The 72,089-nt window shown below is 43.4% G+C and overlaps 1 protein-coding gene across 4 annotated transcripts; it reads left to right on the top strand.

Moving 5' to 3' along the window:
- Positions 1-16,595: 16,595 nt before the first annotated feature.
- Positions 16,596-46,303, top strand: CD28 (CD28 molecule). Of its 4 annotated transcripts, none has more exons than XM_017342615.4 (4): positions 16,596-16,712; positions 34,480-34,834; positions 37,616-37,740; positions 43,313-46,303. In XM_017342615.4, the coding sequence occupies exons 1-4, from the start codon at positions 16,611-16,613 to the stop codon at positions 43,439-43,441; spliced, it is 711 nt and encodes a 236-aa protein (XP_017198104.1). In that variant the 5' UTR covers positions 16,596-16,610; the 3' UTR covers positions 43,442-46,303.
- Positions 46,304-72,089: the final 25,786 nt, after the last annotated feature.

The raw sequence follows: 72,089 nt of genomic DNA, 5'->3' as shown, positions 1-72,089 counted from the left end.
TGCCTGTCTTCGGTGACCTGCGGCGCATAAGCTGCTAGCCGCCCGCAGGTGCTCACCGCCGCACTAATCAGGCAGACCGAATCCGAGCTCTCCTCATTGCCATGTTGTGGGGAGACTTATTGGTGTTGATAATGTGCCTGTCTTCGGTGACCTGCAGCGGATAAGCTGCTGGCCGCCCGCAGGTGCTCATCGCCTTACTAATCAGGCAGACCGAATCCGAGCCCTCTCATTGCCATGTTGTGGGGAGGCCTTATTTTTCTCTATTTCTCTATCTCCGGGCATTCCTATTTCTCCTATTTTACTTCTATCTGCCAGCATTCCTATTTCTCTCATTTTACTTCTAAATTTCTGTTTCTCTTATCCCCGTGGCTTCCCGGCGCCCGCCCCGAGGCTGCTTCTCGGCGCCTCGCCCCGTGGCAGCTTCCTGGCTCTGCGCGGCTTCAGCCTGCGCTTCTCTCATCTGCGCGGCTTCCCGGCTTTGCACGCGCTCCAGTGGTCTCAGCGCCCTTCGAGCCCGCACCATGACCTCCGCGCCAGCCCCGCACTTCCTATCTACTCGCGCCCCGTGCGCTCTCTCCGCTTGTGCCCCACGCGCTTTCTGTGCGCTCGGCGGCTTCCGCGAATCACAGCCTAGCTCACGTTTCCGCCATCGGTTGGTTTAGTTTTCAGTCTAAGTTCCCTGGGCTAACCTGACGAAATCCAACCTAGCTTACGTCTCCGCTTCTGGTTTTAGTTTTTCGCCTTTTGCTCCCCGGGCTGACTTGACGAATCCCAACCTAGCTTACGTCTCTGCTTCGGCCTGCCCCCGCGACTTCATCCTCCCTAACATTTTTCTCTACCCGGTATATTTCCTAACTTTTCTTCCAACAATATTCCCCTCTCATTTCTCCTGGCTTCTCCCCACAGTCTGTATCCGAGTCTAAGTTTCTTCTAGCTTTCACTTTCGCTTTCAACCATAGATTTCTCCTAACTTCCCCGCCATAGTCCGTATCCGAGTCTGTTTCTTCCAGCTTCACTTTCGCTTTCAATCTAACTTCTTCCGGCACTTTTTCTGTCTGGCTTTTCCCTAGGCTCTTCCCTAGTCTCTCTCTCCGGTATTTTCCCACTTCTTCTCGCTTCTTCCCTCCTAGGTTTCCTATCCGAGTCACGGCACCATTATCCCTCCTAGGCTTCACATCCGAGTCACGGCACCATTATGTTGCTCCCCCTCTTCGCGGAGGAATGACACAGGACCCTGTGCTGTTCTTTTGTCTGCTCGGCCCTCCCCGGATTTGCTGCTGGTCCTTCCCGGGTTGGCTGCCGATCCTTCCACCTCCGTGGAAGAGCGGCTCCTCCTGCCACTTTCCCCACTTCCGCGGGGGAGCGGCATACTGCCAGCCGGCTCTCTCGGGGGCTGCTCAGGTGTTCCTTCAGGTGTTCCCTTTAGATGTTCCTGGTGCATGTTGTCTCTCTCCTCCTTTATAGTCCTCTTCCACCAATCCCAACTCTGCTACCCACACGCCAAGTATGCTGCTCTCCTCCAATCAGGAGCAGGATCAGCTCCTGCAGGTCATCACTCAAGTTGGCGAGAGGCAGCTGCGTAGAAGTTGTTTACTCCCTTCTCAGCGCCATATTGTGGGAGAGCAGATGCATAGAATAAGTCTTAATTCCAGTAACTTAGTCTAGTCTCAGTTGCTCCCCACACTCACATACTTCGTTTTATGCATTTTAAAACATAGTTGTGAGAAAGACTCGTTAGGCCTCCTGATCATCAGAGTGTCCCTGATACAAGAAAGAGGAAGGACTGTCAGACTTACTGCCCAGCCCTGCCGGTTGGATAGAACAGGGGCACTGGGGACAAAATGCCAACACATCTGCTTTCACATTCTGAGTAGCAAAAGGAAAATGCAATAAAAACTTGTTAATCCCTGCTTTGCACAGGACCATGTACATATTTTTGACCGCTTCATAGGCCAGTTCAAAGACTGAATTCCTGAGAGATAAAATGTGAGTGACGGATCTAAAGAGATTGGAAAGAGATCTGAGAGTACAAGCCCACACTCTAGGGTACCAATTGTGCATCTCCTCCAACTTCCCCTAAGGAGAGGTTTGGGGAAGGAAAGAGCATCAGTTTCTAGAAACGCTGCACTGCAGGGCCTGGAAAAAGTGCACCCAATCAGCCTGAGCCCTCCCTCTACCCCTGGGGAGGGGGGAGCCCTCTGGGAGGGCATCTGCAAGCACCATTCAAATCCTCAGCCAGTGTGCACCCTCGGCTCCTCACCCAGTCACCTTAGGGATGCTCTTTCCAGGAAGCCTGCCTGTCTCAGTGGGGACACAGCACCAACAGCAAGCCCCGAGAAGCTGAGCCGGGTTCCCAAATGCATGGGGCACATGCTGAGACCAGCACTGTACCTTCACTGGCCTAGGCTGAAACGAAAGGGCTCCCATTTCCTCATCTTGCAGGGAAGGAGGTGAGAAAGGGAGAAGAGATGTTCGTGCAGTTCTTCAAAGGTTTTACAAATTGAATTTGAAGCTTAAAAGGCCATTCGCTCACGCCTGGCAGCCTCCATCACACAAATCAAATGATGGTTTCTGACAACACTTCTCCCAGTGGCTCACGGGGCCGAGTGGAAGCTCATTCTGAAGCCATGGTTTCATGGCAAACAGAAAAGAAGTTGTCAGCTTTCCCAAGATCACAATCTCAGAGCCAGGATAAGTGTGCTTGGCTCCTTTTCTGCTACTTACCAGGTCCCCTTGTCTATAAAATGGACACATACCCGTGGTTCCTACATAGCGCTTTTATGAGATGTTGTGTTGAATTGAAAAATGCCTGATCAGGGAGGGACTTCAGCCTAGCCATTAAGACACCTGGCTCCCACATTGGAGCATAGGGGTTTGACTCCAAGCCCTGGCTCCTAACTCCAGACCCTGGGAGGCAGTGGTGATGGTAAAGTAGTCGGGTTCCTGCTGCTCACAAGGGAGACCTGCGTTGAGTTTCTGTGAATCAGCAGATGGGATGCTCTCTCTGTCTTTTGTCTTTTTCTATCTCTTGCAAAAACAAACAAACAAACAAAAACAAAACAAACACAAGAACCAAAAATGACTAAAAAATGTACCTGATCAATGTTAGTTCTTGACTGCTGTTAACTTCTGTTTTCCAAAACAGAAGGGTGATGGTCTCAGAGGAAGATTCCGTTTGTTGAATGAATGCTAAAGTGTCACTCTGTGTCCTGGGCCGCTTCTCATCTGCTCTGTTTTTCCCTTGCAGATGTTCAGCCTTTCTCTGGATGACTTATCCCGTGCCCGAGCGTGAAGATACGCTTGCATCTCTCCCACCTTGACAACAACCCTCTCCCCTCGGCCTCATGTCTTTTTCCGGCTTCTGCTGCCTCCTGTCTCCACCTTTGGGACTTGCCTTCCTACAGAGTGCCAGGGTTGTGCTCTGAGCCATGTGGTAGCTTTGTGGTAAAGACTCTGTCCCCACAGGTGGGGGCTGTGGTTTCCCAGCAATGCCTGTGCCTGGTGGGTAAGTCTACCTAATTCTGGGGTGCTCATGTGGCCACGTGTCTTAGCCAAATTCTCCCCACATCCTCTATCAGTGATGGTCTCATTGCCATCAGCTTGACTCCTCTTTCTTAGTCTCTCTTACGTGATTTAGAACTGAATTAGCAAGTAGAAAGGAGTAATTTATTGACCTCCTCAAACTCACGCAATGGAGCAATGCCAAGATTTAAGGGACAAGTGGCGCAGAGCAGCCGGCCATCTGACCTGGATTTATGGTTTCACCATAATCCTGATCTACAGTCGTCCCCCGAGTGCCATTTCCTAAGCCCCCCATCCTCTTCCCAGGCTCCCATTTAACTGCTGTGAGATCTCGGGAATCCTGGTGAACGCAGCGGTTCAGGCAGCTGAGATCAATCTTCGGAGCTGCGAGGTGAGATTAAGCCCTTTGGGAACTCCAGCTCTGCTCTTCTGCTGTGTCTGGAATCTGTGGCAGCAGCCCCGACCCGGGTGCTGCGCCACATTGTGAGGCTCCTCCTCGGGCTCACTGCAGAGAGCGCACCGTTTTGTGTGGCATCCAAGGCTCTTCATCTCCAGCCCCCGACTACCCGTCACCTCCTGCACCTTTTCCTCAGCGTCCTATCTCTTCCAGCCACACGGGGAGCCTTGCGGTTCCCTGAGCAAACGCTGTGCTTGCAGGCTTTTGTAAGCAGCGTCTACTTTGCCGGGAAGGGAAGTCCTTTTCTTCCCCCCATGGCTGGCCTGGCTAGTTTTGCTACTCATAGCGTCCCTGTCCTGAGAAGCTTCTCGGGCAAATTCTTCCTCAGTGTGTCTTCCAGGAATGAGCTCCCTGGGTCAAGGGGCCTGCCTTAGTACCCGCTGCAAGCTCACGGTGAAGCATCACCTTCTGGGCGTGGTCACGGTCACTGAACACAGGTTTGTCGGGTGAACGAGTGCTATTTGCCCTTACTCTTGTTAGAAGCAAGCGAAACAATTCGACTTTTCTAGAAGACTCCTAGAAAGCACAGGGCTTAGCAAATCTACGTTTATTTCACACAGTGATCAACAATGTAAGAAGCTAGCATAGATTAGATTCTTGAAGGAGATGAGATTTTCCTGTGTCCCCAGTCCCCCATTCTGGCCCCTCAGTGAAGAGAAGGGTGAGCCAGACTTTTGTCACTCTAGTAAAGACTTGTAGTATAAACGAAGCTGAATTTGGTAAGAACAAGGTTAGTCTGGGATTTTCCTCAAGACCATGTGCACAACATATCATATGTACTGTGGTGTTGTGGGCTATTTCTCAGTGGATCCTTAGACAAATCCTAGCTGTGTCTTGACCTTGCCTTGCTGTCGTCTCTTTGTTCTTACTCTTTGCTGTTATTGTGACTATAAAGTCTCAGCTTTGGTTCTGTGTTGTATCTGCCCAAGTTCCTTCCCGCGACCCTCTAATATTTCTGGGAGAAAGCACACATTCTTCAGTTTTATCACCCGTTCCTAGGGGACATTAGGAAAGGTTTTGTGTACCTGTGTATATGTTCAGATGTGGAAGAATGGCCACTTAGGGAGAAAGAAAAGTATTGCTTTTTCTAAAATTAAAAGGAAAAATGAAGGATTAAAAAAAGTGGCCCTGTATCTGGCACATAAAAAATGCCTACTAAATGTCATTCAATAATTATTAGCATTATTGTTAGCCACAGTGGGATCCAGTGCTTGAAAGTGGATTGGATTTCTACCAGGACCAAAGAAAATGTGAGGCCTTCACACTTCTGGCTCTACCTTCCCCATAGGAAGCAGGGATTGTACATATATTAGCTGGAGTTCACCCAAGTTACTTTCGGGACAAACAGGATAAAGCGGTTGGAACAGGGGTCAACAGCTGTTCCTCCTCTGTGACATTCCAGAGATGTGGACAGATGGATTCAGATTGACCTTCCTTAGGCAGCGAGTGTGGGAACTGGTGCAGAAGGAGAGGGGGAAGGGAGACTCAGCAAGGGGGAGGACAAGAGGGTTCCCAGGAGGGCCCAGTAACATGAGAAACCAGGAGAGCAATGTGGAAGTTAGCAGTTCTGTTTCCTGGAGGTGCTGCCCTGAACAGCATGTGAGCGAATGAAGGCCCTGAAAATTGTTCCAGCAGGAGGAAACCAAGGATGACAGTTTTCCCAAGGCTGGGACAAGACTGCAGTCCCTGAAGGGGTCAGGGGTTGCCTCCTTACCATTCCAATGATTGCACAGTTGGGAATAGAAGAAGGTCAAATCAGGTTCAATACAAGATGTGGAGTGAGATACATTCCTTACCTTGCCCTCCCCAAATTCAGTCATATTTAATTAACATTCCCATTTCCAGAAAATATCCAAGTGTCCCAGGGGTTAAAAAAAGATCTCTTGGACATAGGGCCCTTAAAACCTTTGTGTCATGCCAGCAACAAGCAGGCAGCTGGTCTTCTGTAGGACAAGAAAACATGACTCGGGGAAGCCATTAGGTTTTCAGAAAAATTTTTAAGAACTGTAGACTTTGCTGATAATAATCTCTGTGGGCCCTAAGACCCTATCATAATGACTTGGCTGGGCTCTGACTGGTAGTCTTTCTTGATCTTTAATGCTGATGGTCCTGCAATTGCCACTCCCTTTCTGCCTTTTTTCAGATGATCAAGTGAGTGCATCTTTTGTTAGGGAAGCATCCTAAAGCTCAGATCAGCATTGCTTGGCTGCATGATGTAGTCTTTCTGCTGACAGCACACAAATTTCTGGTCTGCTCAGGATTAATTCCTCTACAATGATGTCAAGAATACACAAACTCTGCTTCTTCTCTTGATTGAGTCTGCAGGAATATGAGGCCAGCAGAGAGATAATGAGAACTACATTTCCCCTTAAAGGAAGGCTTTGCAATTCTCATGTAGAATTCTAGCCAAATCATTACGAAGACTTTTATGAAGGTTTTGGTGACCTTCAGTTGAAGGCTGGAGGTCAGATGTACTAATAAAGAAGATGTATGTCTCTTTAAAAACCCTGCTCCTATTCACTGTACTATCGATCATATAGCTAAGCTGACACTCATGTCTAGAGCTTACTTTTCCATGTCAGACCTAGTTGAGTTCAAAGCCCTGCTTTGCTATTTACTAAGTCATTGTGGGCAACTTATTTAATCTCTCTAAGCTTCAGTTGCCTTATCTGTAAAATGAAGATAGTAATAGCATCAACCTCCCAGGCTTGCAGTGAGGGTTAAATGAGATATGCACAATCTGGGAGCAGGAAGCATATAACAAGTATTAACTATTGCTGTTATAACTTGTGAGTGACAGACCTGCCTCTCTAAGTGGTCAAAGGTTTTTAGATCTTAAGATCTGAAAGTTTAAATCTACTAGAAGAAAACATAGGGCAGATGTTTCAGGACATTGAGGTGGGCAAAGATTTTTTGGCTCAGACCATAAGAGCACAAGAAATGAAAGCAAAAAATAGACAAATGGAGCTTCATCAGACTAGGGAGTTTTTGCACAGCTAATGAAACAATCAACAGAGTGAAGACACAACCTACAGAATGGGAAAAAATAAAGGCAAATTATGTACCTAACAAGGGATTAATAAGCAAGATGTAAAAGGAACTCAAACAATTCAATAACAAAAACACCAAATGATAAATTAAAAAATGGGCAGTAGATTTAAACAGACATTTTCCAAAGGAAGACCTATGGATGGCCAACAGGTGCATGAGAAGAACTCAGTATCACCAGTTGTCAGGGAGATGCAAATCAAAACCACAGTGAGATAGCACTTCATTCAGTTGGAACGGCTGTTACCAAAAAGAATATAGTAAGTGTTCATGCGGATGTGAAGAAAAGGGAACCTCTGTAGACTGTCGGTGAGGGTGTAAATTAGTATGGCCATCGTGGAAAACAGCATGGCAACCCGCCCTCCTCAATAAAGGTAGATCAACCATCTGATCCAGCAGTCTCACTGATGAATATATAAATTCACTCTGTTGAAGAGACACCTGCTCTCCCATGTTTATTGCAGCTCTATTCAGAATGGCCCAGAAATAGAAAGAACCCAAGTATCTATCCACTGATGAACGGACAAAGAAGCTGTGGTACAAATAAAGGATGGAATACTATTCAGCCATAAAAGGATCAAATGTTGTCATGTGCAGCAGCACGGAATGGAACTGAAGGACATTATGTTAACTGAAATAAACCAAGTACAGAAATACAAATACTGAAAGATCTCACTCATATGTGGAGCATAAGAAAGTTAATCACACAGAAATTGAGTGTCTAGTGGTGGTTTCAGAGGCTGGGGTGGGCAGGAGAGGAGAAGGATGGGGGGGGAAGTTATTTAACAGGTGTAAGTTACAAATAGATATGAGTAAGAACTTCTGGGGCTCTAATGCACAGTAGGGAAACTATAGATAGTGACAATGTATACTATATTTTTCTCAAAAATTAGAAGAAAGTCTTTGAATGTTTCACCATAAAGAAATGTTAAATGTTTGAGGAGACAGATAAATTTACCCTGGTTGGACATTACACAGTGTATACCCATAGAGAAACATTGCATGGTACCTCATAAATATGTACAATTTTTATGTCAAAAAATAAAAAGGAACAAAACTGAAAAAATATCTTAAAGTAATTGTTTTAAATTCCTTTTCATCAAATTTTTCATGTCATCCTTGATAAAGCTCCACTGTTTGTTTTTTGTATCACTCATTTACTCAGTGTGATTAGTCAACTGATACAGCAATTTCTTCTTTTTATTTCTTTTAGGCTTAGCATAATTTTTTGTCTCAGGTTCTGGACTTGCTGGTTTGTGACAATATATACCATGTTTTTTTTTAATAAATTTTTCATACCAACATCTGGTTCAGTGAGAGAATTTCAGAAGTCTTTATTTTTCCACATTCACCATGCAAGCATTTGAACCTCTGTAAGGAAGAGCTTTGGGGAAAATCAGAAATGAAAATGAAAAGCACATTTCTAGGTGGAATTTAGATCAAAGAAGATAGCATCCTGGTTACCTGGGAGATAGCCACAGGGCTTGTTGTTGATTAGCTTGACAACTATAATTCTGGAATATTCTTCAGTGAAACTTGTAGTTTACACTGGTAAATATTTTTGTTGAAGGACCATGTATCAAGGAGGAATACTATGTTAATGTCTAAATCAGTGTTTGGTGGCACTGAAGCTGTAAAGTGAAATCAATCCACATAAATATATTCAGTGACTCATTCTTATCAAGCCAACAAACATTTATTCAGTCTCTACAAGAAGTGTGAAATGGAGATTCATTCAGTCTTATTTCTGTCTTATGGGTGAGGGAGATTCACACATATGTGGGATAAGAACAACGTACTCAGTGAGTTATTTTCATTTCTATTTTGTGCACAAGGAACTGAGGCTATGAGTTCCTGAGATCACATAGCTAAAAACTGGCCCAAGTAGGATTAATCTTTAGGACTTCTCGTCCTGTGATTTTAGCCACTGGAATTCCCAAGTCAATGACCTGGCCTCTTCTGCATTTAAAGTAGTGGACTGAGTCTTGGTTTGCACTCAGTGTAGGAAACACCATCATCTCCCAAGGGCCAGGTGTGAGAGCTGGAGGGGTCAGGAGAGAGAGGAGAAGCGAGCCATTAGGCTTGGCTCTGGCCTTGGCTGAAAGAAGAATGGGTGGTAAAGACCCATTTGAGTCTCCTACATTGTTGAGCCTGCCTCAGGGCAGGGGAACAGACAGCAATACAGACTTGAAGTCCTAGCTCGTGACAAGATGTGTTCTGAACTGTGTCCTCCTTGGAAAGTCAGGCACAGCAAGATTACCCTGGTTGGAGTGTCAGGAAAAGAAACCTACGCTTGCAGCCATATAGCTTGGGGGCAGGGCTGGAGAGCCAACAGAGGAGTATTGCATTCCTTTAGTAAATACTGAGCACTCACTACGTGCTAGGCACAGGGAATGTAGCTGTAAATGAAAAAGACATGGATTCTACCCCCATCCTGTCTGTAGGCCACGGGGGAGGGGCACAGACATTAAGCTGGTGATGGCACAGACACGTCTCCAGTTAGCTTTCCAGACTGCTGTACGGACTGCAGAGAGACCTGCTTCCAATAGGTCAGAAGTGGAGAGTGGGGCCGGCGCAGTGGGTAAAGCTGCCTCTTGGGACACCTGCATCCCACATGGGAAGTGGACTGAGTCCAGTCTGCTCCACTTCTGATCCAGCTCCCTACCAATGTGCCTGGGAAGGCAGCAGAAGATGCCCCAAGAGCTTGGGCCCCTGCACTCTCTCCAATGGGAGACCCAGATGAAGCTACTGACTCCTGGCTTTGGCCTGACCCAGCCCTGGCTGTTGTGGCCATATGGGGAGTGAACCAGCAGATGGAAGACCTCTCCCCACCCCCTTTCTCTGTAGCTCTTTCAAATAAATAAATATTAAAACAAAAGAGGCCAGTAGTGATGGTGGCTGGTGACAGCATCTCTAAGGAGGGTTTATTCACTGATACTGACAAGATGAGTGGCATTTACTGAGATGACATAGAAACTTCTTCCCATCCACAGGGAACTAGTGTGGAGTCCTGAGATGCATTTTCACTGACTAGTGTCTTATGTCCAGGCTTACTCCCTATTATGTTTGCAACAGCCGACAGAATTTGGTCATTTGTATTATATTTTCTCCAACAAGTCATGGAGTTGGGATTTTGTGTTTTGTGGTAGATTAAGGTTGGTTGTTTCATCATGATGCATGTGGTCTTGAATTTCCGGAACACGTGTGGATTTAAGGAATCTGGAATTTCTCCAGAAAAATAAAAGGTATATTTTTAGGAAGTACAGTTTAATTATGCCTTCCAGGTGTCATTTGGGCCACATCTCCTTTGCCTAAGTGGCTCCAGTCTCTTGGGCTCTAATGAGATGCTGTGCTAAGATGTCGTGGGGCCCGGCGCCGTGGCTCACTTGGCTAATCCTCCGCCTGCGGCGCCGGCATCCCATATGAGCACCGGGTTCTAGTCCTGGTTGCTCCTCTCCCAGTCCAGCTCTCTGCTGTGTCCCGGGAGGGAAGTGGAGGATGGTTCAAGTGCTCGGGCTCCTGCACCCGCATGGAGACCAGGAGGAAGTGCCTGGCTCCTGGCTTCACATCGGTGCAGCATGCTGGCCCTGGCGGCCATTTGGGAGTGAACCAACAGAAGGAAGACCTTTCTCTCTCTTTCTCACTGTCTGTAACTCTACCTGTCAAATAAATAAATAAATAAATCTTTAAAAAAATGTCATGTAATGGTGGGGCCAGCACTGTGGTAAAGCCTCCATCTGCAATGCTGGCATCCTATATGGGCACCAGTTCAAGTCCCAGCTGCTCCTCTTCTGATCCAGCTCTCTGCTGTGGCCTGGGAGAGCAGTGGAGGATGGCCCAGGTCCTTGGGCTCCTGTACCCACGTAGGAGACCCAGAGGAAGCTCCTGATTCCTGACTTGGATCGATGCAGCGCTGGCTGTTGCGGCCATGTGGGGAATGAACCAGCAGACGGAATACCTTTCTGTGTCTCCCTCTCTCTGTAACTCTACCTCTCAAATAAATATTGAAAACGAGAAAGTTCTAGATTTAGGCTTCCTGCCTTCTCTGCTTTGTAAGACTTCTTAACCCTCACTTGAAATCAGTTTTCTCATCTGCAAACTGGGGATAACAACAGCATCTTCCTCCCAGAATGTGCGAATATTAACTGAGATTTGGATTACAAAGCACTTGGCACATAGATGTTACAATTATTTTGATACATAAATTAGAACATAAATACATATATTAGTACATAAAATACTTTTTTTTAATAATTGGAGGTATAGGATGGCACCAGTGCCCTGTGCACTGGGGCTTAACTTTCCTTATTTCATCTCTGTCATTTCCGCTCCTTAGCATGTGTGAATATTATTGACTTTCAAGAGCAAATGTGAAAGGACTCAAATAAAATAACTTGCTTCTCTGTTGTAATATACATTTTTTTTTAAGGAAGACAAATGGCAACGTTTAGGCAGTGGGGTTGTTCAAACAACGAAAACAATTACACTTAATTATTGTTTTGTGGATTTATCTAAGGAGGAGGAACAGCTTCCTTCTCTGCAAGATAAAGAGTTAGGTCATGGGGCCAGCGCTGTGGCCTAGTGGGTAAAGCCGCTGCCTGCAGTGCCAGCGACACATATGGGTGCCAGTTCAAGACCCGGCTCCTCCACTTCTGATCCAGTTCTCTGCTATGGCCTTGGAAAACAGTAGAAGATGACCCAAGTGCTTGGGCCCATGCACCCATATGGGAGACCCAGAAGAAGCTCCTGGCTCCTGGCTTCGGATTGGCATAGTTCTGGCCGTGTGGCCAATTGGGGAGTGAACCAGTGGATGGAAGACCTCGCTCTCTCTCTCTCTCTGCCTCTCATTCTCTCTCTGTGTAACTTTGACTTTCAAGTAAAATAAATAAATCTTTTAAAAAAAAGAGGCCAAGTAACTGTACTTTTTCTTTTCCATCCAAGTTTGATTCAGGTAAGCATTATCACACACAAATGCTTTTCAAAAAGTTCATTGGAAATGCATGGATTTCAATTTTTTGCCCGCCAAAATAAACTTTTCTTTTCATTCCATTTCCCATAAACCTTTTTGAAACACCCTCTTACATAATATTAATTAGATGCTATACAATCTTCTTTAATATGCATGAAGGCAGTGTTTAAAATATTTACTTACTTATTTGGGGGAAGAGAGATAAAGACAGAGAACGTGCTGCCATCCACTGATTCACTCCCCAAATGCCCATAACAGCTGGTGGGCTGAAGCTGGGAGCCTGGCACTCAAACCAGGTCTCTCATGTGGATGGCAGGAACTCAGTTACCTGAACCCTCACTCAAGTTGTCTCTTAAGGACTTCAATAGCAGGAAACTGGAGTTAGGAACCAGGAGTGGATATCAAATATGGGCGCTCCAACAGAGGATGCAGGTGTCTTAACTGCATGTCCAAATGCCGTCCCTGGAGATGGTTATTAACTCAGTCCTTACCCTTGTGCTATCAGTCACAGGAAATTGTGGGAAGTCTTTGCTTCTACAGTCCAGGTTCTCAGGTTATATAATGAGTCTCAGAGCCTCTCACGCTAGAAGTGGGTATTCTGGTAGCTCTAGAAGAGAAGCGACCTTTTAAGGTCACCCTGCCATCTTCAAATTGACCTGGAGTCCAGCATTATGGTACAGGTGGTTAATCTCCCACTTCTCATGCTGGCATCCTATATTGGCTTCTCTGCTTCTGATCTATCTCCCTGCTAATGCACCTGGGAAACCAGCAGAGGATGGCCCAAAACATGGGCCCCTGTCACTCATGTGGGAGACCCAGGTGGAGGTCCTAGTTCCTGACTTCAGCCTGGACCACACATGGTTGTTGTGCCCATTTGGAGAGTGAATCAGTGCATGGGAGATCTCTCATTATCTCTCTCCCTCTCTCTTGCTGTCACTCTGCCTTTCAAATAGAGAAATAAATCTTCAAATAATTTTGTAAACAAAAATATAGATTTCCCCACTGGACAGAAGGTCTGAATGGGGAATGCTCAGTCAAGTTCTAGAAGTGGATCTTCTCCAGGACTGGAGGCACAACTTGGTTACCTATCTGTAGTTCAACTGTACGAGTAAATCATTGGCAAGAACAAATTACTCCAAAGAGCAAAAGGATATGTTAGTAGGGGACGGTCACAGAGACAGTGTTTGTGAGGAAACTGAAATGTGGACAAAACAAATCTTGCAGGAGAGAAATACTTTTGATCCATCATTTATGAGATCAGGAGAAAGGGACATGAAGGCCAGTCTCACCGATAGCTAAGTCATCAAGGATGCTCATTATAGCATTTTAAACAGAACAAATAGGTAACACACTGAGCAATTGCTAGATGATTTATAAGATGGGAACATGGAATAATATGCATCAATTATACATCATGTTTATAAAGAACGCTTAAATTAGTGGGAAATGTTCAAGATACAACAGATAATAGTATATGTTATTTAAAGCTAGAAGTCAAATACGATATTAAATATGTAAAAATTGGGGCCGGCGCCGTGTCTCACTTGCCTAATCCTCTGCCTGTGGGGCCGGCATCCCATATGGGCGCTGGGTTCTAGTCCCAGTTGCTCCTCCTCCAGTCCAGCTCTCTGCTGTGGCCCCGGAAGGCAGTGGAGGATGGCCCAAGTGCTTGGGCCCTGCACCTGCATGGGAGACCAGGAAGAAGCACCTGGCTCCTGGCTTCGGATCGGTACAGCGCCAGCCGTGGCGGCGATTTGGGGAGTGAACTAATGGAAGGAAGACCTTTCTCTCTCTGTCTCTCTCTTACTGTCTATAACTCTACCTGCCAAATTAAAAAAAAAATAAGTAAAAATATTGGTAGAGAAACATGGAAGTCACTGGACAGGAATATTGACAGTGTTACTATTGGGATTGTAAGATTATGGATGAATTTTTTTTTCATTTTTTAAACCTTTGTTTAGTAAATATAAATTTCAAAAGTACAACTTTTGGATTATAGCAGCTTTTGCCACCATAACCTCCCTCCCACATGCAACATCCCATCTCCCACTCTCTCTCCCTTCCCATTCTTCATCAGGATTCATTTTCAATTATCTTTATAAACAGATCAATTTTGTATATACTAACTAAAGATTTCAACAGTTTGCACCCACACAGATATATAAAGTACTATTTGAGTATTATTTTTACCATTAATTTGTATAGTACAACACATTGAGGACAGAGATCCTACATGGGAAGCAAGTGTACAGTGACTCCCATTGTTGATTTAACAATTGAAACTCTTATTTATGGATGAATCTTTTTTTTATTTTTATTTTTTTGACAGAGTGGACAGTGAGAGAGAGAGAGAGAGACAGAGACAGAGAGACAGAGAGAAAGGTCTTCCTTTGTCGTTGGTTCACCCTCCAATGGCCGCCAGAGCCGGCGCGCTGCAGCCGGCGCACCGCGCTAATCCGAAGGCAGGAGCCAGGTGCTTCTCCTGGTCTCCCATGGGGTGCAGGGCCCAAGCACTTGGGCCATCCTCCTCTGCACTCCCTGGCCACAGCAGAGAGCTGGCCTGGAAGAGGGGCAACCGGGACAGAATCCGGCACCCCAACCAGGACTAGAACCCGGTGTGCCAGCACCGCTAGGTGGAGGATTAGCCTGTTGAGCCGCGGCGCCGGCCTGAATCTTGCTTTAATGTTTATACTTGTCTATCTAAAATTTCTTTTTTTTTTAAGATTTTTTATTTATTTATTTGAAAGAGTTAAACAGAGAGAGGAGAGGCAGAGAGAGAGAGAGAGGGATAGAGAGAGGTCTTCCATCTGATGGTTCACTCCCCAATTGGCTGCAATGGCTGGAGCTGCACGAATCTGAGGCCAGGAGCCAGGAGCTTCTGGGTTTTCCATGCAGGTGCAGGGGCCCAAGGACTTGGGCCATCTTCTGCTTTCCCAGGCCATAGTAGAGAGCTGGATTGGAAGAGGAGCAGCCAGGTCTCAAACCAGCACCCATGTGGGATGCCAGCGCTTTAGGCCAGGGCATTAACCCACTGCACCACAGTGACAGCCCCTAAAATTTCTATATTAAATATGTTTTGTGTTTATAGTTGGAGTAAAAAGTAATACAGGTTATCTTTTAAAAAGGACATCACAAAACCTCAAATGAGTGTAATTTTATAAATTTTAGATTATCAGGAATGGAGAAAAAAATTGGGGGAAAAGTTTGAGAAAGGCATCAAGGTCAAAACTCTGACCCTGGTTGTCCAAAGAGGAGAGTGGAGTTGGCCATGTCAGTGGAATGGCATCATTAGCAAGGGCTTTGAGGTGGAGAGGGATGCAGAGCAGGGGTGCAGAGGAGAGTTCTGGGAGTTCCTGCTATGCAGCCTCTTTTCATGGTCCATTACTTAACCTTAGACAATTCCCTGAGGGACATGAGATGGTGGGGGGCTGGGTTGTCCTATTGTTCCTGAAGAACAATGACGCTGCTATATTAATTAATTAATTTGAAAGGCAGAGTTCCAGAGAGGCAGAGGCTGAGAAAGAGAAAGGTCTTCCATTCACTGGTTCACTCCCCAAATGGCCACAACAGCCAGAACTGGGCCGATCCAAAGCCAGGAGCCTGGATTTTCTTCTGGATCTCCCATGTGGGTACAGGAGCCTAAGCACTTGGGCCATCTTCTGCTGCTTTGCAAGACACACTAGCAGAGAGTTGGAGTGGAAGTGGAGAAGCAGGGACTGGAATGGGTGCCCATATGGGATGCCATATACTTTTTGAAGCTTTTTTTTTTTAATGCTTTTTGACCTTCCCATCGCTTAAAGAAGTTCCTCTAGACACTCAGACAGCTGTATGCTTGCAGGTGGGATTTGTTTTGCAAAGTTCTTAGAACTGAGTTGGAGGAGTCTTGGCATAAACTGAACACTGTGGGCTCTGTGCTCCATAAGACCACTTAATGGTCGGTCCCGAGGCTCAACAGGCTAATCCTCCACCTAGCGGCGCCGGCACACCAGGTTCTAGTCCCGGTCGGGGCGCTGGATTCTGTCCCGGTTGCCCCTCTTCCAGGCCAGCTCTCTGCTGTGGCCAGGGAGTGCGGTGGAGGTTGGCCCAAGTGCTTGGGCCCTGCACCCCATGGGAGACCAGGAGAAGCACCTGGCTCCTGCCTTGGATCAGCGCGGTGCGCCGGCTGCAGCGCGCCAGCCGCGGCGGCCATTGGAGGGAAGACCTTTCTCTCTGTCTCTCTCTCTCACTGTCCACTCTGCCTGTCAAAAAAAAAAAAAAAAAAACACACATTCGACTCCTACTATTTCTGTCTCCTTCAAACATTTTTGCAGATCTCTCCACACTGCTCAGTATCATTCTCATTGTTGTCTTTGTGACCAAGTCTATCATCACCCTATGAAAATCTCTCCTTTGCAGAGGCTTTGTCCTTCTTAGAACACCCTGTGCGTCTGCTCTTAAGCACCCATTTTTCACATCTCTGAAAACCATCATCCACAGGGAATAATTCTCATGAGCCCATCACATAGTAAATGACACCCTCTTTTAGTGATAAGAAAAGGCTTGACTTAAAAGAAGAAATAAAAGTCTACAGTCATCAAAACAATGTAATATCCTGTGTGAAAAGTTGCAGTCACGATGCCTTGTGGTTTGAGTCCCTTGATCATGTGCCCTAAGGGAAGTAGGTTGGTGGTGGCCCTGGATGACCGAGATTCTCAGGCTGTGGCGGGCACGTCTTCAGTTCACCTCACACTTTGGGTTCCTCGGGAAGGAGGGGCTGGAGCCCTGGCCCACCGTTAGGACGATGATTGTCAGGCTGCTCTTGGCTTTCAACTTCTTCCCCTCAATTCAAGGAACAGGTAAACAACTTGGATTTGTCTTCTCCTCTAAGTTTTTCTCTGTAGGGCTTGTGATCCATGTGTTTTACTTTAAAGTTCAGATGGCCTGTGAAATGTGGACATTTGAAGTGTGGTTCTGCTCTAATACGGTAACTTGTTATTTAGAGACCTGTTGATTCTCAGACTACAGCATAGTATTTTTTAATAGAAATCCCTTAGAAATAAATAACATTTATTTTGCTACTAGTTGATAGTGTTCCAGGACTTTTGACTTATATACCACATTTTTTTTTTTTTTAAATTTAAGAAAACTGCTCTAAGTAGGTTGGTTCTGAAAGCTCTGAATTTAGACTGCTTGGGTTCATATCACAGATCCAATTCTTACTAGCCTGGGCTTAGGTGAGTATTCAAACTCTTTAAATCCCAGTTTTTTTAATCTTTAAATTGGGAATGATAATAAGTTCATTTCAACAATACTGCAAGGATAAAACAAAATAATCTATGTGAAATGCTTAGCTCGGTAAGTGCTTGGTTAGCATTATAAACGTTAGTTGTAATTACAATGTTTATCTTAATTGAATACGTATACAAATAAATCCTGGTGTCTCCATGGACGCTATTACAAATATTAATAAATTAGCTTTCATTTACTATTGGCTGAAATATATCATCTCGGATTAAAATTCTTTAAGTTCCCAAAGATGATGAGGAAGAAGAAGGTGCATTTACACTTACAGAGCACTTGATTTGAGTTGCATTCAGTTTCCACAATTAGGAGGTAGGTATTCCAGCCAATCCCATTTTGGATGAATCAAGAGAGCAGGAAAATTAAATATTTTGCTCAAGGATATAGCGGTACCAGTTATTGGTCCCAACTGCCTGTCTGCTGTCTCTCTTAACTATTATGCTATTTCACCTAATGTGATGTGGTTTGTAATTCCATAGGCCCAGAGAAATCCAAGGTTAAATCATCTTCAGAAAATCAATTTATAAGAGAAGAGCTTGTTCCTTTCGGGGCAGGAATAAGACGTTTGGTCAACTTGTTCTCAGAGTGAGAAACGGGTCCCACTTGGCTCAAAACTTGGACTGATACGGTCAAAGGCATGTTTAAATAAGAATAGTTATTTCCCTCTGAAAGACTTGTTAAAAAGTAGGTATCCTCAATGTTCTTTCTTATTTGTAGTTTGGTGGTGCAGAGAGTGTGTTATTATTTGCTTTTGTCCTTGGAATTAGGTGCATATACTGCAGTCAGTATAACTTCCCAACGTGGTACAATGGTTACATATGAGAGCACTTCAGGCAGTTCTTGGGAGTATGACATTAAAAGATGAGTTTATTTGGTGCAAAGTTTTTTGAAATCCATGCATTCAAAGGGCTCTCAAAGAGTTCACAAAAAATGTGGACTATGAGCAAATTATGCATGGTTTTCAAAATTATTTTGCACCAACATATATTTATTATTAATTCAATTTTCCACGAACTTTGAAATACCCTCATATATATCAATTTATTTTGCTGTGTGATGTGCCGATGAATATAAATTCACGTATATTTATAAAAGGTGTTGATCCAATGAAAGACATGAGGTGGTGATGAGATAAGTTATGCCCCAAGATCTGGAACCAAGCACTTAGAATTACCCGATGCATTTTTTAAAAAAATTAAAATTTATTTTAAAGGGTCCTTAAGCTTTAGAGATCTTTAAAAATCCCTTTTAAAGCATATTTAACATTTTATAATTATTAGACCACAGAGGGAAACTTCACTCTGGCTAAAAACTATTTAAGATTGGTAATTATAGCAAAATGCCTTTCTGATATGTTATCTGCCATTGGTCCCTTCACTCTCTTTTGAAGATTTCTTGTATAAGACTCAAAGCTTTATATTTCTCCTTTAAAGTGCTTATTAAAAGAGAGGTAGCTACTAAGGCAATTGGAGAGCTCACACAGGCAGAACATTTGTTTTCGACTTTGAAATGTTTACTTTTCAAAGGCCAACCCTTGTCTAATAGCACTTCGGACCCGAGGTTAAGTGGCCATTTATGAACTGGGAAAGGAACAGGGGTCGGGGGGCGATGTGGAATTGCCTCTTCCAGGGGGCAGGCATTTGGCACAGCGTTTAAGACGCCACTTGGAACCCTCGCGTCCGTATCAGAACGGCTGCGTTCATGTTCCAGCCTCGCTCCCGATTCCAGCTTCCTGCTGATGTGCATGCTGGGAAGCGGCAGGTGAAGGGTCAAGTTGTGCGGCCCTTGCCACCCACGTGGGGACCCAGTTTGAGTTCCAGGCTCCTGGCTTCAGTTGGGCCCAGCCTTTCAAATACATTAATTATACCAAAATGTCTTTCACAGTAAGAAAACTGTGAGAAAGAAAATCATTACAACACACAAAAATGCATAATCCATTCTAACCCAATAGTGCAAAGGCAACCATGTGCTACTCAGTCCTCTCTCTGTATTCACCTGCTGTGAAGATAAGGAAATTGTCCTCCCTAGGACTGTGACAAACAATTACTGTGCCCGTGTTGAGATGTGTGCGTTATGTCTGTGTGTGCATGGAGAACCATCTCGTTTCCACTCATTTAATACTTTTAACCTACTGGCTCACAACATAGCTTAAAATTCTTATTCTGTGAAGCCTAGCCTGATTCTTCATGATTTGGATTATGCCATAAAAAGTTCTTTATGGTTCCATTAAAGAAATACAATTTAGGAAGAGTGAGGAAACGTTATCTTGGACAAGTTATTTTTTTTCTTGAGGTTTTCCTGGTCTATAAATTTATTTTATTTTTCAGAGTTTTTTTTAAAGATTTATTTATGTATAAGTCAGAATTAGAGCGAAGGAAAGACAGTGAGAGAGAGAGATCTTCCATCTCCTGGTTCACTCCCCAAATGGAAGCAATGGTTGGAGCCAGGCCATGTTGAAGCCAGGAGCCTAGAGCTTTTCCCAGGCCTCCCACATAGATGCAGGGGCCCAACCGCTTGGGCCATCTTTTGCTGCTTTCCCCAGCACATTAGGAGAGAGCTATACAGAAGTGGAGCAGCCAGGACTCAAACCAGTGCCCATATGGGATACCAGCACTGCAGGCAATGGCTTAACTCACTGTGCCACAGAGCCGGCCCCACAGTCATTTTCAAACCAGTAATCTAATTTGTCTTTTCTCCTCATGAGTAAATAAAATCTGTAGCATGTATTCTTTATTTTATGAATATTATTATTTTGCTTTTCTTTTTGAAAACTATCGTGTAACAGTTTTTCACTGAGATGCCCAATGAGTTCATGAACAATCAGGTAAACTTTTTTTATGATTCACTTTTTTCCCCAAAGAAACCTTTTATTTAAGGAGTACAAATTTCGTTAAGTACAACTTTAGGTATACAGTGATTCTTCCCACCATACCCCCACCCCCACCTCTCCTCCCTCACATTCCCAGTTGGACAAGTTCTTTGCTAACATTGTGTGGCTTCAACTGGGTTAAATACTAGTAGAACCGATATCCACAGAGAGGACTTGGTTGGATTTTGGAATCAGAGTTCAGACTGGAACTGTGGACTCTTGAAAGGGAAGTAATTTGTGACTGATGACAGAAGGAGTATGCACATAACACATGGGCTTCATCAGACACGTTTTTTCAGTCCATACGGGGTATTTTTCAGTAAGCAAATCCTGTAGTACAAAGATAAAAATGCAGGCCATAGCATTCATTTTTCCTCGCGAGCATGTCTTCTTCCTCCCCGAACCTTAGCAAGCAGACTGTCAGCATGGCCACTTTGGGCACGACTGATTTCTCCAATGCTGCTGCATCCCCCTGAGCTCTTTGGAGAGCAGCACAGCAGGCAGGAAAACGATGGGCATTTAATAAAACGTCATCAGCAAAGCAAAGCAATTAAAAACCTGATTTTTATTTCAGCCTTTAGCAAACGACTCCTCTGCGGTAGCTGTATACAGAGAGAAGCAATTTACTTCCCTGGCTAAGTGTTGTTCAGGAGCTGGGTTTGGGGCAGTAAGGTGAGAAGATGAATATTGAAAAATGCGATGTAACCCATAGGAAGTATTTATGTGGCTTCTTAGGCATTGCAGCCAAGTTACTAGCTGTTAAAGTATCGACTGGGTGTTTTGTCACTTCAAGCAAAGTTGATAGATATTTAAAAAATACAGACATTGCTTAAGAATTTGCTTAATTCCACATGCCCTCAGTTGCATGTGCTAATGCATATACATATATAGTTACATAGTTGTAACACACTTCTATGCTCTAAGCTAAAAACTTCTTTGCAAAGCAACCATTGCAGCAAGGACTTTACAGCAAGCACTGTAACATCAATATCAATATATCAATTCCAGGAAGCACAATGAGTCATTGCTACAAAAAGGTTAAAATTAGGAATGAGTGTGTGGTCGCAACTCGGAGGCTCTCACATCCAGAGCTCTTCTCTAGGTGGGGAGGAGTTCTTGCTGCCTCCCCTCCTTTAGAAAAGGCCACCCTCCTTTTTAATGTCTTCTTTTTCTCATGAGTGGAGAAACGTCATATGATTGCCATTTGGCTTTTATCTCGTGTGGCTATCATCCTCCAAGTATTTCCTGCATGCAGTGTGCTGACATTTGCAAAATGAAATTTTTTATGTCACCAACATCCCAGAAGAAAATTCCATTTGTGGTTTATCATCTCTAAGACAATAGCTTTTTGCTAATGAGCACAGGCATTGACGAGGCTACAGACTCCCCTTCTGACTCTTGTCTAAAACTCGGAGGGCAGGCACTCCCGCAAAAGCACGACTATTTCACAGCAGGTCACTGCAAAGGATAAACTATTTTTCTCCTTTTCATCTTAGCCAACGCTTTGTTTTCCTTTTTCTTTGAGAAGTGCACTTACAGAGGCTGGAACTTTTCTTCTCAGTAGATAGTTTTGCTGAACAGTGGGGAAAAACATGACATCTGGGTGGCTTTGTGATCGACTAAAGGGGCCTCTCATTTTCTAAGCTGTGTTAAGGTATCTCTGTCTCTTTTATGGTGGTTTCTTGGACATGTTTTGGTCAATGGAATGGTTTTAGCACCAAAAAAAAAATAAATAAAAAATAAAAACCACATTCAGAGTTTTCAGAGTGAGAAACATTAATGAAAATTGTTCCTTGAAGCTGCAGGAAAGGTAACCCAGGCCCATGGAGAACTGATTGCAAAGTGGGTGTCTAACTCTTCCTTGTGGCTCACTTTGCTGGTCTGAGCACCTGAAGAGAGGTGTGCTGGGGGGGATGAACAACTTCTGAATCACTTGGCAGAGGCTCTGCAAAAGAGTCTGGACTTTTTTTGGCCTTAGCATTTCAGTGTTAATTTAGTCTGTGTGCCATCAGGCAGTTTCTGTGTGTTTTCTGTTTTCATGGTTGGAAGCCAGCCTGCAACGTGGTGGAGAATTTCTTACGAAACTTCGAATTGCTCCTTTATCTAGGCATCACCATCACTGTCATCTTTTTCTCTGTTATCGTCTTCATCATGTAGGGTTAATGGTTCCTGGTGATGTCATTCAGAACAATCCACTCACAGTTCACTTTGGCCACTGATCTACTCATGAGCCCCTTTCTGCAGCATCTAAGTCACAAAGAAATCTGAATCGTTGACACGTCCTCGTGTTAACACTGATGCAGATTTCCTTATTGAGAACTTAGGTAGGTGTTTGAATTTTTTTTTTTCTTCACTTGCTGAGAAGATGCAAGGTTGTACTTTTCATAGCTTAGGGATTCTTGGCACTTGGTGGAGTCTCAGCCTAGGTGTATTTGCAGCTTCTGTGTGACCTGATGCCATTCTTTGATACTGAGCACGCACAGTAATGAGGCCACCTCATTTCAGATCAGCTGGCTTTCATTCCTGACCCACCGACTCTATCCCACGGCCAGTGGGTGAGGATGGGCATACGTGATGAGAATGCTTCCTTTTACCATGAGACATGTAGGGCACTGAAAGTGGGTGTTAGCAGGTTCCTGTCACTTGCTCCTTGCTTGTGCTTCGGTAAGACAGGTCCTCATGTGTATACTCATTCAACGGGTATCTATTAACTATTTTCTATGATTTCTATTTTCTAGATTCTGTGATGGCTAAAAAAAAACCCACTTTGAACTTTTAGACAAAAAATGTTGAGAATTGTGAAGTCTTCCTATAAATCTATTTTTTAAATTCAGGACATTATAAATACTACTCTATCCACACAAGTTAATTTTTGGAAAGCAGTTATAAGCAGAAGCATCTACAGAATTGTTGACTGCAACCACAGATGTTCAGAGATAAGAAGGAAACTCAGACCTCTGTCAATTTACAATGAGGAAATTGTGTTGATGTTTCCTAGAAGCTGATAGAATGATGACATTGAACCTGTCTCAGAATTTTGCATAAGATGAAGCATCTCTGACTTTCCATTTCTCAAGAACCAAGTACTTCAGGTGCCATGATTTATTTGCTGAATGAGTGCATGAGTGTGACGGGAGAAGTGAGAATATCAAAGAACGATTATCTGACATCCCAAAAGTTCTTTTAGAAAGTACTCATTGATCACTTTGGTAACTCTTGTCTCTTGGAAACTAAAGTCTTGGATGTTTGCTAACATGGGACTTCTTGCTAGGGAACTGCTTGACCTCTGAGTTGCTTTCTGTCAGGCTGCATGTAGCACTGTATTTTATAACAGGGCAAGGACAAGTGTCCTCTACACTACAGTGACTGCCAAGGTTAAGGGCAGTGCTTACGGCTCGTGTAGGCCCAAAGCCACTGGTTTAGTAAGTCATTAGTCAGGCCTCCACATACATTGTTACTTATAATCATTTGTCCTTATTTGAACAAAAGCCTCCTTACATTTTAACATCATACTTTCTTGAAAAGAATGAGTGTGCATGGTCTAATGGGCAACTGTGATACAGTCTTGGATGGTGGTCATCGCTTAGCCTGTCTCTCTAGGCAGAAGTTGTGCTTTTGTCATGTGGTCTCTATTATACAACCCTTTCCTCTGGTTCTGGTAGCTTCCTGTCCCTTCCCCGCCTCAGACCTAAGAGTGGTCATAACTCTGCCGCCACAAGCCACTGCCTATGCTGCCTGTGGTTTTGCTATCTTCACACCTCTGTCAATAAACCCTCCTACGATTGCCCAATAATGAGTGCTCCATACGCTTTCTCTTGGGATCCTGAATGAGAAATCAGACTTGTATATGCATGCATTTTTTTTTTTTGAGAGAGATGTTCCTAAAATTTTCATTCCTTGTGAAAATGGGGAATTTCAAGACAACAAGCAACCAGAAAACTAGATGAAGTGGCCACACGGCTATCTAGAAACTGTAACCTGCATTTTATTTTCTTTATTTTAATGTGAGTTTCTAAGAGAGTCTGGGACCAAAGTGTAATAGCTTTGTTTTTATTTTACTAGTAGCTCAAAGAGGATGGTGAAGGGTGCTACCAGGGGCTTCAAAAAGTTCCAGGAAAAGTAGGATGAAGAGAGAAGCTTATTTTGTTCCAAACCAATTTTGAAATGCATGCATTTTAAAAAATCATACTCATTTTCCCCAAACTTTTTGATGAGACCTCATAGAGTCTTATGTGTATTCCTCTTTCCCATATCCACATGAAGCCAAACCGCCAGAGGGAACCTCCAGCATGACAGACCGTGGACCTGCCCTGCCCAAATCCTGGCAGCGCGGTTCATCTTGAAGGATCTGCTGGCTGTAGAGCCTGAGCAGGAGCAAGTGGTCAGAGGGACACATGCTGAGGGTATCCTGGGCCCAAACAGGAAATGTACTCAGAGGAAAGTTACAGTAACTTAACCAGCTCTGTGGTCAGGAGGGAGGTGTTCTTCTGTGCCAGGGACACCAGCGTCACCTTCACAACACGCTCACATACATCACAGGGCAAGATGGCTGAAAACACAAAGCTTTCATTTTTGTTCATTCATATCCAACAAGTTCAGTTCTGTTCAGTTGGAATTTTAAAAAGGAAACCATTTGGTTAGGATCATCCAACCTGAGTTTTCCACTACAAAAGAAACTCTGATGGGCATAAATGGAGCCCAAGAAAGTTCTTCAAGGTTTTGAAAGAAAATCACATTGCTAATTAAACAGGCATGGTGTCTCTAATTGCTTCTTTAGCTTCCCAATGCACACTTCAATCTTGAGTGCTGCATATTCTATTCTCTGGTTCAGCAGTCTCTGTCTACCACTTTACTTCTCTATGGTATGATGATATAGAAAAGAAAAGAGGATATTACAAATATAAACATGTCAAACAATGCAATTCGCAAAAGCTTGAAGCTAAGGAATTGTCTGGTGAGACTGAGATGGAAAAGTGATTGCATGTATTGACCAATGTCCCTTTTGTACACTCAGGCAAGCAGGTACAGTTGTTTCTTGTGCATTGGGAATACTTTATAGGAGATGTTTTATGTGACCCTATTTGTAGCCCTTATCTTGGATCCACCTGGGATATTAAGGAAGTCTTTGAAATTGTAAGCACAATGTTTTGACAGTAGTACCCCTTTAACTGAGGAAGTTACACTCCAAGATCACCAGTGCATGCCTGAAACTGCAGATAGTACCAAACCTTACAAGGTAGCACCTCTTCCACCTTGACAAACCACTCAATAGGGACAGAGGCCACAGCTTTTCCAGTTTCAGGTGGGATATCTAAACTAGCACAGAGTTTGTTCTCCTTCACAGTTTCCTGAATAGATTGGTTCTTCATGTAGATCTTAGCAACCTGCTGACTTTTTTCTTTCCTTATTTAGTCAAGAACTTGCTCTTTTTCACTTAAAGGAAGCACTGTACAGCGACTCTGGCGAGTTCAAATTTCCAGCATCACCACTCCTGTGCTTTGGGCCACTGTTAAGTACACTGAGAGTTAGTTGACTACGAGGAGTGCAATGTCGTGCCAGTCGATCTGGTGACTAACAGGTGGGAAATGCGTCAGCATGGATATGCTGCACAAAGGCATGCTCCGCAAAGACTTCATCATGCTACTCAGAACAACTAAGAATGTAAAGTTGATGAATTATGTATTTCTGGAATTTTCCATTTAATGGGTCTGCATCACAACTGACTAAGTAAAACTGTAGAAGGCAAAGTCATGGATAAGGAGACAGGAGACTACAGCACGTGTTCTAGTTGCCAAACATTTTCCAGATATGGGTACAGTGTCAATTCAATCTTGATGAGTGACCAAAGTTGTTTTTACTCATTCATGACTTAAACATTACTTCTACGTGCCTAAGTAAATGAATTATGCCTTGGCCCTTCCGGCATGTGACTCTGCTTAAAGTCATCGGCTTCTTTTGTTCTTAATTGCCTCTTCTGTAAAATGAGAGGTTGGCTTAGCTCATCTCCAAGTTTCCTCCCAGCTGAGAATTCTTGCAGGCTGGGTCTCCAGCAAAATGTCAGCGACAATGAAGTTCATCTTGATTTGTTCCTTTTCCCATTCTACTCCTCTGCTCAGTGCTATCCTCCCAGCTCTCATAGCAGACACCTGGTACCATCCCCTCCACCAAGGCCCAGCTTTAAGTGATCCAGAATGACTCCCTGAAATAGTGTTGAAATTTTGATACAACACGGCAGAAGGAAGAAAGCGACAGATAAGACCTCATGGGACACGAACTCAAGCTTCAAGAATCACTAACTTGTCCTGAAACCTCGGGCTACTCACTGGCCTCTTGGACCTCATTTCTATGTCTGTAAAATGGGCTAAAGGATGATCGTCCTGCCTCTTCACCTCACAGGTTGATATGGAGTTCAGATGTGATAAAATAAGACCATGTATTTTATAGCCCTATGAATGTAGGCCATGGTTACTAATTTAAGTCAACATGTTTACCACATTGTATTTTAGGCTTCATCTATGGAAATCTAACCATTAAATGAGCTTTTGGGGAGGGTCCTTTTAAAGTCAAGGTTCTTTGATGCTTAAGGCCACACCTTAGATGTGGTTATCCACTCTACCTATGGGGAGGGCTGACCTAAATATAATAATTGACCCATTTACAACAGGGGAAATGGGAAGGACTCTTTTTCAAGTTATCTGTACCTCAGCCCATTCTCATGGAAGTACAGGCAACTTCCGAGCTTCCCGAGTCAGCTATGTGACAAGACTCACAGATTATCTGTGGGAAATCTTTCAGCTCTCACTGCCTTGCTCAGAAGCAGCAGACAGCACCTTCTCACCTCCCATTGTACTCTTCATGTTGCCTGTTGTCAAGCAGGAGTCATGAGGGAAAGAGGTTTGAGGTTACTGCTTCCTGTCTCCACACCTTTTGCTGGTTTAGCTGCTAGGAAAGGCTTTGAAAAGCAAAGCACTAAATTCAACATCAAAACAACTTGTCAATTCAGTTAGAGACATGTCAGTCAAGCCAATCCTGTGATACTGTGAGCAAATACATTTGAACGGGTTAACAAATGGATTCGCTTTTAATCCAGCAGGTTTGACCTAGGTAGACATTGCATAACCACTCACAAGGAGGAAAATCAAATATCTATAGGGCACGGGCTAGGTTTGTAAATACCAAAGCAGCCTAGAAGGATAATTTCCATTCCTAGAGCGAACTACAAAGCAAAATGGCATCAACCTGAAGTTAGTATGGGGAAGCTGAACATTTCTGCCACTTCCTCTGAGTCTAGACATGTCCTTAAATTTTACAGTATGTCCTTAAATGATTTTAAATACTTCAGATTTCCCAAAAACCCAGAGAGTCAAACTATATATCAAAGCAAAATGTTTTCTAATGCCCTGCTCATCAGCTGTTCATGTTATCAAGCCAGTGCCATGGAGTGTGTATTTTCACAGTGCTTCATTTTAACAGAAAGCAAGAGGAATCAGAATCATCGCACCTAACTGGCTATCTTTTTCTACCACCAAAAGGAAGCAATTGTCTTTTATCTAGTGTCTCTCCAAAGCAGATGTGGATTATGAGATGGTTATTCACTGAGGCTTTTTTGAATTATCAATTTGAGTCAAGATGGGATCAAGTACAAGGATACAAAATACTGAAAACCAAGAAGTTCTATTAGCCAATCCTGATCGCAACTTGAACCCCAGACCAGGAGGCTGTTAGCCACATACTGACAAAGGAAGCCAACTATTTCTAGCATAGTATCTATGTTTAAAGGTCAGCTAATTAAAAAATTATTTATTTATTTATTTGAAAGCAGAGTGATGGGGAGGAAGGGTGGAAGAGAAAGGAAGAAGGAGGGAGGGAGGGAGGTGGGGAAAGAGAGAGACAGATGCATCTTCCATCTGCTGGTTCATTCCCCAAATGTCTGCAACAGTCAGGGCTGGGCAGGGCCAGGCCAAAGCCAGGAGCTAAGAATTCCATCTGGGTGTCCCACATAGGTGGCAGGGATCCAAGTTCTTGGGCCATTCTCTGTTTCCTCCCAGGTACATTAGCAGGAAGTTGAACTGGAAGCAGAGGTGCCCCCCCCCCCCATTTCAGGCACTCTGATATGAGATGCAGGTATCCCAAGCAACAGCCTAATAAGCTGGACTATAAATCCTACCCAAAGGGTCAGGTCAGCCAATTTAAAAATTATCTGTGTGGTGGCTGGTACTGTGATGCAGTAGATTAAGCCTCTGCCTGAGACGCCAGCATCCCGTATAGGTGTCGGTTCCTGTCCCAGCTGCTCCTCTTCTGATCCAGCTCTCTGTTTATGGCCTGGGAAAGCAGTAGAAGATGGCCCCAGTGCTTGGGCCCTTGCACTCATGTGGGAGGCCTGGAAGAAGCTCCTGGCTCCTGGCTTCAGATTGGCCCAGCTCCAGCCATTGTGGCCATTCGGAGTGAACTGGCAAGTGGAAGACCTCTTTCTCTGTCTCTCCCTCTTTCTGTACCCCTACCTCTCAAATAAATACATACATAAAATCTTTAAAAAATGATCTATGTGGACATAGAAGAGAGGAAAGTAAGCCCTGATAAAGTGAACATCCACTTTTTGCCAAATAGCCATTTAACAAATAGCTTTCAAGCTTTTGCCCTCAACATAATCTTAGGACAAAAGAGTCCCAAAATATTACTTCTTCCCTTGCTCAGTTGGTGAATACGCCATCACCCAAGAATATTGAACATGCTAGATACTGGGGTCTTGGGTTACTCATCCCTGAGAAAGTCCTCAATTAGTAGTGGTTGGGGAGTGTGGACCCAGCACCCCTCATGTCTTGACAGTGCTGAAGTTTAAATTTGGAGGTCTGTGATGGACAAGAGAAAAATTTGTCTTCTGGTTACTTCACTGTATCATGCCTTGTGAAGGAAAAACAGTTTCAGGAGAGAAAGCCCATTGTCCCCACCTTCTAAAAAAAAAAAACAGCAAACACTGAAGCCAGCTCCAGGGGGCCCACTAGGTTCCCGGTAGCCTTTGAAGTAATTTGTGTTTTCTTTGCCATGATCCTCAGTCTTCTGCACATCTCAGGTGACTAAGCTTCACCTCAGTGCTGAGCTGTCTAGTCTGGTAATGCAATGAAGACAAGATGAGTGAAGCAAACATGTGGGCAAAAGGAAAATGATGATTTACTGGTGGGTCTGTGTGGCCTGGGGACTGCTGTTAACTCCTCCGTCCTTTTCACTGGCTACCCTTAAGCCAATGCTGAGTTTTGCAAATTTTAATCTAGAAATACTTCTCGATTTATCTATTTCTTTCAAATTTTATTTCAGTCTTACCACCTCTTGCCTAGACTAACTTATCTGTATCCTTACTGGGCTCCGTGCTTTCACTCCTGTAACCTTCACATCTATCTTCCACATTTTTGCTAAAATGATTGATGAACAATGAAACGTAAGTTGTGCACACCACTTGTCTGCTTCCAAGCCTTCAGTAGGTCCCCACCACCTGAAGGAGAGAGCCCAAGCTCCCTAATGTGCTGAACGATGCCTGCTCTGCCAGCCTTGTCTTCCTCCACTTGTGGGCCAGCGATGACCTCCTTCACCTTCCATACTGCTTCCCACCTTCTCCTTGGCAACATACCCTGCCCCTCCCCACACCCTCCCCCTCTCTTCCAAAACAAAGGCTCCCTTAGCCAGGCTAACTTTCACTTTGTCAGAATTTGCTGAAGCAATCAGTGCATAATCCTGCAAGGCGCAAGTCAGTCCTTGTATACCCCAGGGACCCTTCGCTGATTCCCCAGGGGGCCTGAGAAGCTGGGCAGATCCCCGCTCCACCACTTTTTAGTTCCCTGTGTTTATGTATCTTTCTCCCTCACAAGACTAGGACAGACAGTGGCTGTTCTTCATTTTTTTGGGAGATCATCTTTTCTCTCCTGTGTGTGCCTGGGAAAGGTGTCCCACTCTGAGTTAGGAAAAAAAAAGACATACTAAGCAACCTACTGGAGACACATGCTGGAGCTTCTCTTCTTACTCTCCCTCCCTTCTCTCTCCCTGCCTCCCTCTGGGTGCTGGGAGGAGGAAGCCAAACTGGGGTCCATCTAGGGTTCCTTTCCAGCCTCACTCAGCTTCCCCCCTTGCACTCCCCTCTGCCTGGTTCCCATTCTCATCATTTTTTTTTTTTCCTTATTATCAGCTTTCAAAAACAGATCAGGACAGATCTGAATACTCATTAAGATAGAATTAAAGTAATTAGCAACAGCAGAGTTCAGTAAGCAGCAACATAAATGCCTGACCTGCACTGCCTGAACAGCATGGTTGATGCTGGCGTTCCCTGCTGGGGTTGGTTGCCCATTCAGTCAGCAATGGCCCCATGACGCCCAGGTAAACAAAGAAAGAAGCCAAACAAAATAAAACAAAAACCAAAAAATGGGCGGGGTTTTCACATCAAGACATGTTGAACTTTTTAATTTTTTAAAAAATATTTATTTTACTTATTTGAAAGGCAGAGTTGCAAACAGAGAGTTCTCCATCAAATGGCCACAACAGCTAGGCTGGGCCAGACCAAAGCCAGGAGCTTCTTTCAGGCCTCCCATGTGGTTGCAGGGGCCCAGACACTTGGGCCATCTTGCACTGCTTTCCCAGGAGCATTAGCAGGGAGCTGGATTGGAAGTGGAACAGCTGGGACTTGAACTGGTGCCAAATGGAATGCTGGCATTGTTGGTAGTGGCTTTACCTGCTGTGCCACAATGCTGGTCCCGGTGGACTTTCTGATTTACATGCTTACATTTCAGTACTTTTATAAAGTATTTGTTGAGTGAATGATAAACGAAGCTAAAGTTGTCAAAACACGAGTTTTTAATGAAGATCTTTCTTTAAAAAGATATATTTATTTGAAAGGCAGAGTTATAGAGTGAGAAAGGGAGAGATAATGAGAGTGTTCTTCCATCAACTGGTTCACTCCCCAAATGGGCATTGTGGTGTAGCTGCTGCCTACAATGCCAACATCCCATATGGGTGCTGATTCATGTCCCAGCTACTCCACTTCCAATTCAGCTCCCTGCTAATGTGCCTGGGAAAAGCAGTGGAGGATGGTTCAAGTACTTGGGCCCCTGCATCCATGTAGGAGACTCAGATGAAGTTCCTGGCTCCTGTCTTTTTTTCTTTTCTTTTAAGATTTATTTTATTTATTTGAAAGACAGAGTTACAGAGAGATAGAGACAGAAAGGTCTTCCATCCACTGGTTCACTCCCCAGATGGCCGCAATGGCCAGAGCTGCCCCCATCCAAAGGCAGGAGCCAAGAGCTTCTTCCGGGTCTCCCACATGCGTGCAGGGGCCCAAGAACTTGGGTCATCTTCTACTGCTTTCCCAGGCCATAGCAGAGAGCTGGATCAGAAGAGGAGCAGTTGGGACTAGAACCGGTACCTATATGAAATGCCAGCACTTCAGGCAAGGGCTTTAACCCACTGTGTCACAGCGCTGGCCCCTGGCCCCTGTCTTTAGCCTGTCCCAGCCCTGGCCAGTGAAGCCATTTGGGGAGTGAACCAGCAGATGGAAAACCTGTCTGTCTCTCCTTCTCTCTAACTCTACCTTTCAAATAAATAAATAAACCTTAAAAAAAAAAAGAAACAATACTAGGGGATTAGAGGAAACACACATGAATCAAAAGTTAAAGAAATTGAAGCATATAAAAAAAGAGATAGATGTTTATATGGGAGAACCTGAGTCAATGGCAAAATAGTGACATAAACAAGCTTTGTTGGAGGCCTGAGAAGGAAGTGGTACTCTGGCCTCAGGGTTACTGAACAAAGTATGGAGGTGGGAATGCTCACGGTGTGTTCCCGGGTTGCTGACGTAAATGATCTGGCGACTAAGGAGGGTTTTGTTTTGAGGAAATGAGACTGGAAAGCCTGCAGAGGTCTACGAATCTGAGGGTAAGAAGTGAGGTTTCATCTGTCACCATATGTTTCAAGAATTCCACTCGCAGTGAATACCTAAGAGAGAACTGAAAACACATGTCCATGTAAACACCTGAAGACAAATGTTCACAGCAGCAGCGTTGACCTTAGCCAAAAAGTGATGAGTGGAAAGCAAAACGGAATGCCTCCATACAATGCAATATTACTCAGTCAGAGAGAGTAATGAAGTTCTTTTTTTTTTTTTTTTTTTTTGACAGGCAGAGTGGACAGTGAGAGAGAGAGAGAGAGAGAGAGAGAGGAAGGTCTTCCTTTGCCGTTGGTTCACCCTCCAATGGCCACCGCGGCCGGCGCACCGCACTGATCCGAAGCCAGGAGCCATGTGCTTCCTCCTGGTCTCCCATGTGGGTGCAGGGCCCAAGTACTTGGGCCATCCTCCACTGCCTTCCCGGGCCACAGCAGAGAGCTGGCCTGGAAGAGGAGCAACTGGGACATAACTGGCGCCCCAACTGGGACCAGAACCCGGGGTGCCGGCGCCGCAAGGTGGAGGATTAGCCTAGTGAGCCACGGCGCCGGCCCAGTAATGACGTTCTGATCCATGTTACAACATGGATGAACCTTGGAAACACTATACTAACTGAAAGAATCCAGGCAGAAAAAGGCCATGTGTTGCATGAATCCCTTTACACAAAATAATAATAATAATAATAAAAAGCCAATCCATGGAAACAAAAAGTAGATTAGTGGTTGCCAGGGGTTGAAGGGAGGGAGGAATGGGAAGTGACTACTAAAGGGCACAGGGTGGGGACCCTTGTTGTGGCTCTATGGGTTAAGCTGCCTCCCGCAACAGGAGCATCCCACCGAGCTGCCAGTACGAGTCCCGGCTGCCTCACTTCCAATCCAGCTCTCTCCTAATGCACCCAGGAAAGCAGCAGAGGATGACCCAAGTAGCTGGGTCCCTTCCATTCACAAAGGAAACCTGGATGAATCTCCTGTCTTCAGCCTGGCCCAGCCTCAGCCGTTGTGACCATTTGTGAAGTGAACCAGCAGGCAGAAGATCTGTCTCTCTCTATCTCTCCCTCTCTCTCTGTAACTCTGCTTTTCACATAAATAAATAAAAAATAATGAAAGGTATGGGGTTTCTGGGATCATTAATCCTCAGTCTGGGAGTAGAACACCTGACCATAGATCTTCTTTTTAAATTTCTTGATGTACAGCTAGCATTGCTTAAGTATATAGGAGACAAACACCTTCAGTTTAGTTCTGTGCAGCTTCCTTCTACTCAAAGCAAAACCAAAACAGTTGAACACACAAACTCAAATCCAGGCTAAATGGTAAATTTCATTTTTACAGACTCTGCTTTTATTTGGGTCTTCAGTGTGAGTACATGAGGTGCTCCTCAAATGAGTATTTTAAAAATGCAAAGGATAGACAATTATTAACACATCCCCATGACAACAACAAAATGTTTTGGCTTGTATTGAAATTTGAATCAAAGACACATAGTGATTCGCTACTTTAGGAAAAGTCTGGAGTCTTGTGCTGGCAAAATGGATCCTTCAATGACGAAAGATGGTGCTTCGGTGGTCTGTTTCTCAGGTGGTGCTGGCTGACTTGGGCCTTAGTTCTGGCTCTGCTCACCATTTGCTGACTTCAGACTAAGCCATGTGTTGTTTCCAGCCCTCATGCAATATTTGGAAAAAAAATATATTGTCATGTGGCAGCCAATGGGAATACAGTGCAAAACAAGACAGATGTGTTCCCTGTTCTCATGAGGTGGAAAATCAAGCTTCAGTTTATTGCTTTTGAAGTGAAGAGTTTGAACTAAATGGAGTCCAAGGTCTGTGGTACTTTGCTAAGATGGCTTAGAGGTAGAACATGGACCAGAGTGGTAACTCTAGTGGGAGTCTTCCCGCCTCTGTGATTTAAAGGAACACATATGCAAATTTCTTGGGCAGCCTGTTCTCCACATTTGCTGTGGAAGGGAAACAAAAGCGAACTCTTTGGCTTACATTGTTTTCTGACCTCTTTATTCCACTCTTAGAATGGCCAACACTGAAAGTCAAAATGTTTAAAAACATTTTCATGCCTTCACACAAGCCTGCATCACAACTCACAACCAATCTGTTTACGCATGTGTCATGCATTAAAGGCACTTCCAAATTTGTCACTCAGTCAGAAAATCAGCCCAAACCTGACTGACATTGTAGGAATCTCCATACAGATCCACAAAGTCTGAGAGCCTGGCTGTGGTGCTCAGTGCCAACACAAGACCATATTCCTGCCTTCCAGGTGAAAATGTGTCCCTTCAAAGGAGGATGAAAATAAGCTCAGATGTAAACTATTGAACTCTTTCCATGTGGTTAATTAATACATCTTAATTTCTGGAAAAAAATATCCTTATACTCTTGTTCTAAGCAAATTATTTTTCTTCCAGAGAACAAGATTTTGGTGAAGCAGTCTCCCATGCTTGTGGTGAATAACAACGAGGTCAACCTGAGCTGCAAGTATACCTACAACCTCTTCTCCAAGGAGTTCCGGGCATCCCTCTATAAGGGAGCTGACAGTGCTGTGGAGGTCTGTGTCGTGAATGGGAACTTCTCCCATCCACATCAGTTTCATTCAACTACAGGGTTCAACTGTGATGGAAAATTGGGCAATGAAACAGTGACTTTCTACCTCAAGAATCTGTACGTTAACCAAACAGATATTTACTTCTGCAAAATCGAGGTCATGTACCCTCCTCCTTATCTAGACAACGAGAAGAGCAACGGAACCATTATCCACGTGAAAGGTAACACCCGACTCTACCAACAGAGTATCCTAAAGTAATGCTTTGCAATTGCAGTCCTGAAAACCAGCTCATGTTTAGGGGTGAGGCTGGGTAAGTCCCGTGTGATTGGAGGCTAATAAAAGCAAATTATGTTTCCAAAAATTATTATCTTCCATTTTAGAAGAGATTCAAGGTTATGTTTTGAATATTTTTACGTTCTCTGACAATGAGTGGCAAGTTATAGTCCACGGTCATGAATCATTCACAAGATTGTTCTTCATTCAAATGGGTCATGGCAGAAAAATGGTTTCCATCAAAATCTAAGCCCAGGTACACAGAGGAAGGAGCTGCATCTAATGGATCAGGACTTAAGAAGAACAGGTTCTATTTCTAATTAATTCTCTCTTTATGTTCCATGGTCTTCGTCAGTAAAACTACTTTTCCATTTTCTAAAACATACAAAGGTAGGCCAGCGCCACGGCTCACTTGGCTAATCCTCCGCCTGTGGCGCCGTCACCCCTGGTTCTAGTCCTGGTTGGGGCGCCAGTTATGTCCCAGTTGCTCCTCTTCCAGTCCAGCTCTCTGCTGTGGCCCAGGAAGGCAGTGGAGGATGGCCCAAGTGCTTGGGCCCTGCACCCGCATGGGAGACCAGGAGGAAGACCTGGCTCCTGGCTTCGGATTGGTGCAGTGCCGGCCGTGGAGGCCATTTGTGGGGTGAACCAATGGAAGGAAGACCTTTCTCTCTGTCTCTCTCTCACTGTCTAACTCTGCCAGTCAAAATAAATAAATAAATAAAACCTACAAATGTCTAGAAACCAGGGGACATAAAATTTGCTTTCAGCCAACTCTGTGAGCTTGGATAAATCATCCATTATATTCATGGCCCAAAACTCCACTATAAAAGCACCTCAAAAAGTTTATAGAAAAATTAAAAAGTTTATATTGGTGTAAAAATTTTTTTGAATCCATGCAGTTTTTTTATAATGCCTATTTCCATGTACTTTATAAAGACCTCTCATATATCTGATTTCAAAAATTTTTTTACACTAAAAATATTGTTTTTACAAGATTTATTTATTTATTTGAGAGGCAGAGTTACAGATAGGGAGAGAGACAGAGAGAGGTCTTCTGTCTTCTGGTTCACTCCCCAAATGGCCATGATGGCTGGGTCTGGACCAGGCCAAAGCCAGGAGCCAGGAGCTTCTTCCAGGTCCTCCATGTGGTACAGGGTCTCAAGCACTTGGGCCCTCCTCTACTGCTTTCCCAGGCCACAGCAGAGAGCTGGATCAGAAGAGGAACACTGATATGGGCTGCTAGCATCGCAGGCAGAGGCTTAATCTACTACATCACAGTGCTGGCCCCTAAACTTATTTTTTAATTCTATTTTTCCATGAAATTTTTGAACTCTTAGATTAAGCAGTACTCATAAATTTGTAAAAATCCATCTACTTAGCTTATTTTGAGATTATGTTCTTTTTAAATATTAGGTAGTAAAATCATAAGATTCCCAAACTGAGAAGAATATCATTTATTGGTGGAAACAAGTAAAATTGAGAGAGATCATATAGAATTATGGAAATACTATGGTTTTTCCTATCTGTAGAATGATAAATAAGAAAGTGCATGCTCACTTTTATATTTAGTGCTAGTGTAATTTCTTTCCTTTTTTCTCTTCAAAATTTAAGTTATACAAATTTCATATATACAGATTTAGAGTAAAATTTCAATAAGTGGCTTTTCTCCTCCTTTGTGGTGACAGAGCTGTGCTGGTGAAAAGCCTAAGGAAAGAGCTATTAATTTAACGTAGCAGAGTAGTTTTCGTGTTCTTGTAGAATAGAGGCAGTCCATGTGTGGATGCTCTGCTTGCTGACTCTCATTCAGATTTCTAGTATCTAGTATGTCTAGAGAGAATACTTTAATTGGATCAGGTCCAAAGTTAAAAAAGTATGCTTTCGGAAGCTGAATGAAACACATTTTCTCATGGAACTGATACACTATATTGGAATAGTGTTTTTATATACTTTACATACTTATATATATGTACACATATATTTTAATATCCCATATTATGCATATGGGATATCACTGATATTAGAACTCAGAGGAAACCAATGATCCTACACTCAATAATTTTCAGTCCTGTCTGCATATTATAAACCTGGGTAGGCTTAAAAACACGCTGATGCCTGGGCTCAACCCTGAGACGCTGATGTAATCTGCTGGAAGTTTTTTTATTTTCAAACTTCCTCAGATAATTCTAATGCGCAGCTGTGATTAAAAATCAAATGGGTAGATGGTTTATGGTAGCCTCTCTCATTCTGTTTCCCTCTGGTTTTGAATAGAACCCTGGGTTCCTTCTCCTGCTCTTCCTGGGACCCACCATCATATAATCTATTCGACAGAGGCGAAGCCCTATGACACTGATGATTTTCTTAAGGCTGGAAACCATGTCTGTCATTTCACTTACGGCAGGGATAGCGTTTAGACACTGGATGAACTGGTTTCTGATGTAGGCAAGGGGTTGGAGCTGTATTAAAGCCATTAGCGAGCACTGTTTTTGAGTCATACTGTGGATTCAAAAAGGCGAATGCAACTCTTCCTGTATCACTTCAGAGCAATGGCTTCCACTTGCAGTCTTGAAAACTGACCAGGCTGGGGTGAGTGGTGGGCATGAAGAAGCTCTAAATAGTAACATTTTGCATATTTCTATTTCTTTTCCATTCTTCTCTGATGTTCAGAAGGAAGAAAAGGTATTTAGCTGCCATTCCCATATCATTTAACCCACTCTATTTTATTTTTCAGAGCAACATTTTTGCCCAGCTCACCCATCTCCAAAATCATCGACGCTCTTTTGGGTTCTGGTGGTGGTTGGCGCAGTCCTGGCTTTCTATAGCATGCTGGTGACAGTGGCCCTTTTTTCTTGCTGGGTAAGAGAAGCAGCCCTGTCTTTATGTAACTTTTCCACTGCACATGCAATTTGAACCTATTCAAGGATGTTGCCTAGGTGATTTCTGTTTAACATATGCAATTATTATTTTGTTTTTCTGCTAGGTTTGGGTAGGTTCTCTTTCAACCTTTTCAACCTTATCTCAGATAAAAATCAACACTAATTCTCTCTTTCAGAAGACAATGAATCAGAAGCTAAATGGGCAAAGGGGTGAGGGGTTATGGACAGTTACCTTTCTTCTTCCCATTTTGCAACAAAATTGTGAAAAGTATAAAAATCCAGTCAACTCAGGAAGCGAGGCAACTGAATCCAACGAACAACTGTGCTTCAGGGACAAAAATCATGAGACACTTGCCTACTAAAATTGTGTATTCAAATCTGCAAGAAACTAGGTCTGTTTATCTGAGTCATATTTTTGTCTCCTCTGAAGCAGTTGAATTCTGTGAGGCCAAGTCTGGTGTTATCATTATGAAACTGTAATGGGAGCTAAGCTTTTCTTAGCTCTCACCACTGAATTGGAGTTTAACAATTTTTGCAAATGATCATGCAATAAACTTGGTATACTTTTCGTGATCTTCCTTAACGCTGAATTTTTGGCCGAGGGTTTTAACACATTTTTATGACCATATTTACTGTTGAGAAGGGACCTTTGTAGCAAAGATCTTTTCTTTCCTTTCTTTCTTTTTTTTTTTTTTTTTAGAAAACTCGTTCTTTTGTGCACAACATGACACAGAACTTCATGACTGATTCCATGTTGTCTCCCCCCCCCCCCCCCCGGAAATTCAATGTATACACAAGTCGTTTCTTGAATGAGAAACGCATGCTTCCCAAGGCAAGGAGTATTTCTCTTGATGTTCTCCATTCATTTGGTATTAGGTACATTAAATGCGAAATATATGCATGCTTATTGGGTTGACAAACTGGCAACCCCTACACCAAATTAAGGACTTAACTGAGTCTGCCTGAAGTATGGCATTCATCTTTAAAGAATAATCCAGAACTTTAACTAAGCCACATGTGGGTCAGTGATTTCTGAAATTCAAGCCATGTGAAGCCATCCTGCTTGCTAGAGCCTGGGTGCTGAGGGCATGGCCCTGGATTCACAGTCTTGCTATTCTATCATTCAGCTTTACATCCTTAGACTCTTGATGGTCTATTGCCAAGGGTTGCCTCTGGATTGTTTACCCACATGCCCCGTGTGGTTCATTTAAGGTCCGTGTGGCCCTTGGAGGGCAGGTGAACATTTGTCAGGCTGACATTAACTAATCTGTATCTTCTTCAGGGTAGGGAAATAAAGTGGTTCCTTGTCCCTGGGAATTCTTTATATGAGATTTTTTTTTTAAAGATTTATCTTTATTTACTTGAAAGGGAGAGTTAGAGAGAGAGAGAGAGAGAGAGTCAGAGAGATATTCCCTCTGCTGGTTTACTCCCCAAACAGCTGCAACAACCAGGGCTAGGTCAGGCCACAGCCAGGAGCCAGGAGCTTTATCCGGATCTCCTACATGGGTGGCAGGAGCCCACGCATCTGGGCCATCTTCTGCTGCTTTCCCAGGCATTATCAGCATGGAGCTGGATTGGACGTGGCACAGCTGGGAGTCAAACTGGTACCCACATGGCATGCTGGCATTGCAGGCAGCAGCTTAACCCATTATGCCACGATGCTGGCCTCACGAGATATCAATTTGGGAATTTGCCTGGCTTGTCCTTTGTAGGCTGTTCAATTCTGATGGGGGTGCTTTAGCACAAAAAAAAAAAATCCCTAAGTTCTGTTTCTGATGTTAGCCAAGTACTTGCATCTTTCTGGGGCTTGGTGTCCTCATCCCAAATACCTTTTCACTTTAATCCTCTGTGGTATTTGCCAATGATTTTAGAATTCTTAGTTCTGATTATTCCCTAATGCCTTTTATGGATTTTCTGCCTGCTATATGATTTTCCAATCCTCTCACTGGAAATCTCAACTTCTTAACATAAAGGCCAGGTACAATGGCCCCTTGGCTATCCTTCCTGGAAAGGTGCTTCCCTGTGATATGCTGACCTAGGTCAAAGTAATTAACTAGCTTTGAAGTTGATTTGGGAATTGCTTTAACCTTCAGTGGCCATAAGGGTACTGCTCACCATTTAAAATTTATCATAAATATGAACTAGAATGTTAGATATTATAATGAGGCATTAATTTGCTGAGTGATTCGAATCACCCAAAAGGACAAAAGCAACTTAACACTTTCAATGTGTTCAACAGTTCACTTTCAACTCAGACAGGCTGTAGACACTACAGCTTTGTCTTTGATGACACCCCTAATTCTTGGGGAGGTTTACCTCGCTTGAGAAAACTTATTTTGGTTTTATTCTGTCTCACTGGATCCCTATGAATTGGGAAGTTGCAGGGCTTAGTGTGTCTTGTCACCTGTGGCCTCTGATAGTCAATCATATAGCTCAGTAAGATCTAGCCTTTAATTGCATGATGAGCCTCGGTTTTCATATTCTTTGACCAAAAGTGTGTACATACACTTTCATCGATAATTCACAAAACAGCATTTTTTGCCCTGGGCTTATCTTTCACTGTTGCTGCAACAAGCACCATGTTGCATCTAGGCCATTAGGGATCCCCAGAGTTTAACCTTTCCTGGGCTCCTGTTTTGGGCTGGTCTGCAGTGTGCTCTGGTGTAAGTTACCATTTTGGGGAACTTCCTTAGGGCCTGTGAGTTCTAGGCTGAGTGGGTTTCTGGGAGCAGCTGCAGATTCTATCTCAGTTCTTGACCTGATGTTGACATTTGAGTAGATAAAGAGCTCTCTTGGGGAGACTGCCATAGACTAGCACCTGTTACTGTCCCTCAATTCTTCACCCACTCAGTTGAACTGGTAAACCAGTTCCCTTTCCAAATCTAAAAGAGCCTTTTTAAAAAACAATCCTTCCTACTGTAGATCACAATGTAGGGAATGTGGATGGTACATGTACAGGTGGTATGTACCTTTAAGTTCGGTAGAGTCTTGAAGATTGTCTTTAAATAGATTGCCTTATATCTGCCCTGTGTATTGCTGTTGTTCCCAGGAAACAAGTGGGTAACACTGGAGTGGAGGGAAAGGCAAAGTGGGAGTGTGGTTCTCAGATTACACATCTTTAACAGACACTGACTATGAAGGGGTGGAATAAGTGACACAGTCACGTGGACATATAAAGTGGGTACTCCCTGCACACGTGCGCGCGCACACACATACGCACACACGCATATGCTAGATGCACCTTGGCACTGGGGGTTCTGTATGGTGTTCCAAAGCCGTGCATGTGTCATTTCCCCTTATGACTGTGTTTACAGCTAGACTGATAATAACTAAATCTACCATCTGACACTAGCAGGAGGATAAGTCTGGGAGAGGACTGCAGCAAGTCCTTCACTATCTTGGTGTGCAGACTGGAAAACCTCAGAGTCAAAACTTCTTTGTTAGGGGGGCTTCTCTTCCCACTGTAGTGTTCGGGGTTTCTGGAAGCAGACTCTAACTTGGGGGCTTGGTGAAAGGAGTCCTCAGGGCTGGAGTAAGTACTAAAAATACTTCCCAGGGTATCACTAGCAGTTATTTGGGGGAAAACACTTCCTTGTCCTCACCCCTGCCCTGTGGCAACACTATTCCCAAGAGAGGTCTAGTATTTCATTCATAGAAAAACTAAAGAACCAAGATGTTTATTGAACAACTTAATTCATATACTTGGTTTCCATGAGCCCTTCTATTTGAATGAATTCCTCAATTATGCATATATAATGTTATCCTTTCTGCTTAGTTCCAGATAGATAACCCAACTAGCCATCTCACATTCCATATGATCCAAGCTGAATTTATAATATTTTCTTTCAAATCTATGTCTCCTACTGTCTTGCCTTACATCTGTGGATGAAGATAATCCTAATAAACCCACACTCAAATAATTGGTCATTCAGTTTGAGCAAGGAAGACTCAAGCCATCTGATGACAGTCATTCTAAGTTCATAACATTTTACTTTCCTTCCTTTTCATACCATTCTTGTTCATGACCACTCTTTAAATCAGGATTTCCCAGTCTTGGCACTGTTGAAAATTTTGGGGGCTCAGTACTTCTTTGTTGTAGGGGACTCCCCTTTGTATGGGAGGATGATTAGCAGTATCTCTGGCTTCTTCCCATTAGATGCCAGAAGAATCATCATGGTGACAAAACAGAGTATCTGTTACAAAACACAAGTATAATCAATAGGAGAGTGCTGCTGAGAGCCCATGAAGCTAAGGACTGAATCCACATTGGCTGTGCAGAATGACATGGAGATCAGTGTTTTTCACACTGTTCTATAGCACTTACTCATGCCCATTGCAAAGGAGGTGTGCAGGTTTTGGGAGTGCCTGGACACAAAGTCAGGGCAGAAGTCATTCACCTCTTTGTTTATTTGGGTATTTCTGTCTCTCATGTCCAGTGGATCTACTGCTGTACTGGGCCTATATACTGTAAATATGTGTTTTTTCCCCCATAATAGAGACTTTGGAACCCAGAAATCTAGATGACTTTCTAGAATTTTTAAAATTTTTATGGGCCTTTAGTTTTAAGTGGAAGTTTTATCATCAAATTGATCAAGAAATGAAACTTTGCCAAGATTCATGGTGAGGGTAACTCTTGCTTCAGTTCAGTATCACTCCTAACTCCCTCACTCCTGCCAGAAATTCATGCTGACAGTGCTGAATGACATGATTTATGAAAATACAAACACAGAATGGAATAAGAATGTGACTAGTTGTCCAGAACTGTAAATCCTCATTAATTTGGACTCCACCATCATGAATTTATGAATTTTCCAGGCCATGGTGAGTTACGGAAAAACAGTTAAGCAAACGACTGATGTAAGATTACAATGAGGGGCCGGTGCTGTGGCATAGTAAGTTAAGCCTCCCTCTACAGTGCTGGGATGCTGGTTTGCTTCCCAGCTGCTCCTCTTCAGAGCCAGCTCTCTGCTATGGCCTGGGAAAGGAGTAGAGATGGCCCAAGTTCTGGGGTTCCTGCATCCATGTAGGAGACCCGGAAGAAGCTCCTGGATTCTGGCTTTGGATCTGCCCAGCTCTGACCATTGAGGTCATTTGGGGAGTGAACCAGCAGATGTAAGACCTCTTTATCTGTCTCACCCACTCTCTGTCTCTAACTCTGCCTCTCTAATAAATAAAATAAAAATAAATATTTTTAAAAAAGATTACAATGGGGATGCTTAGCCTAGTCCAACAGGAAGGGCCTTAGTCCACTTAAATATATACATTGCATATGTTAATTAGATAAGTTTTCAGAATTCAGACCGAATGACAGCATTGAGAGTAATATGGATAAGTTTCTCTAAACTATTTCCTTCATTTGAGATTTCTCAAGTGAATTTAGAATAGCCAGTATTTGATTAACCAATCCTTACCCAGGCCCCAGGGACTCATGGGATGCTGGTGTCCGTAGGTACCTACAGTTGGCGTTCTGAATAGTTGTGTGCAAAGTCCTAGAACTCTTCCCATGATGTGTCCTCTGCACCCCTCCACACTGACACTCTTCTCTCCTGCAGATGAAGAGTAAGAAGAACAGGCTCCTTCAGAGTGACTACATGAATATGACTCCCCGGAGGCCTGGGCCCACCCGCAAGCACTACCAGCCCTACGCTCCAGCACGAGACTTCGCAGCCTACCGCTCCTGACACGGACGCCTATCCAGAAGCCAGCCGGCTGGCACCCCTCCACCTGCTCAACAACACTGCTCTGGATAGGAAAGAACCGCCTCATTTTCAGCCGGCCGCCTTGGGTCCCTGTTAGGCCACCAATGCCAACTTTTCCTGAGTGACTGGACCAAGGATTGAGAACATTTTGAAACTCTACAATGAAATCAAGGAAATTTCCGGTGGTACACTGTGTCTTGCAGTGCCATGTCCAAATTCAAGTTTACCGTGTATTTATTGATGATGGAGAAGATAGGGTAGCTTCTGTTAGCCTTGAAATCGGCTTCCCAGCTGCTGACTGAGCCCAATTCCTTCCTCGCTCACCCGAGCATCTCAGTCAAGCAAAATGGCACACTCAAGGACATGTTAGATGGAGAAGAAAGGCTAGAAAATCATTCCCTTTGGTTAAATGGGTGTTTAGGGTGGGGATAGGTTAGAGTGGGGGTGTGGGAGAATGAAATATTTTAAAACCGTTAAAACACTGTCTCTTGTTCATGAAATGAGCCACTTAGTTCCTATTTGATGCTTTTTTTCTTTTTAGTTTAGAAATATCTAGACCTTGCTTTTGATGAGATCTGACCGCATTTAGTAACTTTGGCCAGTGGAATCATTTAAAGGCAGTATTAGGCAAAGCAACTTGCCTTCCTCACCCCCTGAGATGGGGATCCAGTGTTCATGTTCACGACATGATTCCAAATGAATAAATTAACCCTCCCACTCCAAGGAGAGTGTGGCAGGAAATAAGGTCACTTTATGTCAAAAATATGTGAATACTATGAAGGATGATTTGATTGCCAGCTCATTCCAGCCAAATCATACAGCGACTTCTGTGTTTCACACCTTTCATGTGTGCACAGTTAGTCTCTTTATTGTCGGGGTAGAGATCTGAGGTGTGATGACAAGAGAGTGTCCCCTGGGGAAGCGACGATCCTGTGAAAAAGAGGTGTTAGCATTCACTGGGGCACAGGAGAGTGTTCTGAGAGGCTTCTGGTGAAACAGAGATTAAAAGGGAATGATGCGATTTGCTGAGGAGGTGGCCGGTATTGGGTGGACGTTTTCCAGAAGATATTAGGCAGAAGGAGCTGTGGTGAGAATTCCTTTACAGGGAGTTTATGTGCTTTAGGGCTCAGAGCTTCAGAACTCTGTGGGCTCCGTTGCCTCTGCACCCTGGATGACCACTGACATGGAAACACACTCTGGAGTGTGTCTTTTGAGATGGCATCGAAGTTCTCAAGAGACTCTGTAAGGCTTGACCCGGGAATGACCGTTGTGTTTCCTCTAGTTTGGGTCAACTAGAGGGATGACTTGCGGACCTTGAGGGCTGGTTGTACTGCTGCCTTTACAGCTCGTGCAGTGCTCTGCTTTATTCAAGCTTTGACAAGTGTAGGTTTCAGAGGCAGACAGACAAGGTTCAAGTCCCAGTGCTAGGTCAACGTCCTCAGGAAAGTCACTAGAGTCTACAATGATAAAATGGAGATAAATGATCACAAATGTCTGTTCCTAGACTATAACCTCCATGAGGGCACAGCCCAAGTCTGTCTTTGACTTTGCTTGTCACTGGCATTTAGCATCATGTCCAACATATAATGTTAGCTATCAATATTTTTGCCATGTAGAGAAACTGTGTATAAAAATTAAACTAGGCAATGACCTAAGAAGGGAAGGAAGACTGTAACACACATTTAAACCCACTACGCAGGCATGAGGTGCTACAAAAATATGAGAACCTCTTATTTTCCATCATTTTCCTGGAATATTTCATCTTAGAACAAATTATAGGGCATTTATTCCTCACTTTTATGTATATAAAGAAGCTTTAGTACATTTTTGTTGTTGTTGTTGACAGGCAGAATTAGACAGTGAGAGAGAGAGACAGAGAGAAAGGTCTTCCTTCCGTTGGTTCACACCCCAAATGGCCACCATGGCCAGCGTGCTGTGCCAATCCGAAGTCAGGAGCCAGGTGCTTCCTCCTGGTCTCCCATGCGGGTGCAGGGTCCAAGGACTTGGGCCATCCTCCACTGCCTTCCCGGGCCACAGCAGAGAGCTGGACTGGAAGAGGAGCAACCGGGACAGAACCGGCGCCCCAACTGGGACTAGAACCCGGGGTGCCAGCGCCAGGTGGATTAGCCTAGCGAGCTGTGGCGCCGGCCCATTTTTCTAAATGTAGGGAAGAAGGGATGGGTTGGAATCTTATTATTCCAGATAGAAAATGCTCTACTCGGTTGATTTTCACATGGGCTTCCAGTTCAAGAATTTGATGAATCCAGAGAAAGTCAAATTCAGCAGCACATAGGAGATGAAGGACTTGAATTTCCACCAACACGTGTACTGCTTGCCAGCCTCTTGGCTCACAGTTCTTCAAGACAAGTTATCAGATTGTATTTTAAAATGACAGAGCTGGAGAGTTTTTAGAAAGGACAGTGTCAAATAAATAAATAAACCTGAAAAAAAAAATGGAAAGATTTGATCTTTGGCAATAAATGGTTGTATTGTCTAACTGGAAAAGTAGGCTTCCTGAAGGTGAATCACACTTGAGATTTTTCTTACTCACTCTGAACAGGACCAAAGTAGAAATGTTATCTAGGGAAGTCCATTTTCACTATTAGTGTGAAGCAAGAAATGGTTTAAAAACAGTGGTTACGGCAATGCTTTTACAGTTTCAGATATAGTAATTATGAAGAAAACAATGTCATTTGCTGCTATTATTATTATAAGAGTCTTACAATTAATGGTATTCCTGTAATTTTTGATTGTGAGCTCAACTATTTTGGGCCAAGCATGCTAAGTTAAGGAGACAAAGTGTACGTTATGATCTGTGTATTCAGTGATAAAATTGCTAAACTATGGTGTGTCTGTTTTTCAAAATTTGTGCTTGAATGTTATCTTTCAGAGCAAGTATGCTTCACTTTAGTAATGAATCTGGAGAAAACTTGCTATTTAAAAGAGGTGTGCGATAAATCCTTTTATAAATCTCTGGTTTAGGTTCTTCTGAGAAAAAAAAAAATCCCAGATTTCCAAATGTAACTTTACTTTAAGCAAGCTATATTTTTGTTTTGTTTGCTTGGCTTCAAACTTTCTCATCAGACCACTGGTTTTCTTTTCTGAGGCATCAGGCTGGGCTTCCCTGTGCGTTCTGTGTGATGTGAATACTTCGACATTGACTCCATCAGTCCCATGGGTTAATTAATTGAGATGCCAGTCCTCATGGCTATTTTAAAGAGAGTGTTGATCGTTGATGGTCAAATGGCTGTCTGGTCCATTTGGCACAAACTTTTGCATTGCCAAATGGGAACAACCATGGTTCTGGGGAACAATCTCAAAGTGTTAAATTTACCTCCATGCTGGAGGCTGGAGATGGTGCCCATGATGGGCCTGGAACCAGGCTCATTCCTGCCACAGACCTTTAACCCACATCAAAGTCAGTGGCATATACTCTCAAGATCTGGGGCAAAAGACTCTATAGTATCTGCAAGGCCACTGAGGCTCAGAAAATCTCTTCCCTCCATACTTCTCTCCAAGCATCACAGGTATGCTCCCATTGCAAGACCTTCACAGTATTATTTCCTTTGTCTGGAATATTCTTCCTGAGATATCTGCCTGTCTTGCTCCCACACATCTTTCAGGTCACTACTCAAGTGTCACCTTCTATTCTAGCTGGTTTTTCCCATGCCATCTGCTTTCTTTGCTTATTTTTTTTCATAGCATTTTACCACCTCCTACAATAGATGTTTCACTTATTTATTTATATACTGTTGGTTTCCCCAAATTGTAGGCTAAGTTCCATAAGGGAAGGAACTGTTTTATTTTTTGGTGTATCTCCAGTGCCTAGAAAAGTGCTTACTATGTAAAGATTATTTATTGATGGAATGATTTTCATGTGGTCTTACAAATTAATGGTCAATTTTAACGTTCCAATCACACTCTGAGAAGGAGGGAGCCAGTTCTATTTTCCATTTCCTGTTACTAAGTTCAAAAATTCACTTTATTAGAGAAATAGGAGGTACAACATACATGCTGCTCAATTTGCTTTAATAAAATCCAATGTTCACTTACATTTTAGGAATTTTTGTGCGGTGAGGAGAACCAATACTTGGAAACAAACTAAAAAGTCTTGCCAAATAAGCCACAGTCAGGAGTAAGCTAACTTTCCACTGAGGTCCCAAAATTCCCTCTTAATGGAGTACTGACTTGGTCTTAGACATTTCTGTAGATTAAGACTTCTGAAAATGTTTCCTTTGTAGTTGAAATCCCATCCTACGTAACTGCAGCTCTTTTCTAGGGAGTGATTTTACCCAATGAATTTTATAAACATCCTGCCTGACTCTGATTCAAAACTGGCTGAAAAACATGGGAATAGTGGGGACAGAAAACTTCAGGTTCATCTGTCATGCTCATGTCATAATTGAGCACTCTAGTAGCTTGCAATAGTTTAAAACGAAAACAACAACAAACAAAATTTTTGGCATTTGGAGCGAGTTGAAAACTCAAATCAGACATAGTAGACATGTGCTCACTGCTATCCTCTGTGGGCAGGGGAGGGCCTTTGAACAACAGACACAAGAACTGCACTGATAGTCCGTGTAGCAGTCTCTATTTCATTTGTTGTCAGTTTTACTTTGAGGGTGGCCTGGAGTCAAATAGGCGTGCAATGAATTTAATGCCCAACTGACGTTTTTTGTGTTGTTATAATGGATCTCATTACACTTAATAAAGGTAACTACAACTCGAAAAGGATGAGTTTACATGTTTCCTACGACTCCAAGAAAGACTGAAACTCAGCTGGTTATTCATGAATAGTTCAATTAAGACTAATTAACCAGAAGAGACAAGATGGATAAAATATTGGCCATTAAATGATTCTGTTCAACAAGCACTCCTTTGTTATGCTGATAAATATAATGGAACCTAGCTCTGTGAAAAGATACTAGTACCTTGCAACTCAAGTTCCAAACAAAATGAGACCCAAACTTCATGACTTCGCCTGTCAGACCTCACACCACATTCTAGCTATACAATTGTGTGGCCAGCGTTAACTGACCACAACCCTGAATTCACATTTCGCCTCCAGCATGATAACAATGGATCGATTTATTTTAAAGCAGAACCTTTTCTCCTCTATCATCTTGTCTGGAACAGAGGTAATAGATGGATGAGAAAAATCAAAGAAACTTCTAGATCCATCAGAATAGGGGCCTGACAGCCCTACTAAGCAGCAGCCAAGAGGATGGCCTGGGAACCATGCCAGCAAACTTGATGGGTAGTTTGCCTCTCTCAGGTCTCTTGATGAATCCCCAACGGAGGCACTGCTTAACTTTTGACTTTTCAAAGTGGTTCTTCAGGAATGCACTGGAGCGAATGGACTTTTCCACTTCTCTGATTGGCAACCCAAAGCAATGCATGCTTTCCCTTTGGAGCTTTGACTCCCAGCGCTTAGAAATCCAGGCCAGTGGCCAGGGTGGAGCGTGGCGCACTCTCTCTGCATGCGCTTGGTTCATTTCAGGGAGTGGACACTACACCGAAAACACTTGCAAGGCACTTCAGATGACCTCTGGGTGATCCAAGGACGTATCAGCTTTTCCAGGAAGCGCATCTCATCTTCCACGTAATGCTGAGGGCCAGCGCATACTCTTCCCAATGCCCACTTCCCTATCCACTTTGCCTATTTAAACTCTGACAGGGCTTGGAGGGCCAGGAATTTGAGGCAACAGGGGAGAACTGATCTCAGGGTAGGGGTGGGTTGGATTTTACTTACACTTCACCAAGCAGAGCTATCTCAGTGACAGATTTAAATACTCCTCTGGCTCCAAAGAACAAATTGTGAGCTGGGTGGAAATGTCAGTTGAGACAGAAGAGCAGCAAACAGCTTTGTTTTCCTATAGTTGTGGTTTTACACGGTGATGACACACGAAGATGAAAATGTGCAGCATGAACTCCAGTTGTTATCTGAGTGAGCATCTCTACCAACACCGAAGGATATGTGTGGGTGTCACCTGCAAGCAGAGAGAGAGAAAGATGGGGCCCTGTTTCGGAAAGAAGAGCCAGTTAATCAGAGATCAACAGTGACAAGTGATGCTGTTTATTTCATAAGTTTTAGGTTCTGTTTCCTTCCCCTCACCAATCTCTGTATCTGCATTTAGTCTGGAGATTAAATAAATCAGCCTCTGGTGACTGAGGAAGGGAGTGGGAAAGGTGGACTTGAACAGACATCAGGGAAATTACCAGGAATTGAGTCATTTCTTCGGCTCCTGTGCGTGCACTTAACATTTGCTCTTGAGCTTCTGAAGTGGGGAATCTGCTAACTTTTGGGAACCTGTGACCCATCACAGGGCAGACAAACTTCGGGACAGTACTGGGGACTCTCTTTCACTCCCAACCCTGTGTGACTCTTTATTTCATGGCCTTTATGTTTCTTCCTCCTTTCTCGTACTTCATTCATTTGATAACTATTTAAGGAACACCTACGCAGGCCTACCAAGTGGGCTAGATACTGGGGATGTGGTAACGAGCAACATGGCCATGATTATCTCTGTCCTCATCAAGTGCAGAGTGCATAGTTTGCATATACATTGTTTTGTTTTTCCTGCTCTTTGCACCCTGCTCCTGAGGGTAACCACTTATTGCTGATTGTGAGACTTAAACCTTAATGTGTCTACCTGATTGTCTTTACCTTGTGGGTTTGCCCGAAGTTTATTTCTTCGAGATGTGTTTATTTAACTTCTCTTAATGCTTTTAATATCTTAGAGCAGGAATTGGCAAGATTTTATCTGTAAAGGGTCAGATAGTAAAACATTGTAGGCTTTATGATGATACGGTCTGTTACACTTACTCAACTCTGAGGACTGCAGTGTGAAAGCAGACTCCAATGATAACACGTACAGGAGTCTTAATAACCAAGTTCAGTAGCCACATAGCAGAAAGGCAAAATATTTCTTCTGTAGAATGTACAGCTATTGTGTACATTAATGTACTTTCCTGGCATCCCATATGGGTGCTGGTTTGTGTCCTGGTTGATCCACTTCTGATCCAGCTTCCTGCTAATAGCCTGGGAAAGCAGTGGAAGATGGCTCAAGTGTTGGGCCCCTGCCACCCACACAGGAGATCCAGATGAAGCTCCTGGCTCCTGGGTTTGGCCTGGCCCAGCCCTGGCTGTTGTGGCCATGGAGGGAGTGAACCAGCAGATGGAAGAGCTCTCTCCTTACTCTCCCTGTAATTCTGATTTTCAAATAAGTAAATCAATATTGAAGAAAAGAAGAACCTATTTCATTCATGCAATCCCAGGGACGAATTTAAATGTTACTTAGTTTTTCTTTTCCTTTGCTGAAGAGTTTCTGCCACTTAATCCTCCCCAAACTTGGAAGCGTGGTCTGTGTCTGATAAAGAAAGGAGGCAACCCTGAGATCTAGAAGGAGTTGCTGAGAAGAAGGCAACAGAAGGAGAACTGCTAGGTCAAACCAGAAGAAACTGCAGACATTAATGTTTACAGAAATGTTAATAGACTTAATTTTAGAGCAATTTTAGGCTCACTGCAAAATTGAGTGGAAAGTACAGAGAGTTCTCATGTGTTCTCCCACTTCAACAGCCTCCTCTTCCAACATCCTGTACTTGTTCAACAGAAGAACCACAACTGGCACATCACTTTCAACCAAAGTCTATATTCACATTAGGGTTCACTCTCGGTGTTGTACGTTGTGTGAATTTGGAAAAATCCATAGCAGTGTAATCTCCCACTGGAGTGTCAGAAAGAATAGTGCCCACGTTCCACTATTCATCCCTCTCCCCCTGAACAGTTATAGGAACTGCTACTTCACATAAAAGGACCACATTTACTCTGAAGGGGAAGGAGCTGCCAAGTCTGAGGTGCAGGGTTACCAGCGCCCATTAGGTTAAGGAAGATGCGGGATAAATTCAGTTCTTTAGATGTAGCAACTGGAGACCTGGGCAAGACTAGGTGCCATGGGACGGTGGTGTTCAAAGTGGGATCTTAGCAGGGATGCTGTGAACAGTGAAGAAGAGGAGGCCAAGAGAGTGGAACTTATGGCAAGCTGTTTCCCTGTGAGGAGAGTTTTCTTGGCACCTGAGTTTCTATGGGTCTCACCACCGTCCAGCATACTACGTAGTGGGCCATGGTAGGTTGTGTTTGTTCACTGAGAGCAAAAGAAAATAGGAGGTAAAAGCAGTCTGTTGTTAATAAAGCCAAAGATCCACGTTGTTTATATGTTAAAGAAGAGGGAGTCCATAGAAAGGAAGACGGAAAAGTGGAAGGAAGAAGAGAAACCAGTGATGGTGGAAAGATCCTTGAGGAACGAGGTGGGTGGTGTTGAGGAGGGTGGGAGAATGGTAGGTAGTGCTAGGGAGGCCTGGGGTTGGGTGGAGCAGTGAATCTTGGCCTAACAGGGCCTGGTCCTCTACACACACACACACACACACACACACACACACACGTGTCCAGAGCACGCTGAGCACCCACTCTCAGAGCCTGGACAAAGGTCATTTTGACGAGCTAGTCCTGACTTGCTTGCTGCAGTGTGTGTTAGATGGAAAGGGTTGGACTTTGGGGGATTTATTTTCTGCAGAGTAAACTCTTTTATTCTTCCCTTGTTCAGAGGTACAGAAAGAAATCACCAGTGCTTGCACTATGTTCCCTTTCTACGTTGCCAGAGCTGTTGATCTTTCCCTAGGTGCCCCTCTGCTCCAAAGGGAGCTCAGCTGGTTCTGCAGGAATTATCATCTACACTTTCAAATAATGCCCAAAGGTATGGGAGCTACCGATATGTAGCAAACACCCGAAACTTAATAGCGCAAACAACAACAACCACGTACTACTATTATCTCTTACACTTTGGGGGGTGGTAGGGCTCAGCTTGGTGATCCTTACTTGGGCTCTCTGGGGTCATTCTGAAAGCTGCCTCACACATTCTGGCAGCTGATGGTGGCTGCCAGCCAGGGTTTCAGGAAGGAAAGACTGTTAGCTGGAGGTTGTTGGCCTACAGCATGGGTGGGGAACCTTTTTTTTCTGCCAAGAGCTATTTGGATATTTATAACATCATTTGTGGGGCATACAAAATGATCAACTTAAAAATTAGCCTGCTTCAGATTTATTGAATTTCCAGTCCTGCCTGTGGTTATTTGGCAGGGCCAGACCAAAAGAGTTTGCAGGCGTTATATGGCCCATGGGCTGGACGCTCCCCACCCCTGGCCTACACAGAGCCTCTATATACATTCTGGGATTTCTCATAGTATGACAGTGGGGTTCCAAGGGCAAGGATTCTGTAAAGGAGAAAGGCAGAAGCTGTTTGCCTTGGAAGTTAGAAGTGAGTCACTATGACTAGCCCACACTCAAGGGCAAGAGAATTAGACCCTTCCTTAAGATAGAAGAAGAGTCAAAGAATTTTCAAACAACCGTATCTCAGATCAAAAGCGTTGCTATGAAACAAGCATGGCAAAGTGGAAAAGGTATAGGATTGGGAATCAGGAGACAAGACTTGATGACTAATTGATGACTAATGATGGCTATATAAGAACACTTTAACACTTTTCTTATAAGCTTGGAGATGGAGACATTAAAACACAATATTGGTTGGTGCTGTGGCATATCGGGTAAAGCCACCACCTGCAGTGCTGGCATCCCATATGGCTGCCAGTTCAAGTCCCGGCTGCTCCACTTCCAGTCCAGATCTCTGCTATGGCCTGGGAAAGCAGTAGAGGATGGTCTAAGTCCTTGGGCCCCTGTACCCATGTGGGAGACCTGGAAGAAGCTCCTGGCTCCTGGCTTCGGAATGGCCCAGCTTTGGCTGTTGTGGCCATTTGGGGAGTGAACCAGCAGATGGAAGACCTCTCTCTCTCTCTCTCTCTCTCTCTCTCTGCCTCTCTGTCTTTCACACAATGTCAGGGTCTTCCTTTATGTGCATTCAGCATCTCTGTGGTCAGTAACACCCCAGATTTCATATGAGTACCATGCATATATGTTTAGCTCCCGTGTACTGACATTCAAGGAACTACAATTTACACATTCAATCGTAATAATAATTATGGCCAAAGTTTAGAAGATTTGTGTAAGTCAGGCACTATGGCAGGTATATTATTCATATAGTCTTAGTCTTTGGAAATCTTTTGGGCACTTGATTTTCTCATTACATTAGTAATTTTATAAGCAGGGAAACTGAGACTTAGAGAATTTAAATGACCTGTCTAAACGTAGACCAAGGATTCAAACCCACAGAATGTATTTCTGTAGTCCATATGCTTTTCTTGTAAATTACTGATTGTTTGAAAAGGAGGAGGGCAATGGAAGCAGGGAGAGAGAGACCTCCCATCCACTGCATCACTCTCCAAGTACCTGTCACCCCTGTGGTGGCAGTAGGGGGTAACACTGGGCCAGGTGAAAGCCTGGAGCAGGAAACTCAATTCAGGTCGGCCATGTGGGTGACATGGACCCAACTACTTGAGAGCCAGCACATGGTGTCTCCCAGGGTGCGTATCAGCAGGAATCTGGGATTGGGAGCAAGGCTGGGAACTGAACCCACGCAATGTGATATGGGATGTGGGTGCCTCAGCCGGCCTCTGTTCCAAATGCCTAACCCCCAAACCACATCCTTAATCATTTTGTTTTATATAATCTCTTTCAATTTGTTGACAGCCACAAAACCCATAATTTATGGCCATTTGTAATTTTCATAGGTATGAATATGAAATGTCATCTTCTTCCAGTGAGGCTCTTGTGTGCAAGGAAGCACTTCTCTGGAGAATGAGCTGTGCTGAGAGGCCAGGACAGATGGCCTCCTCTTACAAGGTAGCTTCTATAGTATTTATTGTGATATGACAGAAAACATTTGATGATATCTGCTACATCCAATGCTGAATATAGAGATCAGGACTCTTTTGGTTTCAAGTGACAGAAACATGACTTGAACTAGCTCAAGTAGAAAAGGGAATGAGGATTAGTTCACGTATCTGTGATACAGAAGAGATGATGGAACAAGGGCCCCCATATCATTAGACTCTCTCCATCCCTTGCTTCTGCTTCCTACTGGATAGAAGCTCCGTTCTCCCCTCCTCTCTTCTCCGTAAGACGAGACACTGCATAGTCACACTGCCTGTTTTGCTCACATCATTTCAGGAGATTAAGCAAGGAAAAGAAAAGATTCTCTCAGCTTCTGCCTGAAAAACCTCAGTAAATTATTCTGACTTGTTCAATTTGATCAAGTACCCAAAGGAAGGAGTCTTTTGTTGGAAGGAGAGAGGCAGAGTACAGGCATGGTTTCTGGAGAAATTTTGTTAGCTAAGCAGCCATCCACTTTGCATCTAACATGAGTTTAAACAATGCCTGGTTCCTTATAAGAAAATAGAGATCTTGGAAGGTCACACCATCTCATTCACTGGCAAAGTTTCATGAATCCTGCTCCACATTTGTTGGTTTTTTCCCATACAGGGAATATTGTGTGTGGACTTTTTCTTATTATATATCTGAGCCACTACCAAATTCAAGTGTTTGGACTCTTTTTTTTAAAAAAAGATTTTATTTATTTATTTGCAAGTAAGAGATAGAGGGGTGGGGTGAAGAAAGAGAAAGCGCGCGCGCGAGAGAGAAAGAATATGAATGAATGAGGATGAATCTTCCATCTACTGGTTCACCCCCCATTCAAGTGGTTGCAACAGCTAAGGCTGGGCCAGCCCAAAGCCAGGAGCTTCTTCTGAATCTCCCACATGGAAGGCAGGGACCCAAGCACTTGGGCCATATTCCACTTCTTTCCCAGGCATATTAGCAAGGAGCTGGATCAGATATGGGGCCGCTGGGAAGTTAAGCAACGCCATTTGGGATGTTGACGTCACAGGCAGTGGCTTTACCCACTACACCACAATACCAACCCCAAGTGTTTGGACCATTTAATGGAGTGCGGATTCTTTAGGGAATCATCTAAATGTCATAGGAGAGGAACAGGTATTCCTCCCAGTGGTTAAGATTTCCATACCCCACACTGGAGCTCCTGGATTTGATTCCCAGCTCCAATTCCTAACTCCAGCTTCCTGCCAATGCAGACCCTGGGAAGCAGCAATGATAGCTCAATTGGGTTCCTGCCACCCATGTGGGAGACCTAGATTGCATTCCTGGATCCTGGCTCTGGCTCCGTCCCAACCCTGGCTGTTGTGGGCATTTGGGGAGTGAACCAGCTAATAGGATCTCTGTCTACTTCCCCCACCTTTGCCAAAGTCATGAAACTTCTTCCCAGAAAAAAAACCCCACAAATTTGTACATTTTTTCTTATTATCTTATAGTATTATAGTTCAGAGACTTGTGGAGAAGTACTCTTGAACAAGCCAACATGAAATCTGCATTTAAAAAATGTTTGTTTTCGGGGCCGGTGCCCCGGCTCACTTGGTTAATCCTCCGCCTGCGGTGCTGGCACCCTATGTGGGCACTGGGTTCTGGTCCTGGTTGCTCCTCTGCTGTGGCCTGGGAGGGCAGTGGAGGGTGGCCCAAGTGCTTGGGCCCCTGCACCTGCATGGGAGACCAGGAGGGGTACCTGGCTCCTGGCTTCGGATTGGCGCAGCACTAGCCATGGTGGCCATTTGGGGAGTGGACCAACGGAGGGAAGACCTTTCTCTCTGTCTCTCTTTCTCACTGTCTATTAACCCTACCTGTCAAATAAATTAAAAAAAAAAAAGTTTGTTTTCATTTATTTGAAATGCAGAGCTGCAGATGGTGGTGGGGAGATATTTCCATCCTCTGGCTCACTGAACCAATAGAAAGCTGCATTGGAAGTGCAAATGGGACGGATCCCAGGCACTCTGACATGGGATGTGGGCATCCTAAGTGGTTGCTTCACCACTGTGCTATAGTACTCGCACCTTGCTGCATTTTTCAGAAGAAAAATTGTACGCCATTATGATGTTTCAAATTTGGACATCTTAACAAATGTAAAAGGATCTATCATTGTAGATCCATCATGTTGAACCAATTCACAGGAAGATACACAAGTCTGAAGACATTTTCATTCAAACAAAAGGAAAAACTCAGTTAGTTGCTTATGTATTTCCAGACATCATGTGTTTGATACACTACAGGCAAAAACAAACAACAACAACAACAACAAAAAACCAAAAAACCAAAACTCCGATATCATATTTGACTGTTAACTTATTCTCACTGTTGGAAACCTTCTGGGTAAAAGAGAGACAGATGATTTTATAAGGTCCAAAGATAGAGAATGAGGACCAATGACTTGAAATCTGGAAAAATCAATTTAAGATTGTTGAAGTCCCTCTATTTTTCCTTCAAAATTGTAAGAAAGATGTATTTAAGGAAGAAATAAGTTGCTGTGGTTAGACTCAAGAGGAGTGAGTTGTTTAAAATATGGGACCAGGTGGTGCTTGTGCTGTGGTGTAGTGGTTAACGCCCTGGCCTGAAGCGTTAACATCCCATATGGACTCCGGTTTGAGTCCCGGCTGCCCCACTTCCAATCCAGCTCTCTGCTAGGCCCTGGGAAAGCAGTAGAAGATGGCCCAAGTCCTTGGGCCCCTGCACCCACGTGGGAGACCTGGAAGAAGCTCCTGGCTCCTGCTCCTGGTACAGCTCCGGCCGTTGCAGCCATCTGAGGAGTGAACCAGAGGATGGAAGACCTCTCTCTCTCTCTCTCTCTGCCTCTCCTCTCTCTGTGTAACTCTTTCAAATAAATAAATAAATCTTTAAAAAAAATAAATAAAATAAAATATGGGACCAGGGTGTTCTGTCCACAAATTCCTCACTCCAGGTCTAAGAGGGAAGGAGGGAGGGGCCTGGTTGTTTAATGGGCACGTGGTTCCTACAACGCACTCCTTTACCGACATCAGGGCCTGAGTAACAACTTGTTTCTTACAAGAGTGACGCAGGCAGCCACTCCTTCGCCCCACTTCCAAACTTCCCAAGATGGCAGTGTGGGGAAATGATGATCCCTGATGATCCCTTGCTTCAGTTCACACTATTTCCCTCCCATCTACTCAAGAAACAGCAGAAGAGTGAACTCCCAGTAGAGCTGGCACTTTTTACATATCACGATGAAGTAATTATCCTTGTCACATTATAAACTCTGATATCAGAGCTGACGACACGCATGCCCTGAACATCTTTTATGCATCACTTGAAATCTTCTCAACCTTGCCTGTCTATTTCCACCTGCTCTGTTGAGGCAGGCAGCTTCGTGCTGTTCCAACTTGCCCGCCTGCCATCTCAGATGCCCTCAGAGTGCCTCTGGTCTGCGCTGGGGCTCCTGTGCTGATACCTTGGTGTAAATTCCTCAGAAACACATGCGGAGCCCACACATGCCTGGGAGATTAGATTATGGCCCTTGATCTTCTCTCCCACCCCTTGGTAGAATTGTACGTTGAAACTCATTGTCAAGTAGTTTTATTTTTAGTGCCTCCCAGTAGAACAGATGAAGATTTTATCTCTGTCTTGTTGACTTTACTTTGGCTATGTGATCTACTTTGGTGAATGGAATGTGAATACATGGGATGAAGGCAGAGGCTTTAAATCTTTATGTAGTTTGACTTGGTCTCATTTTCCAGTATTCACCATGAGAGAGCATGTGCCAGGAAGTTTCTGGTCCACAAAGGAGACATATAGTGCACACTTGAACTCAATCCACTTACAGCCTAAAGCAGGGCATGGCCAGCTGACCTACAGATCCATGAATGCGAAAAATGAGTATTTCTTTCACAAATCCCTGAAATTTTGGAACTGTTTTGCAGCATTGGTGCAGCAACAGTTGACTGATACATGGCCAACCTTTAAGTGTGAGGTGCCGTGGGATAAGTTTTCAACCAATGAGAATTGGGAGACAATGGTTAAATTCTTCCTCATTTCTACTCCCAGTATTTATGCAATGTCCCAAATAGTCCTGTGGGATAAAGCAACTGGACACATACAGTGGTAAGTTAGTAACTCATCCTTGAATTGGGTTTCCACACTTTGCAGTTTTATGTCACTTGGCCACCACTCCTGCTTCCTGGATCCCACTCCCCAGTAAAATATTCATATGGAAGTCTTAGTTTCCCACTTTGCTTTCTGTGGAAACCAAGCTAATATATTCTACATCTACTTTTAATTTTCATTGATTATAGGCTTATATACATTGTTCAGACACTTTGACACTTTTTCCAAAGTGTTCACCATCTCCAACCTTCACACTTTTGCTAGCAACTAGACAGATTATTTCAATATTTTCTAAACCAGCCCATGGGACTTGAGGAAAGGGTGTGCATGTGTAGGAATGAGTCGATGTTGACCTGAATTTTTATTTATCATTCCCGTCTATCTGAATCCATAGCATCTTCTATCAGTCATTAATAGAGCCCTTGATATTATCCACCTCCAGCATCTTACTCCTTGCACAATTGGAACGCCCAACAATAAGGATACACTTTGTAACTTCTGGGAGGCTTTCCAAAGATGGACTGGTCTGACTACGGAAGCAATGTATTATCACTGAAGAGGAGTCGCTACAGCTGCGTGATCACTTTTCAGGAATATAGGAAGTAAGTCAACCCATAAATAAGATCATGGCTACCATCTGTCTGGTGCTAGGGATAATGTCAAGCATCTTAGATACATTACCTCGTATCTTTATGATAACCATGTGTATTGTCTTCTCAGTTTTTACTGTGTGATTTGAGATTCAGAAGGTAACATGTTTAAGATGGTGTGACCAGGAAGTTGAAAAGCCATCCTAATTTGTCCTGCTTCAAAGGCTGATCTCTTTTCCCCTGTATATATCCAATTTAATTCTGGGGCAGATGCTTAAGTCATCTTGAGCTTAAGAATCCTTTTGTTTTCTGGATGTATTTTACAGATATGTCTAAACTGGAGTCTTTTCAAAGTGGGAATCTTGCATTACAATCAGGGTAGATAATCTGGAAAATTTTTCTGTTGCTGGCACCAAATCCCCCTTTAAATGGTGCAGGGGATACCACTTCTGCTACATGTGAATTTGTTGGCATAATGAGTACAACCCCACCAAGATTACAACAGATTACTTTACATCCAAAGGCAGGGAGGGACACAGCAATGCAGAACTCCAGCACACTTAAAGGAGGGTAGTATCATCCATACCCATTAAAGCAGAAATGGCCATGAATCAAGTGTCTTGTCCCCTATTACAGTTACAGTAAGGATGATGGAATGAACAAATACTCAAGCTCAATGCACTAAGATCTGGGATGCAGCCAAGACATAACTGGCAATGTTAAATTCTAGGCTACCTCATACCAGACCTTTTGTTGTTCTAGTTCCTGCTGCAACTGAGAAGGGTCCTGACAAAATAAACATCACTGACCCCCAAACTGTGTAACATATGAACACCGCACTGGGACATGGCTTCCAAAATGGCAATATGACACAGCAGAGTTATTCCAATGCTCATGTTCATCACAATAATCGTAATCTACACAACTCCAAGAGTTTTGGGCTCCCCCTTCAGGAACTTTTCTGATATCCCTTTCCACACATATGAGCATAGATTAGCCTGCTGTCCTTGCTGGGCCAGAGCAGAGCCAGCCTCTGCTATGGTTTGCTCCATTGCTTGTGCTATGGTTATGGCAGTAGAAATGGTGCTTTTTTCCAACCTGCAGTGTCTGCTTTGTCTGTGATTCCTTTTAATTCAGAGATTCTATACATCTTTTGCTTCAAGGCATGGTAGCAAAAGAGGATGAGCTAATATTGCGTGAGGTTTCCTTCTCAGCTGTTTTTGTCCCCCCCCCCCTTTTTTTGGCGGGGTTCCAGAAATAGAAGAATAATATATTACAACTCTTTCAACACACTAGGGGGCATGGTGGTTTTCACACTCAAATCAAACCCAAGATTGTTTTCTGATCCTAGGCCTGCCTTTGCAGAATGTAGTCATTTATAAATTAGGTGGAGCTTGTGTGTGGATGTTCTAGCTGGAGTGGAGAAAATGAGCCAGGCTCCACTGTGGGAGTGTGGGGGTCGCCCTGCGGGAGGGTGAGCTGGTGGTTAGAAAGGCAGCTAGCACAGGCAGAAGTAGCCTACACCTGCGTGGCCCCCTGGGTGTTTGGGGAGGATTGTGAGAAAGGAAAAAAAGAGGGGCAAGGGAGCTGAATTTAGCCCAAGAACTTGTGGTGTGACTCATAGAGATGTGAAAACACTGACAAGAGGAGGAAGGTGTAGATTTCAGGATGATGTGAGCACACATCCATGACAGCAAATATGAGCTTTTGAGACTGCACTGGAGATTTTCAGAACCCAGATGAGGAAGCTAGTGCCACCTAGGTCCCAAATATGCCAGGTCAAAAAGCTGACTCTGTGCTCTATTTTATAATAGCACACAAGTCAATGAAGGTTTAGTCCCATTTTATATGAGGGTACTTCAAAAAGTTTGTGAAATATGAAATTAAAGATAAGCTTATTTTGGTAAGCAAAATGAAATCCATTCATACGGAGAGCCTTCAAAAAGTTCATGAAAAAATGTGTGTGATGAAAAAACATGCAGATTCCAATTTTTCTGCACCAAAATAAATTTATCTTCTTCTTCTTCTTCTTTTTTTTTTTTTTTTTTTGACAGGCCGAGTGGACAGTGAGAGAGAGAGACAGAGAGAAAGGTCTTCCTTTGCTGTTGGTTCACCCTCCAATGGCCGCCAGAGCCGGCGCGCTGTGGCCGGCGCACTGCGCTGATCCGAAGGCAGGAGCCAGGTGCTTCTCTTGGTCTCCCATGGGGTGCAGGGCCCAAGCACTTGGGCCACAGCAGAGAGCTGGACTGGAAGAGGGGCAACCGGGACAGAATCCAGCACCCTGACCGGGACTAGAACCCGGTGTGCCGGCGCCGCAAGGCGGAGGATTAGCCTAGTGAGCTGCAGCGCCGGCCGAATTTATCTTCTAATTCAATTTTCCATTAAATTTTTAAAAGTACCTTTATACAGACCACCAACACCTAAAACTACTATGCAACTTGAAAATATGTAGTTCAAATGTTAGTTTTTTTTTTTTTTTTTTTTTTTAAGATTTATTACTTGAAAGGCAGAGTTACAGAGAGAAGAAAGGAGAGACAGAGACAAAGTAAGTAGATTAGGGATGGTTACACACTGCAGATTCTCTTCAGATTGTCACCGTGCACCTGAGCACACGGAAGATCCTGAAAAGTCCTATAACTAAGAAACTCGTTCAACCTTGTTAAGTCAATAGTTTCCAACTCACCTCTTCCTTTCTTAAATTTTAATTTTTTTCCATGACATCTATTAGTAACTCATGGACCTAGTATTCTGTATCACAGTTTGGGAAGTTGCTAGAGACCCTTCTTTGTTAAACTCTTGACCTCTACTGAAGGCTGCTAATACTTACCCAATTTGAAGCTAAGAATGAACATAATGATAAAAAAGTTTATTTTTTAAATATTTATTTATTTATTTGAAAGTCAGAATTAGAGAGAGAGAGCGACAGAGGGAGACACACACACACGGAGGGGGCAGCAAATGGCGGCAATGGCCAGAGATGGATCAGGTAGAATCCAGGAGCTTCATCTGGGTCTCCCACGTGGGTGCAGGGGCCCAAGCACTTGGATCATCTTCCGTTACCTTCCTAAGTGCATTAGTAGGGAACTGATTAGAGGTGGGGCAGCTGTGACTCCAATCGGCACCCATATGGGATGCCGGCACTGCAGATGGCAGCTTAACCTGTTACCTCACAGTACTGGCTCCTGTACAGCTTATTTTTAAATATGATTTACTTATTTATAAGGCATGGTGACAGAAATGGAGAAGGAGAGACAGGGGCAGAGATAGACACACACACATACACAGATATCTTCCATCTGTTGGTTCACCTCCCCAATACTTGCAAAAGCTGGGGCTGGACCTGGGTGAGACTGGACTTGGAAACCCATGCACATCTCCTAGATGGGTAGCAGGGACCCAAACACTTTTACTATCATATATTGCCTTCCCAGATGCATTATTGGGAAGCTGGATGGGAAGCAGAGGAGCTGGGACTTGAACCAGAGCTCCAACATGTGATCTGGTGCCACAACACTGCCTCATGTAAAGTTTATGAAATACTATAACATATACTTTCTTTGTTGATCTTAATGGCAGTGCTCTGAGGTAGACATTATTATTCTCATTTCACAGAAAAGGAAATCAAGACAGAGTTTAAGTGGTCGTGGTGGCAACACATAAAGAAGATAATGGCAGTAAACCCTAGACTGCTGCATCTAAATGGCAAACCTACATTGGTAGAACTGTTGAAAGTGTTTTTGTGTGAAGTTATGCATGTACAAGGGATCTTCAAAAAGTTCATGAAAAATGCACATTATCTCTTAACTCCACATTTCCACAAGGTTTTTGGCTGGGCTATTCTCCTTAGGCTAGTATCCAGGCCCAGGAATTGCCCTAAAGATCAAAGTAGCCCAAGGATGGAAGGGTAGGTGGGCTACCCTGAAATAACTGATCACACACAGGCTGCACAACCTCATTATCTTCAAGATCTCTGAAGGACAATAGAAAAAATATTTCATTTTGTTTATTTACTTGGATTCCACCATAACTAAATTTTTTAATCATGATTTAAATTATTCAGTTAAAAGTTTTTTTTTTAAAAGGGACTGGCGCTGTGGTATAGTGAGTGAAGTACCACCTGCAATGCTAGCATCCTATATGGGTGCTGATTTGAGATGTGGATGCTCCTCTTCTGCTCCAGTTTCCTGCTAATGTGCCTGGGAAAGCAGCAGAAGCACCCAGATGGGAGGTGTGGAAGAAGCTCCTGGCTCCTGGCTTCGGTCTGGCCCAGCCCCAGCTGTTGTGTTCATTTGGGGAGTGAACCAGCAGATGGAAGATCTCTCTCCCTATCTCTCCCTTTCTGTAACTCTGCATTTCAAATAAATAAAAATAAATCTTTAAAAATAGTTTAAAAATATAAACACTTCAAGAAGAAAGAACACACACAAAAGTTACTGAAATGCAGTTATTTTATCCTTGTATTTGCTAATTAGACCCCTGACAAAACATAGGCAGCAAAACTTGATAATTCTCCAAAGGATTTCTAAATAATCATAACCAAAACTTCTAAACAATAATTCTAATGTTCCTATCATGTGATTTAAAATTCGACAGTAATGTTCTCAATAAGAGGTTTAATCTCTAATACACATGTGTGTATAGATTTATGAAGCCAGCATAATAACACTACAAGACCTTGATGAGTCAAGAAACACTATTTTTAAGTCAAGCCTTTGAATTCAAGGATAGATTTTCATTGGGTGATTTTAAAAAACAACCATAGGGGCCAGTGTTATGGTGCAGAGGGTTAAGCTCCTGCTTGTGACACTGGCACCCCATACACACGTGCTGGTTTGAATCCTGGCTGCTTCATTTCCAATCCAGCTTCCTACTTACGCACCTGGGAAGGCAGAGGATTATGGCTTAAGTGCTTGGGCTGCTGACCCCCAAGTTAGAGGGCTGGCTGAAGTCCCTGACTCCTGGCTTTGTCCTAGCCTAGTTCCAGCCATCACAGGTTTTCGGGGGAGAGAACCAGAGATGGAAGAGCACTCGTGGACTCTCTCCAGATCTCTTTCCTCCTCTGTCTCTCTGCCTTTCAAATAAATAAATCACTTTAAAAAAACTAGCCAAAAAAAAAAAAAGAAAAGACTTATGCGTAATGGAGGGGAGAAATTCAGGTCATTCTCTGTCCAGAAGCCATACATTTTTGCTGCCTCACGAAAGGAGATCTCTTGGGGCCTGTGCTAGGCTGCTATCTGCTGTGCTGGCATCCCATATGGGCTCTGGTTCAAGTCCTGGCTGCTCCACTTTCAATCCAGTGCCCTGCTAATGCACGTGGGAAAGCAGCGGAAGATGTCCCAAGTCCATGAGCTCTGCACCCATGTGGGAGACCTGGAAGAAACTCTTGGCTTCAAATTGGCCCAGCTCCAGCCATTGTGGCCATTTTGGGGGGTGAACCAATGATGGAAAATCTCTCTCTTTCTCTCTCCATAGATGTGCCTTTCAAATAAATAAATAAATCTTTTTAAAAAAGGAAGGCAATCTCTAAAAATGCATTCTTCATAGACAGTCTTCTGTAAGAGACATTTACAGATAGCATTCTAGAACACATTTCCCTAGAGGACCTTTGCATTTCTTCAATTTCAGCACTGGCATGGATCTATATACTAATAGATAGGAGCACAATGAGCTACAGTGGTATTTGGTTAGTGGAACACGTGGTTGAATTAGAAAGTGTGCTTTGCAGTGGGACTTCTAGGAGCAGAGTCAAGTACTTTGGAGTTGGCCTGTTGCTGTTGGGTCTCATACCAGAATGGGATGTGGATCAACATATCACATTGACACAAATCAGGAAATTTTGACAGTAGAATGTAGTTGGGACTAGCCTCCTAAGATTTTCATTGATACCTTATCTTTAAAGGTTTCATTTATATGAGAGTAAGAGACAGCAGTACTGAGGCAACAAATTGCTCCCATCACAAGCAGTGCGGTAGGCTGTCCAGGGCTGATTACAGGGCTCAACACATGGATCAAAACCCAAGTGTCTCCTGTATTCCCATGTCAACATCCTCAGCAGATGGCTGCTCTCAGAGCTGGCATATTGTCTGCCTCATTTCTGGGAATCCTATCTATGTAACACTGAAGAAGGCGGAAGGGTGAGAAGACTGCATGAGCTTCTGTATTTTTTCCTCATTTTTTTTACCATATTTTTCACAAACAAAAGAGTCTAAATACTATACATATTTGTATGTATACATGTGTAATAATGTGGTTCAAAGTGAAATAATAGAATGCGAACCTGAGTCTGCCTGCCAGAGTAAGAAATGGATCCTGATCAGTAACCTAGAAGGTCCCTTGTGCCACTCATCTATTCCTTCTCCCTCTCTCCTCACCAGAGAAAAGCACTGTTTTTCAACCACTTTCTGGCTTTTCTTTAATTTTATCACATATTTATAAATCTTTATTTTAAAAAGCAGGGGGACAAAGATAGAGACAAGCAGAGAGATCTTCCATCCACGGGTTCACCCCCCAAATGTCCACAACAGTCAGGACTCGGCCAGGTAGAAGCCAGGGGCTGAGAACTCAACCCCAGATCTCCCACATCTGTGGCAGGGACCCAAGTACATGAACCATCATCTGCTGCCTCCCAGGCTGCACATTAGCAGAGAGCTAGAATTAGAAGTAGAACCAGGAATCGAACTCAGGCATTCAGATGTGGGTGTAGATATGCCAAGTGATGTCTTTTACTTTTTCCTTAAGATTTATTTATTTATTTATTTGAAAGGCAGAGTTGGAGACAGAAAGAGAGCAAGCCAGAGTGACAGCGTCCACTTCCATCAGTTGGTTCACTCCCCAAATGGCTGCAACGGCAGGGGCTGGATCAAGCCAATGCCAGGACTTCTTCTGGGTCTCCCACATGGGTCCAGGGCACCAAGCACTTGGGCCATCCTCCGCTACTTTCCCAGGTACATAAGCATGGGGCTGGATAGGAAGTGGAGCAGCCTGGACTCAAACCAGTGTCCATATGGATTGCGGGTATTGCAGGTGGTGGCTTATCCTGCTCTGCCTCAGCACCAGTCCCCCAAGTGGTATCTTAAAATGACGAAAATCACTTGCCATATGAATCTCCAAGCACTATATTTTGTTACATATGGATGTTTTTTGACTCTTATATAAAGAGTCATAGTGAATGTTTCCATCGGCAACCTGCTTTTCATTCAATACTAGATTTGAGATATTTATCCACATTGATGGTATTTATTTTCAGTAAGTCATGATTTTCCCTTATTTGAATATATACCAGTCCTGTATCCAATTTGAGCTTATTTTATGATTTTTTCTCCCCATTTTGAGCGGTGAGACCGCTATATACCTCTTTCTGCTTGCGTGGAAGATTTTCTTTAAAAGACATATACACTGCATTGTAGGTTATATTAATTCTCAACTTTCTGGAGAATGACAAATTTTTTTTCTAGCTATTGCATCAATTTTCTTTCTAATCAGAGACATTTAATATTACCCACAAGTGGAAAATTCCTAGAAAACATAGGAGGAAAGCTTCTTGATATTGGCCTTGACAATGATTTCTTGGCTACCACATCAAAAACATTGCCAACAAAGCGAAATAGCAAAGTGGGACTACATCAAGCTACCCAGCTTATGCACAGAATTGGCAGGATGAAAACACAAGCAACAGAATGGGATAAAATATTGGCAAACCATCTATCTTACAAGGAGTTAATTTCCAAAATATTATAAATAATTCTAATGCAAGAGCAAAAATAAAAATAGACAACCCAATTAAAAATTGTGGGCAAGGGACTTGAACAGATATTTTTACAGAGAAGATATACAAATGGCCAATATATGAAAAGATGTTCAACATCAGTAATTTACCAGAGAAATGTAAACAAAAATTATGATGAGATATCACATCATACCTGTTAGAATGACTTTCATAAAAAACAACACAAAAGACAATGAGTGTTGGCAGGGATGTGGAAAAACCAGAATGTTTGTACATGGTTGGTACAGCCACTATGGAAAATAGTATGGATGTTCCTTCAAAAGATTAAAAATAGAACTAACCCCTACATGATCTAGCAATCCCATTCCTGTGCATAGACCCAAAAGAACTGGAATCAGGATCTGAAAGAAACATCTGCACTCCCATGTTCATTGCAGCACTCAGCACACGAGCCAAAATATGGAAAGAACCCAAATGTCTGTAGATGAAGGTAAAAGGAAATGAACAAAAACAGGGACACAAGGAAGCTCTGGGGAGCTGGCGAAGTCTTGTCACTTCACTGGGGTGATGTATCAAGGTATATTTCCATGTCCAAACTCCAGCTATCCACATTAAATATGTATAGTTTTTTATATGCCAATTGTATGTAATTTTTGAATGTCTGATGAGTGTAAAATAAAATACAATTTTTTTCAGGTTACAAATGAAGTTTGTGTGTACTTTCTTTTGGCTACTTATATTGTCTGTGAAATATCTGTATAAGTCTTATACCAGTTTTGTCTTTCTTATTGGTTGTTTAGGGACTTCTCTTTATTCTCTGAATTCCAGTTCTTTGTTATTTATATGTGTTACAAACATATATTATTCTTTTGTGAATTACTTTTATAGAAACCTTGTTCAGTCATCTACAGAACCTAAGACAAAATTAACAATTTCTATTCAGATATTTTTCCCTTTGGGGTTTGTGTGTTTTATGTCTCAAAAATCTTTCACTTGATATCATAAACATATTTTCTTCTGAAGGTTTTTAAATTTTACCATTCACATTTGAGTCTACAAAATTTCTGAAATTGAATACTGAACATAATATGACGTTGAGATATAGTGCCCCCACCCCACATAGATCTTCATTTGTTCTACCATCTCACCAATACTTGGTGCCAATTTTTTGGTGTGATTCTATTTCTGGGAAGTCTATTTTGTTTCAATTGTTTAGCTGTTTATTAAAACTGGCTTCTCCTAATTTCTATGGTTTTATAATAAATCTTGATTGCTAGTTTTCTTCATCAGGAGCATCTTGGCTATCTGGTTTTTGCTGTGAATTTCATTTTATTAATTTTTAATGAATATTTATTTGAAAAGGAGAGAGAGTTAGAGAGAGAGAGAGACAGAGAAAGAGAGAATCTTCCATCTGCTGGTTCACTTCCCAAATGGATGCAACAGCCAGAACTGCACCAGGTTGAAGCAAGGAGCTTAGAGCTCCATCCAGGTCTCCCATGTGGGTGGCGGGGGCCCAAGCACTTGGGCTTTTTTTTTTTTTTTTTTTTTTTGACAGGCAGAGTTAGAGAGAGAGACAGAGAGAAAAGTCTCCCTTCCGTTGATTTAGATGCTTTTCCTGGTCTCCCATGCGGGTCCAGGGCCCAAGGACTTGGCCATCCTCCACTGTCTTCTTGGGCCACAGCAGAGAGCTGGAGTGGAAGAGGAGCAACAGGGACAGAACCGGCACCCCAACCGGGACTAGAACCTGAGTGCCAGCGCCACAGGCAGAGGATTAGCCTACTGAGCCAAGGCGCTGGCCTTGGGCCATCTTTTGTTGCTTCCTCAGCCAAATTAGCATGGAGCTGAATGGGAAATGGAGCAGCCAGGACGTGAACTTAACCAGTGCCAGGAATTGGTGCCGACAGGGGATGCTTGCGTTGCAGGCAGTGGCTTTGTGCCACAATGCCAGTCCTACTTTGCATAATTTTAGACTTCAGTTACCAAGTTCTAAGAAAAAAAAAATCATGCTGGCATTTGGGTTGGAGTTTCATTGAATTTGAAGGTCATTTTGGGGGAGAATTAACATATTTAAACATGGTTAAATACATGGCATATATCAGCATTGACTTCATCCTCTAAAATATGCCACTTTAAAAACATCATAAAGGGGCCGATGTTGTGACGTAGTGGGTAAAGCCACTGCCTGCAGTGCTAGCATCTCATATGGGTGCCAGTTCGAGTTCTAGCTGCTCCACCTCTGATCCAGCTCTCTGCTATGGCTTGGGAAAGCAGTAAAAAACGGCTCAGGTCCTTGGGCCCCTGCACCCATGTGGGAGTCCTGGAAGAAGCTCCAGGCTCCTGGCTTCAGATTGGCCCAGTTCTAGCAATTGCAGCTATTTGGGGAGTGAATCAGCAGATGGAAGGCCTTTCTTTCCCTCTGCTTCTGCAACTCTGCCTTTCAAATAAATAAATAAATCCTTTAAAAATAATATCAAGGACTATATATAGTATCTATAGATAGTATATCTATATATAGTATCTAAGGAAAACTGGAAAATATTTGCAATAACGAAGAAGAAAACGAATTTTACTAGATATTTTTCTTATATTTTGTTAATGGTGTACAGTCATGTAATTGCCTTTTTTTTTTTTTTTTTTTGAGATGCATTGAGAGAGGGAGACAGATAAACAGAATGAATTTTCATCTACTTGTTCACTCCCCAAATTCCTGCAATGGCCAAGACTGGACTGAAGCCAGAAGCAAGGTCTCTCACGTGGGTGCCGGGTACTCAATTACTTGAGCCATTGCTGCTACCTCCCAGGTTCCACGTTCGCAGGAAGCTGGAATCAGGAGGCAAGGGATTGTATAAAGGCGCTCTGATGTGGGACACAGGCTTCCCAATCATGAAGCCAAACACCCACCCCATCCCCATCATTCCCTTTTTCATTGTCTTTATATCCGACAATCTCAACAAACCCTCTTTGTAACTGTGGTAAACTTTTCTGACTATTCTTTTGTGTTATTTAGGTAGATGATCATATCACATGTGAGCAATGACAGCTTCTTTTTCCTTTTTAATCCTAATTGCTTCATTTCTTTGTCCTAACTTTTGCTGTAACTAGGAGATTCGATATAATATTGAATAGAAGTGATGAGAACAGGTATTCCTGTCTTGGTCCTTATTTAAAAGGAAATGGCCTCAACATTCACCATTAAATTTGAGATTTTCTCTAGTATGTTCAATTATTTTGCTAAGGATTGTCTTAAAAATCACAAATGCACATCGACTGAAGCAAGTTCTTTTTCCTCAAATCTTAAAATTAACGTTATAGCTTTTTCAGTTTTTGTCCATGGCCATGAAAATGTGGTATTCAGATTTCCTGTTACAGGGAACATAACTGGCCGATAGCCCCACATGCTGCTCTACTTGATCCAGCACTATGTTCCTGTGTTCATGGCAAGGCCAAAGTTCTCTTGGGCTGCTTTTCACAGTGTGAGAATACAAATGCAGGACTACTTCCACAAGATACAGGACTCCCTGATGGGCAGGTGTGAGAACTCCACACTGGCATGTTCCTTAGGTCATTATTTATCATCAGGTATGTATCTGTTTCCTTTAATGCATGCAATAGCACCACTGGACTTTGGCTGGAAGTTGCAGGGTCCTTAAAAAAAGTGAAATGTTGTCTTTTTTCAAAAACATGCTTTACTGCTGACTCAATCCTTCCGGGGACAAAGAATAAAATGAGAAGAATCAGAACCCTGGAATAATTGATCAGCACTGAAAAAAACAGTGAAAGTCAAGCCAACATTGGATTAAAAATGATTGCGTCCCATGTTTGAGTGACTGTACGCCATTTTAGAGCTCAATCAATGGTCATTAAAGAAAATACTGGGTTTATTCTAGGATATGAAAACTGATTTAAACTATTTGGGAGCTTTTCCCATGTCCACCAAATAAGGGGACAACACGAAGCCGGTAGGCAGCTCTTAAAAAGAAACATTGAGACTGCTGTAAAATGATTACAATGAGAAGTGAAAACAACTAACAGAATCGATGATTTTCAGGGCCTTGCTGAGGAGCTCAGAGTTAAAAAGCCACACTCAGATCAGAGAGGAGCAAACAGCCATAGACAAGGGCACTTCAAAAAGTTCTTAGAAAATGCCTACTATGACAAAACTATGCATGGATTTCAAAATTTTTTGCACCAATAGACTTCTCTTTAAATTCAAATTTTCCATGATTTTTTTAAGCACCTTTGTATACTTTGGCCGTATTTTGAGATACTAATTTTTATCCCCATTTTTTTTTTGTTGTTTTTGTTTTTCATTCTCCTCTCTCTCTTCAAGAAAGTGACTCTATATTTTGTTGTCTGAAAAGAAATTTGCGGTACGGTAGAATATCTGAAAGACTCTCTGGCTTTTGTTCCCAAGGCTTTGAGTCCCTAAGCAAAAAGGAGGAGAGCTTTCCTGGGTGACCGCCGAGTGTCTGGGGAGGGTGTGACTTTCCTAGGTTAGGAAGTGCTCGCCCCAGGGTGGCAGAAGGACCGGTGGTTCATAGAGGTGATCCCTCTACTGCTCTCTGCCTGTGCTCATCCAAGACGATATCCCATGATTCTCTAGCATCGAGTTTGCTACCTGGAAAGGCTAACTACGTGGGGGGGGGGGGGGGGGGGGGAGTCTGAAACGCAAGGTGCGCTCTCTTGTGAGGAATTCAGGGATAACAAAAAGAATTGTCTGAAGAGTTTCCTAATCAAAAGGAGGAAAAGGAAGACAGAACCATTTGGCCAGTTTGTGCATCGGACGACACTAAGAAGACAGAATTACTATATCAATGTAGGCAAGAGGATTCCCCAGGGTAAATGCACTGGTTAGTTTTCATCTCTGCTCTGCACCACACAAGTCCCCTTGCTAACGGACTCTGTGTTGGGTTTGCCCAGGGGAGGCACTGGTGAGAAGCTGAGAGCTGGAGGAGAGAGTGGGGCACCTCTTCCCTACGCCTTCCTCTCTCTGCTTCCTTCCTTCCCAACAGCGGCTTTCCTCCGGGAGGTCCCTCCCTCCTCTCCAGTTCTAGACTGCAGAGGGCTCCAGCAGTCACGTTTCTTCCTCTTGCCCTCTGGGCTTACCTTTCTGTACTGGTGTATTTTACTCTTCTGGATCTACTCACTCCCAGCCTCCACCTTGCACAAATCAGGAGGCTAACTCTACCGAATTCACCAGAGAACTCAGTTTCCTCTGGCTTCCAGGTGGGGTCGCCTCACGAGATACATCAGCAGGATGTCAGAGAGCTGCAGTGGAGAGAGTGAGCTTGGAGCATTTATTCCTCTGTCCCCCTCTCTCTCCATACCCCCACCCTCCCACCCTCCACCACGCTGGGTTGGCTGTAGGCCTTATCAAAGTCACACACAGCTGCTATGAGGGCTACC

The sequence above is a fragment of the Oryctolagus cuniculus genome, chromosome 3 (assembly GCF_051225735.1).
Source record: "Oryctolagus cuniculus isolate XC-2025 breed Fujian yellow rabbit chromosome 3, ASM5122573v1, whole genome shotgun sequence".
Classification (NCBI taxonomy): Eukaryota; Metazoa; Chordata; class Mammalia; order Lagomorpha; family Leporidae; genus Oryctolagus; species Oryctolagus cuniculus.
This window is presented reverse-complemented; position numbering and strand designations above follow the sequence as displayed.

Excerpts from the sequence above, each read along its gene's own strand:
- CD28 (XM_017342615.4), top strand. The coding sequence starts at position 16,611 with ATGCCTTGTGGTTTGAGTCCCTTGATCATGTGCCCTAAGGGAAGTAGG. Across the intron at positions 16,713-34,479 it reads CTGTGGCGGGCACGTCTTCA|AACAAGATTTTGGTGAAGCA; the intron begins GTTCACCTCACA and ends TTTCTTCCAGAG. Across the intron at positions 34,835-37,615 it reads AACCATTATCCACGTGAAAG|AGCAACATTTTTGCCCAGCT; the intron begins GTAACACCCGAC and ends TTTATTTTTCAG.